The sequence below is a fragment of the Streptopelia decaocto genome, assembly GCF_964273445.1.
Source record: "Streptopelia decaocto genome assembly, chromosome: 1".
Classification (NCBI taxonomy): domain Eukaryota; kingdom Metazoa; phylum Chordata; class Aves; order Columbiformes; family Columbidae; genus Streptopelia; species Streptopelia decaocto.
In genome coordinates, this window is record NC_138663.1 from 33,479,088 (window position 1) to 33,551,176 (window position 72,089).

Genomic DNA, 72,089 nt, shown 5'->3' on the forward strand with positions numbered 1-72,089 from the left:
CCAGTCCCTTCGTCATCCTTGTGGCCCTTCGCTGGACTCTCTCCAGTAGCTCTATATCTCTGCGTCACTGGGGAACCCAGAAGTGAACACATCATTTCAGGTGTGGCCTCACCAGTGCTGAGCAGAGGTGAAGGATCACCTCCCTAGGCCTGCTGGCAATACTTGGCCTAAAGCAGCCCAGGATATCGCTGGCTTTCTTTGCCACAAGGGCACTTTGCTGGCTCATGTTCAACTGGGCATCTACCAGGGACCCCAGTTCCTTTTCTGCCAAACTGCTTTTGAGCAAGTACGGAAAAAAAAAAAAAGGAAAGAAAATGATGTCAGATGAGATGAATTGCTTTATAAATTTCTGAATTGATAGGCTAGAGAGCTCAGCAGATCATATAAATGCCATCATCCCAGATTAGTGAGAAGGAAATGTTATAAAGTTTTAATAAAACAGAAAGCCTCATTTCTGCTGAGGGAGCACATTATATATTTTGTAGCTATTAATAATCTGACACTGTTATGGGGAGTCAGTAGTGACCTGCTCAATTCAACATTAAACGTGTGGCTGAGGCCATAGCTGAGGTGTAACAAACCTGATGTTTCAAGTATTGGGGTACACTGCTCAAAAGGAACATTTTAACAACATAGTATAGGGGTGTTTATTTTTGCCCACCAACCTCTTACATCTGCTTTAAAGTGTATAATGGAAGTGCTAAATAGACTCCAAATACAATTTTGTACCTTTTTAACAAAAACTAAATCCAACACTGAGACCATAGGTCTCCAGCAGAGATGTAATGGGTACTCTGTGTTCAGCCAATGCCTCCAGAATAAGTTGAATATGTTGAACATTTTTTAGCCCTGCAAAGGTAGTGTTCCCTTGATGCCATCTTACCTATCACAGCATCATTTGTTGGATGACAGAGCTCAGAGGGTTGTGATCGATCATGCAAAGTCTGGTTGGAGGCCAGTAGTTAGTGGGGTTCTCCAGGGGTCAGTGTTAGGTCCAGTCCTGTTCAACCTGTTCATCCAATGACCTGGATGAATGCACCCTCAGCAAGTTTACTGATGATACCAAACTGGGAGGAAGGGCTGACACACCAGAAGGCTGTGCTGCCATTCAGCAAGGCCTGAACAGGCTGGGGGACTGGGCAGGGAAGAACCTGATGAAGTTCAGCAAAGGCAAGTGTAGGGTCCTGCACCTGGGGAGGAATAACCCCAGGCACCACTATGGGTTAGGGGTGGACCTACTGGAAAGCAGCACTGCAGAGAAGGACTTGGGTATTCTGGTCAACAACAGGTTGACCACGAGTCAACAATGTGCCCTTGTGTCCAAGAAGGCCAATGGTATCCTGGGGTGCATTAAGAAGAGCGTGACCAGCAGGTCAAGGGAGGTTCTCCTCCCCCTCTACTCTGCCCTGGTGAGGCCACATCTGCAGTACTGCATCCAATTCTGGGCTCCCCAGTTTAAGAAACATGAGGAATTACTGGAGGAAATCTAGCATTTGGCTATGAAGATTATTAGGGATCTGAAGCACCTTTCTTATGAAGAGAGACTGAGAGAGCTGGGTCTGTTCAGCCTGGAGAAGAGAAGGCTGACAGAGGATCTCATCAATGTTTATAAATATTTCAAGCATGGATGTCAAGAGGGTGGGACCAGACTCCTTTCAGTGGTGCCCAATGGTAGGATGAGGGGCAATGGGCACAGACTGAAGCACAGGAGGTTCCATCTGAGTATGATGAGAAACTTGTTACTTTGAGGGTGCCAGAGCACTGGAACAGGCTGCCCAGAGAGGCTGTGGAGTCTCCTTCTCTGGAGACATTCAAGACTCGCCTGGACACATTCCTGTCCAGTCTGCTACAGGTGAACCTACTTTAGCAGGTGGGTTGGACTAGATGATCTCCAGAGGTCCCTTCCAACCCCAGCCAGTCTGTGATTCTGTGATCAATGTAGCAGCTCACATGGGAGGCTGGTGATGTGATGGCCTGAAGGGCATTGCTGCCCATGAGAGCAATTGTGCTGCTTCCTCTGTTTGCAGGCCACCTTTCCAAAAGGACTTCAGGGTAGGTAACCATTTTAAGGGTGAGATAGATTTATCAGATGGCAGCTGCTGGCTTCCAGCACAGGGCAACAAAGATGATTAAGGGAGTGGAGCATCTCCCTTATGAGGAAAGGCTGAGGGAGCTGGGTCTATTTAGTCTGAAGAAGAGGAGACTGAGGGGTGACCTTATTAATGTTTACAAATATATAAAGGGCGAGTGTCATGAGGATGGAGCCAGGCTCTTCTTGGTGACAAGCAATGGTAAGACAAGGGTTAATGGGTTCACACTGGAACACAAGAGGTTCCATTTAAATTTGAGAAGAAACTTCTTCTCAGTGAGGGTGACAGACACTGGAACAGGCTGCCCAGGGAGGTTGTGGAGTCTCCTACTCTGAAGACATTCAAAACTCGCCTGGACACATTCCTGTGTAACCTCATCTAGGTGTTCCTGCTCCAGCAGGGGGATTGGACTAAATGATCTTTTGAGGTCCCTTCCAATCCCTGACATTCTGTGATTCTGTGCGCTCCGTTTTTTTGTGGTGGGAGAGGTGGACAGACCTCCCATGCTGCTCCTTGAAGCCATGCAGCTATTTGCAATCCACTCAGGACAGAATAATAATTCTTGAAAACTCTAAGTGGAAACAGAAGCTGTATATGCTAGCTAAAATTGCCCATATTTTCATGAGTTTTAATTACTTAGATAATCGCATGGAAAGAGACAAAATTATCTTTGAATAGGGCCTCTTCTCCAAATGAAAGTCAGGGCGAGCAGTTGGAAAGCCCCTTCAGACAAACTTCCTGGAGCAGGTCCTGCAAAGCAACCACCAAGCAGCTATTATGTTAATAGGACTGGAGCTGCAGAAGGTGCAAGTAAGTGAACTAACCACATGATGGAGCTCGTTTTGAGGAGAAGAAAGTCAAAGCATCGCAAGAGAAGGTCCTCCTGCCTTTGGGAGAAGAGCTGCTGCCTCCCAAACTGCTGGCAGTTTTCCTGCTTGGTATCTTCCAAACTTAAGTGATCAGTGAGCCTTTTAATAGAGAGCAAACACAGAAAAGCAGTTCTCAAAAAGGAAGAGATTTAGCAAGCTGTTCAGCAAAGCTAAATAGTGGGGTTGAATGCCAGCAGGTGTGGACCCCAGCTACTGATGCAATGGAAATATAAGGTTAGGGGAAAAGGTTAATTTTCTAGATGTTTGAACATCGTGGATAATTTCCACCTGAAAAAAGTATTTCAGCAGGATCTAAACCACAGCCTTTGACTGAGAATAAGCCTGTGATTACTTCTGTGAACACTACTAGCTGTAAAAGAGAAGTATAACTGAACAGTGGCATACTCTATTTCCAGCAAAAAAAAACCCAAAAGGATTGCCACAGTAACTCCTTTCAGACAAATTTTCTGCTTGCTGTGGTGAAATGTGTTCTAAGTTAATTATCAAGCAAGTATCAATTAGTCACATCATTTGAAGGAGAGGCCAGAATTTATCACTCCTGTTGGGCCTTTCTACTAGCCAGAGCCAAAAGTGATCGGTGGCATCATGTCACCCTTTGAGAGGATAGTTTGGTGTGTGGCAACTCCAGTTCCTAACGGAGCTGGTTAGGAGAGACTGCAACCTCTGCAGAGATGCTGCTTTTATGTCACGTTGCATCTCCCTCCTTCCACAGTCCTTCTGTCCTCCAGAGGCTGTAAATTACCTGTCGCCAGTGTTCCCCAGATAACCATTTATTCCTCCCCTTTCCTTCCTGCCTCCCACAAACACTTCATTGTACAGCAGCAATATCACTTGTTTTTGCTGGAGTTTTATCCCAGTCATCCTTTTTTAGCGAGGGCTAAAGGCAGCAAGCTGTGATTGAGTACAATGCCTGTCCCTGAGGAAAAGGGATGACCGGAGATGTTGTTAGTTCCTATTAAGCCGCGATGCCAAAACTTCACAGGATCAGGCTTTATATGACCGGACATATTTAGCATTTTAGCAGTACTGTAAGTGAGGATGTGCATCGTTTCCTGGGATTGTCAAGCCTTTGATGGAACTCTTGGTATGCAATGAATAATATTATTACAATACTGTACTTTCTTAAACATAGTGAACATAATTAAAGTCCCACCCGCAGAGGTCAGATCCATCTGATTCACTATTGTTAAGAGTTAAGAGACTTCCATTTATTTTAACAATGGCTTGTTTAGAATATGAAGTCAATGAATTTCTTGTATTTGTGGAAGGTGTCATTTTACTATGCCAGGGACAATGCGGAGTTCTGGAGTAAAGCTAAAAATAGAGGATGGATAGCACTGGATCCGTTTACCACTTAACAAAAATTAGAGCCACTTTGATGAAATCAGTGAAATTATTATTGGCATTGGTGTACTATCTGGTCCTGTGTATTTAAAAATGGGTTTGTACCTTTAAAGGTAGGATTGCTCACCCAGTAGTATTGTAGATCGTATGAAGCAGTAACACTTTTAAAATGTCACTATTTCTAGGTATTTGACTTGCTTGTTTTATCACAGTAAACTGGTTTAGATAAAAAATTATATTTTTCATTTTAATGTCAGTTTTACCATCTGGAGCTCTTGCAGAAGCGCAGAACTGGTGCACTCTTTTCGTATCGAGTATTGCATTGGAACATTCGAGTTCTCCCATCAGGACAAAAAGGAGTTTGAACTATTATCACCAATAACAGTGAAATAATTATTAATGAAAGCAGTCAGCAAAAAGCAATCTCTATTTTTTTAGCTAATTAGTCTATGCATTTGATAGCACCTTGTGTACAATTAGTATCATGGCTTTTACTAATGTGACCAGTTAGATCTTCAGAGGCATTTCAGTTTGAAAATCTAGGGCAAGCCTGGTGCCCATGTTTCTTATTAGGATCTTAAATAACTGCGGAGTCAGACATCAGTCCTGAGAATGCAAACACATTAATCTCTACCTAACTCTGTTACTATGCACAGCCTGGTTGTCAAGCTTGGGAAGAAAAACAATGAAAACTTCTTTCTCACTCTTTACATAAGGAAAGCGGGCAGAAAGCTTACATCCAGCAGTGGGGAGGATACCAGCTGGGTCTCTGCTGGGCAGCTTTCCAGGCGGCAGCTCACCCTGGTGCAGAAGCTTTCGCAGGGTGACTGACCCGAGGTGTGGGGAAGGGCAGACGGCTGGCAAGAGGACGGTGCTATAACCACCTCATGAACTGGTGACAATTCCATGCAGGAATGCCTCTCCTACCCCTCTTAAGGCAAACAGCTAGACCACCCTGGAGGCCAGACATCTCTCAAGGAGATGTTTCTGCAACGCTGCAGACCCAGCCTTCCCACCATGTGCCATCCCTGTGGTCACCCCTGGAGAGCTTAGGGCTGGCTGTGCTTGTCCCCATGGTCACCATGTGCTCAGCCTAGCCCATATCCAGATTCACTGACCACTGAATGAGGAGCAGACTCAATCAGCTGGGGCTGCAAGTATTTGCTATACTAGTTTTATTTCATACTTCTCAAATCATTCTCCAGATCTCTGCAATTTTTCTCTCCAAGCTGAAGGGGAGAGGGCAGGGTTCAGCACAACATTGGAATGAGTCTAAATTTTGTTCATGATTGATTTTGCTGTTCTGCTTACATAACCCATCTAATCCTGTCTCCCGGCTCGGTAAATCACAACCCGCAGTCCTCTTCTTAGGCATCAACCCAAAGAATTGTTATGAAAAGCAAATCTTGTTTCCCACTGGCAGTACAAGCGATAGAGAATGGAAAGTAAAGAGAATTACACTCTTGCCACCTAGATTGAATCAGTTTCACCTTCATTTTTATACAGTATTAATTCTTAGACAAAACCATCATGCCAGAGGGGTGGGCAATGAGGTAAGATTTGGACTACAGGATTTTCTGTGACCAGAGGAGCCCGGATCTCATGACGAAGGTGTGGGATTAGAGAGGAGCCATGTTTATTTCAGCATCCCCAGTTAAGCCCACAAATGAGTAGTCAGGATTTACAAAGGGATATTGAACTCTCTGGAAGGGCACTCTCACTGGCATACCCTGGCCAGTAATAGCAAAGTGAGGCACTTCTTAAAAATCTACTTTTATTTATTGACGTAAGCAGGAGCTGAGGTCTGCTGGCAATTTACCCCCAGTCTGGAGACAGAGCATCTAGGACATCTGACCTTGCACACCCTCCCTTGGTATCAGGGAGGTGCAGTTTTACCTTTGAATCTTTGTGTACAAAAATGAGGGCAGTGCAGAAAATAATCCAGGTGGGCAGCAGTGGCCCCTAATTCAGTCACTGCTATTTTGAAAAAGGCCAGGGTTTTACATGAGTAATGTTGGTCTTGTTTCTTCAGTTGTTTTTTACTTAAGGTGAATTTGCTCTTTGCTAGATGGAATGAGACATGGTTAAGAGGCATGTGGGGAGGAAGGGGACGGGTGGGCAGATGGAGGCACTGATGCAGTGGTGGCTTGCAGGAGCCTTTATGCCTCAAAGCATTTGGGGAAGTGGTGCTAGCTAGATATCTGCTGTCCTCCAACCATCTGCACCTGCAAAACTGCTCTTCTGGGTGAAGCGCTGAGCTACATGTTCAAACCAACCCCTGCAGACTTGAAGGATGAAGCAAAGGAGGGTTGCATGGTGGGACAGCACCATCTTTTCTAGTCTGTCCTTCACCAAGGGCTTAATCTAACCCCAGGCAGAGCGAGGACACCGGGTTGTTGCTCCAGCGAGCAAATGACAGGTGGAGGCGATGCTATCAGACCACACATGGCCCCATCTCTCTCTGACCAGCTCTGGTTAGGAACCTTGTGTTTTGCAGCAGTAGCAGAACAAATGCGATCAGGAAGGCCACATGAAATCAATGTCTGTTTAATTATTCATTGCATATCTCTATGCTGTACTGAGGAAATAATTCCAAACCCTATAGTACCCAGTTACTGTCAGCTGCCTTGCTGAAGGTAAGCATGTGACTCTGGTTTCGATTGCTACTGTAAATACACAATTATTTATAAACTACCTCACAGGGACCATATGGCCCCCTTTTGAATAAAAATGCACAGACGGAGCTGAAAAAAAAAATCTGTGACAGAGAGGGATAGTAAATTGATACGTAGCATACCATCTGCTTCTGCGTGCGAGTGGTGTTTTAACAAACTGCAGGAGGCACAATGAAGACAACTCCTTTGTGGTGGTTGCAGATCTTCTGGTCTTCTGTTTGGTGGCAGTTTGGTGCTGTCATTTGCTGCGGCAATACACCAAGAAAGCCATATTGGCTAACTTCATGCTTGAGACTAACAACTCTCTATGATTTCCCTGCATATGACTATCCAGTGAGTACCCCTTAATTTGATTTCAATTGCATTGAGTTCTGCTAGGTTTGTGAAACACATTATCACCGATCAACTGTCCTAAAGTTAAAATGCTTCTGACAAGGCTTATTCTGTGAAACAACAAGAAAACTGATGTAGGACTTCTCATTTATTGAAATAGTTTCCACACAGGACACAAACTTATACAGATTCACTTGGATGATGTTAGAATAATGCTTGTGCTAGTTCTTAGTTATTGAAAACGAGTTGAGAAAGCTTCATAGGTCTGGTTTTTATTAATATTGTAATATCAGGATGCCATAAGCACAGGTGACAAGTGGAAGCATCACTGATGCCACTTGGGTTATGGCACAGCCACACCAACTCTTAAATGGGTGTCTGGCTCCGCAGGGAGAGGGTGGCTCAGCCCCAGCAAAAGGGGAGTGCAGGTGGGTACGGGTGTGAGCGCATTGTCCCTGTGCTTTGCTCCCTCCAGCGTCACAGAAGCCAGGCTGCTGGAGGTCCCTTGAAAGCACAAAGGCAATGACTGAAAAATTATGGGCTTATTATGGCAAGAAAAGAATGGGGTGGATGACGGGTGGGATGGCCAGTCCTAGCACTGACCCCATGAGTTTGAACAGTTCAGTAAGCCTGTCTGGCACATGGGGTAAGTTGCTTTTGCTCTTGCATGTTTTGGGAACTCGTCTGGGGGCCAGGAAACCAGCTCTGCCCTTCCTGCCTGATCCGGAAGTGCAGGCAGGCAGAAAATGTGGGTCCCTGGGTCAGTCGGGTCTGTGGGGAAGGAGAGCATCAGGTCTGAGCCGCCCCCATGACAAATACGGCTGCAGCTACGCTGCCTGGGCAGGGGGGAGGCATGTGAAAATGGTCAGGATCTTTGTAAAAGCTCAAGAAAAATATAATTTTCAATAAAAAAGCAGAGGGACTGCACATTTTAAGGATATAAACCATACAGATTTGCTGAGTTCTTATAATAGTTTAACAATATTATGAATAATATTATTACTAATATTAAAATGCATTCAAATTGCTGGAGTTTTGATACTGAAATTCCAACCACAGGGCGGCAGCTGAGTCAAACAGAAAAGCACAGAAGTGTTAAAAAATGAGTAATAAACAAACTTGAGCTGCCTTATTCTCCTCCCCTGTCCTCCTCAGGGCCCTCAAATGCAGGATGACAGGCGAAGGGGCCTTCTGGCCAACATCTCCTTGCCTGGCCAGCTCTGAGGAGGTGTTGTGTCTCTTGTGGGCACTTTGTTCTTTTGCAGCTTGTTTTGTGCCCCTCTGCAGAATACACTGAACAGAGATCTCACCATCTTGACTGGCTGCACACTCGGGGCAGTATGAAACTCTCTCCTGAGTAGCAGTGGTATAAAACGCTGAGATGAGGGAGTTGCACATTGCTAAAAATGAAAGCATGGCTCATCAAAGGACCTGTATTTTCACACAAAGCTTTCAGTCTTTCATTACTTCAACCAGTATTAAGGTTATGCGTGCAACCTTTTCCTCTTGCTTCCCAGGTGACATGCAGCTTGCTGGAGCATCTCTGTACAGGGCCTACCAAACTCCTCTGGCTGTAAAGCAGCCGAGATGGAAGACAGACCTTCTAAAAGCACCATCTGCTGACTTGAAACAGAAAAAGCAGCAGGCACCCAGTTTCTTGCAGTTAAGTTAAGGCCATCACAAGTGATGTGAGCTGGGCTGCTAAGTGACACGCACACATTAACGTTGTGGTATACTTTTTTTCCAGATATTGAAGCAAAACATGAGCTATCTGTCTTATCCTAGACCTAACCGTGTGAAAAATGCTGTGGGTCCCAGTGAGGCTTTTGGTTGCCCTTCATTTCCTTGCTGGGTAAGGTGGGCTTATTCCACAGGTCATCAGGAGCTTGTGTGCTGGAAATCATATAGCTAATGATGTTTTTGCTCAATTTTAAAGACACACATAGAAATATGAGGGCATATGCAAAGTAGTGTTGCAACAAGATCAGAGAAGACTCCGATGCCCAGTCATGCAATTCTCAATAGCCATTGCTAGCCATGTTGGCTACCTCCTCACAGCCTGGGCCTCACACATTAGGTTTCACTGAGCTTTACACCTGCACTTGCTCTTGCCTCTGCAATAATGTTGCCATAAAAGGCTGGGAGCTCCCCATTGCAGTAGATTTTATTCCTTAAAATGTTTTCCTCAGCAGTGAAATGCTGGCATCCTGTGCTGTTTGTTTTCCTGGGGTTTTGTTGATTCTCCGTATCTTTTACAGAGCTGGTTTACATTTCTTACCAAAGCTGGAACCAATAAAATATCAATCCTATATCAACAATAAAAGATACAAAGGCTTGAAGCCTACCTAGCATTTCCCTTGCCCCCTACATCCCGCCAAAGCAATTAATGTATACTTTAGTATTTTAGTAGAGACCCATTAAGGCAGTTCTTCAGATTGTGAAAGTCTAAGACATTTTATCAGATTATATAAATCTAAGGCTAAATCCATTGACCACAGTGGACCTTAACCATTTCACAGCAGACTTTGAACCCTGAAAAGTCTGTGGAAGTGATGTCTGGGAATAACTCTGTGTATCTAATTAGTAAATTAGTCTGATTCTTTTCAGCAGTGTTAGTGGTGGCTGCTAGTGACCTCTGTGAAATAACCTCTGTAGCAACCCAAGATATTTGTGGCTAAATTTCTTTACTTGTAAAACAGCACTCTAAATAGCATCCTTGTTAGCAATTAATTAGCTTTAAATTATTTGAAAATGTCAGCATCTATATCTGGGTGCTATCTAGCTAATCTAGCTTCTTGTAACTAGACTGTGAGTTTTCTGCCTTTGGCTCATCCAGATTTTTCTGAAAGGTCCCCAGGACCAAAAATTTGCTGAGCAGATCGGTGGCAAGGACACATGAAATCTCTTCTGCTGCTTTGAGCCATAGAACATCCCAAAATGAGTGCTTCCCCTGTGAGGCAGCGGAAGGGTTACCAGCTGTGTGCTGGGACAGTACTTCCTTTGGTGGGGCACTTATAGAAGTCCATGGAGACAGCACCTATGAAGCAGGTGGGGTTGGAAACACTGCATGTTCTTTTTGTGGGTAAATGCCCTCATCATGTCTGTCCCTTCACCCCTTGGAGCTGGCTTCAATGAATACTGCTCTTTGTGGGTGGTGTTTTCAGTGCTCGGCTGTGCTGACCACAGTGTTTTCTTAGAGGTAGGTGGATAGGTAAAGAGTGTGTTGCAAAAGGTATTTTCTAGCTATTAGTCTTGACGTAATTTGTTTACTGGCATCTGGATTGTTTGTAAATACCAAAATTAAGAAAAAAAAAAACTTTCCCATTTTGGACAAGTGTCCTGAGCCCTCAGAGTGGTGTTCAGGTGCCCCCAGAGGAAGTATGAGCTATTTCTGCAGTAAACAGGACTAGTGGTCTCTTGTGCTTGATAGATGGTTGTAATGTAAATATAGACATATTCTTACTTGAAAGAACTGATTTATAATAATCCTGTCTTTTAGGATAGTGAGATTGTCCCCAGAGAAGTCAAGGTGTTGGTGATGTGTTTGCCTGGCATGTTGCAGTGTCACCCCACTTGCTCAGGGCTTTAGTTGCCTGCCTGGGGTTTGTAGACTGCATTGCGTGCATTCTGTGCTTGGTGGGACGCAGGCTCTGGTCTGCTGTGAAGCTGCTTCTTCCTCGTGGCTTACCAGAGCATGAGTCCCAGCAAGAGCTGAGCTTGCCCCAGTGTAATCTGGAGCAGGCAGGGACATGCTGGAGCACTGGATGAAGGAAGATAATTAGGTGGAACGCATGTGTCTGAGCACGCTTACCAGAGAGTGCTCTGCATCTTGACAGGCACTGGTGGCCCCTTACAAAAGATTTCAGGCCATTCTCTGTTTCTCAGCCCAGAGCAGAGGTGAGAATATAATCCCCTGTCTGGATGAGATTGGTCCTGAGTGGTGCAGCCAGTGACCATGTCTTACACCAGGAAATCAGCATCCTGTGTGAAAGTGACACGTCTGCTTTGTAGTGGTACTGACTGTGCGTTGAAGCCATCAGAACAGCTAGGACTCAGTTATTCAGGCTTTTTCATCAACCGAGTTTGATTGTTTTCACTGCCAGAACTCTTAAAGCAAACAATTTCTCCATCTCTTACCACTTGCATTCCTGGGTTTTATTCCATTAACTGCAAGGACTGCAAATTCTGGTTAAAATAATCTGCCTCTGGAAACTGGAGAAGTTGACCCTGTTTGTTCTGCCCAGAAAGATGACAATTAGTGCTCCACTAGAGTCAAAATTTAACAAAGGCTTGAATGTTCCTGTGCCTGTTGCTCCACAAGATTGTTTATCAATTTACAGGGAGGCCACGCTGCCTTTTCAAAGTGCTGCTGGAGGCCTGCCAGCAGTAGTAACAGGACTGTGCTCATTGTTTAAATGCCACTGGATACGAGAATGGCAGACTGATGCCTGTTTTCCTTTCCTTTTATGATGATCTAATTGCAAGAGATATATAATTCCTCGTTATGTCAGGGAAGTTGTTTCTCCAGCATCTGGTACTTCTCTGATTATCTACAAATGGTATCTGAAAATTACTAGGAGATCTGTCTTTCCTGTAAAAAATGCTAGTGGGAACTATTGCCTGCACCAAGCCTGAGGAGACTTCAGTGTCTGCAAGAACTGGCTTTGTCACTGAACATATAATTTTCTTTTTATTTATTTTTTTTTTTTCCTTTTTAACATCCTAGTAAATTACAGGCTTTGGTTTTGGTTTGGAGAAATGTGTTGTACAAATGTTGTAGCATCTGTATGCTGCTGTTTTTACTGCAGCTGTTGTACAGGTCATTAATCTGATCTCACGTCATAAAAATTTCTCCACCCTCTTCATGGGTTTCTTTGTTATCATAACACTTTCCAATACCTCGGCACCTAACTCTGCTATGCTCCCTTATAATTACCCGGGGTAGAACAATTGCTTTTTTATCCTTGACGAGCTCGGCTCCTGCAGTGGTGCTGCTGAACCCCGAGCTTGCTGCATCTCTGCTGCAGACTGTACATCCAGGAGCTCTGGAGGGCTGGTCCTGATGGCTGGGGAGACATCTGGCCAACAGAGTCTCCTCCTCTCCCTCTCCCTCTCCCTCTCCCTCTCCCTCTCCCTCTCCCTCTCCCTCTCCCTCTCCCTCTCCCTCTCCCTCTCCCTCTCCTCTCCCTCTCTCTTCTTCTTCCTCGCAGCTTACCAGAGCATGAGTCCCACCAAGAGCTGAGCTTGCCCCAGTGTAATCTGGAGCAGGCAGGGACATGCTGGAGCACTGGATGAAGGAAGATAATTAGGTGGAACACATGTGTGGTGGTCTTCTCTCTCCTCTCTCCTCTCTCCTCTCTCCTCTCCCTCATTCTCACCAGCGCTGCTGCTGCATGAGCCTGGAGAGAGGAAACAGCAGCCATGGATGCTTCTGAGTCTGATACTTGGTTTTCACCTCTCTAATCACTGTAAAATACCTCTGCACAAAGGTTGTTACCATCTGGTGCTGGGCAAGGGGACTGGTTGAGCAACCCCCTCCTAAGCCAGGTGAGGGGAGCTGGCAGCTCTGCCTGGGCTGTGGGACAGGTCAATACCAGGCAGTAGTGTGGATGGTCTAGCTATTGCAAACTTATGTGAAGTGAGCACCGCTGGGAAAACAACGGGTTTGGAAAGAGTCACTTTTAGAAGCTTAACCTGAGCACAAGTCCCCAGAGGTGTCCAGGAAGGAAGAGCTCATGGGAGCGTGTCATGGCCATGATCAGCACCAGGTACATTGAAAGGGTATAGTCTGAAGTAATGATCACCACCAAAAATGAGGTGAATTTCACCAGCTTTTCATAACTGGCAACAGGAAAGTGCTGAAGGTTTGCTGACTACTGGACACTCTCCAAAGGGGACGCAGCAAGCAGGAGGAGGGGGATCAGGTTACCTCTCGGAAAAGCACCTGAGGCTTTAATCCAGGTGACATTTTCCAAAGAAGGGACATGGTTCTTGGCTCCATGGTAAGTTCTGACTCTTGTTGGTAATACATTTTCCCCCATTTTTCCAGGGCAGCAGCCTCCATGTACCCATAGCACAGGGATCTCAAAGAAGGTGGCTGTCAGCCAGGCACCACCATCAGCCTCACAAAGTGGCTTTGCTTTGCAAGTTGGCTCTCAGGCAGGACTGGCCTGTGCCACCCCAGCCCGCTGCAGTTTACTTTCCTAGTCCTATTGTCTAAGCCTTGGCCAAGCTACATCTTTTTTCCGAGAATCCAAATAAATTCCTGTTTTTCAAGCAGTGAGCCATGGCAAGGCTGAGGCACACTAAGCCAGCAGCACCATCCCTTGCCAGTGTTGTGGCATTTAGCAGTATAATACCAACAGCTTTAAGAGACTCCATTTTCCATAACTGTAAGTTGAAAGAGAAATACATGGCACTTAATTTTTGCAAAATACAAATGTCAGGCTGTCTGAAAACTTCTGTTTAGCTGCACTGGAGTCCCTCAGACAGAACTTGCCCTAGGTAGTTTTCCTTTTTAAAATTCAGCAAGTAGGGACTGGTCAGGTGAACTCAGGGGTCTGGTTGACCTTGGGGTTGCATGAAGACTAAGACAAACCAAAGGTAGAAATTTGTGGCTGGAAAGGAGACTGATGTTTCTTTCTTTGGCTATGTGGCATAAGGTGAGCTTCAAGCGAAGCTGTCAGACTGCACTGCAGAAAGGAACAGATGTTTGTTGCTGTCTGTGCAAGCAAGGGAGAAGTATATCTTCTCCTTTATCCTCTGCTTCACAAGTCATGCTTCTGTGTTGTAAAGTATGGCTCTGAGATGATTATGCTTGGCTGGGTAGAGAAGTGGGTATGCCCAAACAGGAGAGGCTTTTAAACCAGGTCAGTGCAGAAGTTTGTATCTCTGTGCTCCCAGGATTATGGCCTTGAGGCACCTTCTTGGGCTCGGAGACTGGGAAAAGGCTTCCCAAGTATCCTCTGATAGATAAACCTTCCCATTGCTTCTCCTGCAAAAGAGCCCAATGAACTGTGCCACAGAGGTGTTGGCCGTACTTGTCCTGCCTAGTCAAACAAGCTCTTCATTCACATGGCTAGGGCCCTAACCAAGACATTTTTCTGTAAGTGGTCACTACAGCCTGAACACTAGTAAAATTAGTGGCCAGAAGCCAAAAGTTAGCATTTTCCAGACCCTCCAGGGTTTTGACGGAGGCACTTGGGCAGATCTATCTGGGAATGCTTAAGCCATTACTGTCCTCAGGATTCTTCCTCATCTAACCGGCTTCTGTAGCAGAGCAGGCTGGGCAGGGGTTTAGCCACTCGGCACCAGTTTGACATCTGACCTCAAACCCAACTGTTAAGCAACCATTAAAGCTAAACCCCCTGACTTGACCCTGAAACAGACTGGTGAGCACTGGGATGGTCTTCAGAGAACAGGCAGAAACAAGCGCTGGACTTGGGAAATGCTGTCACCTTCGGCAACGCCAGCCTGTGGTGTCTGTGTGCCACAGCTTCAGATTCCTCTAAAACTGTATCAGAAACTTTGCATTAATGCTCCATAGCCACGTATTGATGTTTTACTCTATATACTTGACCGAGTCTAATGTAGTTGGATTTGCAAAAGCTGCTTGCCCTGTGTTCAGTGAGCACAATTGTGTAAGAGCAGGGAGCGCATGCTGTTTAAGGCATTATAATGATATATAATCATCCCTTTGAAAGAATGAGTCTGGCTGTGACATCAGTTTAGACCACAATTTTAATGTTTAAAAACTATAGAGGTAACAGAGAGATTATGTAACTTAATACTTTTTTTTTATTATTATTTACACACAAAACCTGAAGAAATGCATCATTTATTTGGATATGAGCAGGACAAAGTATGGTGATGTTTGCAGGAGCAAAATATTACCAATGACTCACTTCAATAATGTATTAGAAACAAGCTCATATCAAGCATACATCATTCAAATAGTATTGTTTATACTGGATCTGGGCGAGCCTTAACATACCATGGGACACAAAAAACAGATTTCTGTAAACAAGTTAAAGTTCAAGTCTTGTGGAAAAATACCTTTACAATTTATATTTTGCTGGCTGTAACACTGAAAACAAAACGTACATTTCTATTAATTTGAAAAGCTCTGTAGAGTTGACTGCATATAGGCTTTTTCCCCAAATTTGTACTCATGCTGAAAGCAAACATTATTTCAAGTTTCATTTTCATCCAAGACCATAAAGAAAACATGGAAAAGAAAAACTCAGTTATTTTTAGATGCATTTATCAACCAGCATTTTTCAGCAATCTTGAAAAAAACCATGTTTCCCTGCTTTACCAGCAAGAAAATATAGGCAAGGCTCTTGACAGAGATGTCAAGACAGTGTGTCAGGACATACACAACTCTCCCCTCCCATCACCCTCACCCCTGGACACGCAGCTGTCCCACAGCCAAAATACAGCCCGTGGGGTGGGATGTGCAGCAGTCCCTGGCTGGGGATGCTCTCGTCAGCCGCCGGTGCTGGTGTTCTGGTTGTGTGAGAGCAGCGTGTCTGGGTCTGCAGCGGAGGAGCAGCCGCAGGACTGCAAGGGGGTAGTAGGTTAAAAATGGCCAAAATTGTTCTGGTTGCTGCCCACCCCTGGCTTGAAGCACTTTTTTTTCCTCAACTAGAGGTGTTTCTGGTGGCTGAAAATGGAAATGCAGGATTCTTGGCATGACTTCTGTTTGTACTGCTTGGATGAACACGTGCCTGAGTACAAGATGGACTAATGCTGGGTCACATTGCTGGCTGCAGTTTGCTCTGGTTTCTGCATAAGTCTTTTTCAGCACATCACTACACCTGAGCTCAGCTGAGGAGGTGAGAGGTACCTGGGTACCGAAGGGGCCCTTTACAAGGGAGATACACTTTACCCAGCAGGAAGACTGTCTGGCTTGCTGTTGAGAAAACAGGGAGCCATGTGCTGGAATTAATCCTTGCAATTTAATTTGACCTTTTATTTCTCTGTTTTGTAAGATGTAAGTATAGTTTCAAATTTAGGATTAAACTTGTGCACTCTTGGGAGAAAGGAAAGGATATACATTCGCTAAGTCAGAAACTAGAGTATTTGTATTTCTATTAAAATAATTCTTAATAGGCGGAGCCTATCTCAACACTTCTATATCATAAGGGTAAACAACTGCAAAAATTTACAGCATCCTTTTTATTTACAATACATATATATGTACATAAAAATGAAATTTCCTACAATATAACACAACTGCATAGATTTGTCTTCAGAAATATAGGCATGTGTACAATTTGTGAATTCTAGAGCTTTCCAGCCCATATTTTTTATTAATTCATGATTTTTTTTTTCTTGTTTTCCCCACATTTTGTTACAGAAATCCTTACTTTAGATACAAATAAAACATTCTTTGTGTAAGTTATCAGAGATAAGGATTTTCCTGATACCAAGGGCTCTGGAGAATTGTTTAAGGAAGCACCCTGGCACCAAGCGATAAAGCCATCTCGTGGAGCTGCTGGTGGAGCTGAAAACATTCTGCTGTGCCTTTCTCCTACAGGCACTGGGGTGGGACAGTAGGACCACCACGTGGAAAGAGTTTTGTTTTGACCAAGATGCTCTTTAGCCTTAAGGTAAGGTTCAAGCAAAGAAATGTATGCATTTAAAGATTAACTAAAAGTATCATTAATTGTTACTGTTAATACTCAATATCAGAGAGGGCTGTGGTGCTTGTGCACTGTAAGGCACAGAATGGATAGAACCCATATATCATCCAACCTGCGTTTGCGCCTGTGTCCTACTGCAAGTGGAGCACAAGCTGCGGGTCAGTGTGTGGCTCAGGAGAACAGCCCTGGGGACAGATGGACATCCCCATTCCTGATCTCGCAGGATGAGATCGTCTGTTCTACCTTGGGCTTTCTCACAACCTGGGCACCACTTGGTCCATGTCAGCTTGACAAAAAGGTCTGTGCTGGTGCACAGATTTGGCATGGGCCCTCTGACGAGGAGCGAGCATCACCCAGAGAGGTCGCTGCTCCTGTGCTACTGTTCGCAAATAACAATTTACTGTGTTTTACTTACTAGGTGCATTTGCCATTGGACAGAGAAGGGCAGCTGTTTTCTGCAACCATAAAGGTGCTTTAAGCTCATGACTCTTTTCTTCGCAATGTGCTGTAGGCTAGGAGAGGCAGAAAGGCTGCCTTCTAAGTGTCGGATTAACTCCTACAATCTTATTAGAAGTCCCTGCTTCTAATTAGCCCTTTCTTGTCCCTCACCACTCAATTGTTGCTATTACACAAATGAGAATTTTAAGGTATTTTGTTGTTATTAGGAGCAATTATTAGTTATTAGGAGCAATTTTGCATCCAGTGTATGACATTTGCAGTGCTCACAATAGTGATAAACTCTCTATGAAAAGAAAGCATGCTGCCACCTACTAAGCAGATATGGTACTCTGGATCCTATTAATTTAACAACAGAGAAACTCCTACAGCATTTCACTGTGCTCTTAAAATCCTAGCTAAAATGTGAGACTCTTACATTGTTGGCTACAAGTTCACTATTCAAAATTAACTGAATAACAACAGTACGTTTTACAGATAACCTCATACAAATATTGTCATCCATCACTGATGTTGACAGTTACAGCAATGTCTAGTGCATTCTCTTAAGAATGTATAAACTTGATGAGAGAACAAAAAGCACGTTATTTCACGTTCATTACCACAGACATCAATAAACACATAATTCCTTTCCATAAATATCTGTAAATCTGATGCCAGTAAATCAGTTTAAGCAATATTCCCTCCTTTTTTTCAGAGACTGAGAAACAAAACCTATTTAAAGACTCAATATTTTGGGTATCTTTCTGTATCTAAGATATGCTTTGATGGTCCAGTACCTTGGGTAATTTCACTCTGTGCACACATCCAGCTCATTCTTCTCCCTGTTTATCCAGTAAAACTACAGTATACAAATAAACTGGGAAAAAGAAGAAGATGGAATAGCAAAGAGGAGAGAAAGAGATAGTGATGGAGGAGATTTAGGAAGATGCAAGGAGCAGTCAGTCACCCAACAGTCCTTCAAGTCGAAGGAAGCTGGGTGCCAAAATGCAATGTTTGGTATTTTAAACACAAGACTACAGACTATTTGGGAGGTGGGTGGGAGGGAGATGTCACAGTTGTGACCTTGCTGTGACCCTGTGCAGCAGATCAGACCTCTAGCTCCTACCTGGGTATTTGAAAGTCGCTGCCAGGATCTCCTCTCTCACAACCCTCCACTGCATAGAGCTGCACTGCTCATAAATCAGTAGTAACAGAAGGATAAAGGGGGGAGGAAAACAGGAGAGCCCTGGAACATCTTGAGGATAACACTGTACAGCATTCTCGGGTCTGAGTTAGGATTTTTAGGGTAAGATCCAGAGAGATTATAAGGCATCTCAAAACCTGAAGCACAAGCCCAGCAAGCATGAGTCAGAGAATGGAGTGAGATGCTGGGTGGAGGGAGAGCTGGGTGGCTGTGAAAAGGGAGCCACAAACTGACACCCTGAGCTGGGAAGATGCCGGGAATGAGCTGTGAGAAGATGGTAACTGAGCATAGGTTCTTCTCTCCAGAGCTTAACTGCCACCTAGGCTCATAGGTAGGGACTTCTGTGCGAATAAGGGCAGGGATCAGTCTCATAAAGAGACAGGGCAGAGAGAACTGGTGACTTGCATCACCGCAGGCAGGAGTTTGACACCAGCTGCAGGAAAGCACGAGTGACCTCAGCCCAAGGGTAGCAGGTAGCTCAGCAGTTTGTGTGTTAAATGCTGGGCTGGGAGTGCTTGAGGGGGAGGATCCTGCACTGGAGACCTTGCTGGGAGCCTGCGAGTGAAGGTCTGAGGGGCCAGGAGGAGGACAGGGTAAGGGAACCCCACCCTGCAGTCTAGCAGGTCACTTTGCTTGGAGGGAGGAGGCTTCCAGTTTTGTTCTTGCTGCTGGGCTACTCCAAGGACTTGGGCAGCCTGGGAGTCCACTCTGCCTTATTTCTGGATCACAGCGGAGCATTGGCAGAGGTGGGTACCTTACTGCCTAGGCTGAGGTAAAGATATCCAAGACTGGGGTTTGTAGGCTTAGCTTCTGCAGCATGAATGCTCTGCATCTCGATGCCCAAATTCCAAGGAAGGATCCAAACTGACCTCTCTGGATATCACCCTTAGAAACCAACTTTCAAGGTCTTGAGTAGTGCTTTCATGCTCTCAGCTCTCAGTGATTTCAAGCCCTGCAGGACAAGGCAATGGCAACCGAGGCAGTTCAATAGCTCACAGAAATCCCAAGATCCCAAATTCTCTATTCCTGACCTTGAAAAGAGCAAACTGCAATGACAGGTTCCTCAAGACTGGATGACAGGCTCCTTCCACAGTTACAACGGGAGACCGCAATGAACCAGCTACTGGGAACAAGAGGGTCACCACATGCTGACGGGGACGGCTCGAGCACACCGAGGGCATCGCTCAGCCCTTGGGCATGAAGCGGGGCTGCCTTGGGCTGTTGGTTCCTTTGGTGAGAGACAGGTTCACGTTTTGAGACACTTTTTAGCTCACATGGTGAATGACACAAAATGAACACGTTTATGCTGCTGGCAGTGCACTAATAGAAGATGGTTAATGATTACCTGCTTAGCGTTCTCTACACCAGCTATAAGGCATTAGGCAAATGCTTATTTTGTGGACAACAGATACAAGTTACAGTGTTTCTGCTAGTAGTAATTGAATGTCTTTGTTATGGTGAATCGATGAGAAATGTGAATTAAGGAAACATTTTAAATATAAATAGTGTTTCTGTTTGTTTAAAGAAATGCTACAGATTTCAATTTCCATTAGAAATCCAGTAGTTTGGCAGTGTGAGTGAAATCCTGCTCCCGCTGCTGTCAAAAAACTCGCTGACTTCAGTGGATGAAGATAAGACGCAAGGGAGAAGCCAGTCTCTAGCAGGTATGTACAAATAAATCCCAGAATGGAAAAGGCATGAGATATGATAACATGTGTAGGCTTCAATAAAACTGGAGCTTGTGAAGTTATCGTGCCTTTTTTTTTTTTTTTTTTTGGGAGAAGTAGGGCACTAGTAAACAGTTTAATGCTGAAGAAAATGCAGACTTCCTATGGAAATCTCCAAGCGTCTGCTTCTCTTCAGGCTCAAGTACTCACGGCTTGAGGTCAAGTCTAGCTATGATCAGGGTCCAACTCAAGTGTGCCAGGGGAATGGTGGCTGGTGGTGGTGGTGGCTGTCCTTTTCCTGCTCCCTGTACCTCATCACACAGGCACACAAGCACACAGGGGTCTGTTCCCCTAAACCACAAAAGGGCCCAGCCCTGGGGCTGGCTCCCTGGCCAGAACAGCAGAGACAAGCACCAGATTTAGGACCTGCGCTTATACAATGCTTATTTATGCTCTCGTGGTGCCTTTTGTGTCCATACCCGGAATGCTATGCTTAACCCCGTGAGGCAAATGGTGAGTAAAACAGCAACAGAACAAACAAACAAAACAACAAGGGTGCATACAATTGGAGAGCAGAGCTGGGGCTAAAAGGCTGGGGGAAGGGTGTGAACTGACATCACTCCAGTTGGGATTGATAAAAAGAGGTGCTGCTGCCCTAAAGGAACAGAGCTTATGGTTGAAGGGCTAGGAATAATAATGGAACAATGCAATTCATGGGTGGAAGAGTAGAAACTAATTAATTATGATTATTTTCTATGAGCAATGCTCTATATATGTCTCACAGACAATTAACACAGACTTTAGGCTGATCTGATAACTCAGTGTTGGGGACAGTGATATGCCTGTTGGAAATATCTGTCTGTTTTCTGCAAGAAAATACACACACAACTGTGTTTTCAATGCTGGGGAGTCATTATTTGGATTTGATTTGAGTAAACTCAGAAAAGATGGAATAGATAACAGAACAGATGGTTGTGATTTTGGTGTGTAGCAAACAGGGGTGTCTTCTTTTCAGAACGAGGTGGACTTCAGTGGCCGTGTTCACTGCCTCCTGATTTTACCCAGTCATAGATGACCAAGGGAACGCTCACTAGGGAAAATATTATCCCCAGTGCCAAGAAAAGACCAGCCTGGAACAAAGAGGAGAGAAAATTAATGAATAATAAAAAAGACAATAAATTCAAGTATGTTAACTTCTCCTCTTAAGGAGATTTACAAGGTGATGTATCAAAGTTATTAGCTAAAATGGGATAGCATTTCTGGTAAAGACAAGACGCCTAGATAATTAAACAGATTAGCGTCATTAACAATTACTTCCTGAACCAAAACTATTTTTTTTTCTCCTTTCAATTTACTTCTTAAACACTGATCACCCCTAAAGAGGATTAAGTAAGTCTGTTTTTAGGACTGATCAGCTCTGCGCTTTCCAAAGCCTCACAGTAATAAGCATACTCTGCCTATCAGATACGTGCCTGTCAAAGCTCAGCCCTTTTGTCTGGGGGATGTGCAAGTGAAACACGGGTTTCCTGCCTGTCTGCCCAGAGCAGGAAGGTCTGACTTCGGGGTGCTTCCAGTGCATGCCTCCTCAGATTGGGAATACACAGGAGTGTTGTGTCTTTTCAGCTGCAGCTCTTTCTGGGGCTCATAGGAAATCTTTCCGAGGCCCATTCCCATCTGCTCATGCTTGCCAAAGGGCTGACCATTCAACTGGCTGCTTCTGCTTGAAGCACCCTAAGTCTGAATTGGGTCCATTAAAACCACAAGGAACACCACAAACCAAGTGCTTTGCAGGCTTTCTGAATCAATGAGCCAAGACAGAGAAAGCTTGCATTATAAGGAATGACAAGACGAAAGTGTTGCATTGACAAGAAAGGAATGCATACCCAAATCCTCTGAGTGAACTTTGATCTGTCCTGCTGTGTCAATTTTAAATAAAATGCCGAAGGAAGAATGAAAATCATCATGTTGGCAGCAGTGACCCCTGCAAAATTCAAATAAATGAGTTTTGTTAGCTGTCAGCAACAGCCAATTATTGTGTTGCTGATTAGCAACAGTTTTATTAGTAGTACAAAATCAGATACCGTACCTACAACTCCAAAAATGTCCTTCATCGTAGGGATACAAATGACTAAGATGTCGAGGAAAAACAGAAGAAAGGAAGTAAACAGAATATGAAGGCGTAAGTCAAATTGTGTTCTTTTAACCATCTCAAATAAGGATGCACGCACCTGTAGGAAAAGAGGGAGAGTTCTCTGTCAAGAACAGTCTATAAACCAATTCAAAGCTTCTTGTATTTATTTTAACTGGTTCTTCATGCAACAACAAGCGCTACATAGATCCATCAGAAATTTTTGTGTCTCTGATGTAATACCCTTTGAAATAATCCTTAAAATTAATTTGATATTTCAAAACTGTAGGTATACGTGCATCTGCAGTAAGATATTCCTCCCTTTCTAACGTGCCTTTTGGAATCCTTCTGCACTTAAAAATAATCTTCACCTCTGAGCCTGTTCCAGTGAAGTCGTGTGAAGTAAAATAAGGCCCATGTGGATTCAATTTAAAACAGATTGAAGAACAAAAGTGATTAATTTATTTCCTGCAGGGAGGACTTCTCCAGAAGTTAGTGGGAGTCCGGTGCGGGAAAAGGCCGATCCAAGCTCAAGTTCTTTTTTGTGTAGCTACGTCACTGACTCAGCAACTGCTGGACTGTGGTTTGAAGAAATGCACCGTGTACAGCTGCTACCAATTTCCAAACCATTTTTCCAATTTCCAAACTTTTTACTTACTGAGAAGAACAGCACCGGCACCGTGAGTACCACCGCAATGATCACAGCCAAGCGCACCAGCAGGATGAGGACGTCATTTTTGCTCTGGTACTTGTAAAGCAGATCTGACTTCACTTTGTCTATGGAAAAGACAGTAAGATAAGTGTTCTGGCAAACAGGCAACTCGTTCACAAAAAATCATTGCTTAACAGCAGCCTTCTTGAACAACAAGTGATTTATCTGCAAACAAAAGAGTATGGAATGAAACAGCCTTGAATTCAAACAGCACTTTGAACCAAATCCTAATGATCACTTTATTCCAGATTAATCCTTTGGAGGCCTGATTTAGGAATGCATCCTAATTCAAGACAGCACATGACTAAGGTAATTTTCACTGTAGGAAAGACAACAGTGAGACATATACAAAATCTTGCTTACATGTATACATATAAAAAAAAATAAGTGAAACAAGCTATTTCTAATTGGTTCCATAGACTATTTTTTCCTGAAGTTTCAAATGATATAAAAATAATCGCATGCACCGTAATGGCTGAACTTAATATAAACTACAAGGTTTTGAGCTAAATTAGTCTAAACAGCAAATAAACTTCCAGGGAAAAGCAGTGCCCTTGTTCTCAACCAAGAACAAAGCCTATCTTGGGTCAGCTCCCAGCAGAACACCCTGACATTTGCAATCAAATCCCATGGTAGCTCCTCCCAGGGCTGCCCTGATGTTTTTTCCCTGGAGCCTGTCACCCCCTGCCCCAGCAGTGCCCACAGCTCAGCCCCACGTCGGCCGCTGGCCCCAGCACAAATCATGGGGGGTGCCTGATACAGAGACGCCGGAGATATTTTAATATGACCTCCTGCAAAAAAGTCTCCTTAAAGCCATGATAAATAGTGCAGAGTGGGTCTGCGCATGCTAACCAGCAGGAAAACCAAGTTGCTGATAGACCTATGTGTTTGCTTTGTAACTTTTACATATTTAGGAGCAATAACCTAAGGGGGTGGCTGTTAAACATGCCACAAAAACATACTAAGGTTGTTTTTAGGCTCATGTTTTGTTTCTGCTGCTAATCTTAGAATGCTGATGGTAAAATATAACAGCTCTTAAGCCTAAATCCTTAAGGGGAACTCAGCGGCCACATTTAGTTTAAAATCTTTGGCACTTGGCAAGACCTCATGTATCCCTGGAAGCAGAGGCCTCTGTCCTGTGGCAAAATGCCTGCGCTCTCCCCCACCAGGACGCCCTTCTGGGGAGAGACACTGAGCTGACACCACCTGCACAGTGCTCAAATCCCCACCAGGAGGAAGAAAGCGCTCTCCCACCTCCCTGCGAATTAGGAGTGGGGTTTTCAAGCCGGGCACATGCAGAGCTTCTGCGACACAGAGCTTACTCTGCTCCTGCAAGCACCTTCTGAGCCGCTCACAGGCTGCAGCCAAGTAGGAAGTGAAGGGCAAGGCTTACAGTTGAAGGTCTGTTTTGCTTTCAGCTAGATACACCACAGAGCCCAACCACAGTGTGACCTTTTAGGGGAAGAAAAGCACCTCTTTTCTGTAACTCTGCAATGTAAACATAGTCATCACCGCAATACTTTCGAGAATACAGCAAACAGACAAGGACTGTTGGTGTAAAGAAGAAATGGCCACAATAAAAATGGTGTTCCTACCCAGGTAAGGGTAGAGAAGAGGGTTAGAAAACTGTAAGCGAACATATGAAAGGTAAGGTCTTGTCAGTCTCAAAGGGAAAAAGGGTCAAAGTGGAGGAATTATATATTCCCTCAGTGGTTTTTTTGCTGCCTCTCATGGCACCGACCCTTGCAGAAGCCCCAGCAGAGCCACACACCTTCCAGCCATGGGCTCTCGCCACTGGGAGCAGGAACGCCTGACAAGGGGAGAGGCATGTGAGACACCCCAGGGACTCGTTCCCCCTCGGGAGGGACAGAAGGTCACAGCCCCTATCTCCTCCATGGACTCAGACCCTCGACCTTGAGGGATGTGGGAGATTCCCAGAGAGGAGCTCCATGGATCTGCCTCCTCATACCCCTGGGGCAATCACATCAGAATCTCCTCGCTGCCAAAGCGAAGGGGTCCGTGCTGATTTATACCCACTTGCTCCCTGGGGCTGCTAATTTGATGCATTTCTATGAAAATGTGTTAGATGGGAGCAGCTGGATGAGAGCGGTTGCTGTTGCTGTCACTTGCAGCATATTTGCAGTTTTATTGGGAAAATTAAAACAGATGACCTCGAGTTACTTCGATGCATGCAGACTCAAGGCCTCATAATCAGAATGAGAGCCTGAGGAAACAAATATGAGATAGGTACATCTTCGGAAAAAAAAAAAAAATTGCATTTCATATTTACTTATTTTCTTTCTCTTGCAATACATGACTCACAGGGAACGGTATAATGAATGAGGAGATTGTAATAAAAACGATTCTATGATTCTATAAAAAGTTCACTTGGAACAGAGTGGAAAAAAATTATGACCTTTTGGTGACTCTTGGGTAAAAGGCAAACATCAGTTTTGTCATCTGTCTTGTAATCCCTTAATGGTCCATGGGAAAAGACACTACTTTACAACATTTCCATTATACTGGAGCATGGGAGTAGCTTGCTGGGCAATATTTATCCTACTTAATAATCGTGCCTTTAGGGCATACATGTTTTATCCTTTAGTGGTACAACATAATCTGTTTGTTTCTTTAAGGGAAATGATATGCATGGAAAGAGATGGGGCAAATCTCAAACTCTGAAATAACCATCCTTTAGCAGCTGATCTGGGACAACACCCAAAGCTTCCCCACCTTCACTGCTAGTTTATTTAACCAAGACCTGTAGGGCTCAGATCTAGAGACACAGGGAGAACAATTGGTCTTTAATTTCTATGATGAAAGCGTGAGTAAGAAAATGAAGAAGCTGTGATGGCTGATTCAATACTCATTTCTTAGGACCTGCTCTCAAATCCGTCTCATTTTATGCAGATATGCATGCTTCAGTCATTACCAATGTATATAGTATTCAGGTGAGGACCTTGGAATGAAAATCTTAGTGGGGCCCAGCTAATCCCCAAATCTCTTAAACAATTCTCTCCCTCATATTTTGAATGTGCCTTTTGCAAATAGTACTTTCATTTGTGCTTTTCATCCAGAGGGGAAAAGGAGGAAAGGATTTCTACCTTTAATACATGAACTTTAAGAAAAAATACTTGAAAAAGTATTTTAGTACAAGTGGATGGGACTTTACGGCTGAGATACACTATTGATTTCACGTGTATTCCCTTTATACTTTGATTAGTAAAGAACTGCATACTTACCATAGAAAGTCAAATAGCCAAATATGGCAGTCAAAAGGTACATCACGAACATCGAAGAAAATGAGATATTTGCAACCAACTTCATTTTTTTCTCTGAACGGCTGGAGAAAGAAGGAAAAAAGAACACAAAAATGGTTGGACTGGATTTTTCAATAGGTGATAAAAACATATTAAGCATTTGCATAAGTATTGTAATTCTGGGGAGACTCATGAATGCATTTTCATTTAAAACAGGAATTCATTTACAGCTGCATAAGGAAGAGAAGGACTGGGGAAACAGACCCTACTTGGGACTTAAGTCAAGAAATGCTGGGTCTGCCCTGTGGCTCTGCTCCTTGGCCGTACCTGCCTAAACAGAGTGAGGGGTGAAGCCAAGTGACGAGGGGTGGCCCTTAAACGCTTCAGTAATTAAATTAAAAGGCCAAAATAAACGAAGAGTAAAATTATACACTGGAAAACAAAAACAAAAACAACATTCTGGAATGTTTGCAAAGAAACATTTGCGTCCCCATGGGTAGAAAATAATTAGTGTATGAGTGAGTGTATGCGGACCACTACAGACCTATAAAATAGGTTAAGTGTAAACATTTAATTTTTAGATATTTTTTCTGAAATATTCACACTCTGGTACCCAAAGTTAGACTTTTAAAACCCCTCAAAAATGCCTTAAATAGGCACCTGGGAAACTTCTGGAGTGCCTTGAAACTCAAAGCACCCAGTAAATGTCTGGGACCTGAGGGCACCCATGGGTTTGACTGACCCCCTGGCTCCCCCCACAGCCCAAGACCCCCTTGCAGCCCCCCAGGACCACCAGCGATGCTGCAACAAGTCTGGTCTCCAGCTACCCACAGCCCTCCCCAGCCAGAGGTGGCAGCAAAACAGCTGGACCAGCAGAAGTCTTCTAAATACTTCTTTTTTTTTTTTTTTTTTTCCAGGTACTGCAGTAGATATTTAGTTGCACTGGAACAAACAGCATTAGCTGAACACACGCCTCTCTCCTGTGCCAAATAATGACCAGCACAAGTTGGGTCTCCCCAGACTGCTGTGTACTTCCAGAGAAAACTCCCCAAGTATTGCATGATGCTCGACCTCCCCCACCCCAGCAGCACGCCTGGGAGGCTAGATTTCCCAGCCAAAAGCCACGCTCCTTGGCTTGTTGGGTGTTATTAAAGTACATCTCCTCCAAATGGCACGAGTGACTCACAGCACCTCTGCGCTAACATTTTCCATGCAAAGCGGTTCAAAACAATTAACTGGAAAAAAAACAGAGAAAGGCTTACTCTTTAAGTTCAGTATAAATTGGGAGGACTGATGGGTGGCACACGAACGCAAATGCGATGGTGGGCAAAGCGTACACGGTCTGTTTGGAGAGAATTTCAGAAAAGAAATTAAGAAGTATTTCCCCCAGCGGTGTGAAGAAATGATCCGTGTTCAGCTACCCCAGCTCTCTGGGCTCCTCAATCAAACGTTGAGAGCCTTCAGAGAAGGCAGACAACCTGTCAGTTAGCATGTATTTAATGAAATATGGAGAGCAGCGGTCTTTATAAGGGAGGACAAAGTCTTCGCGTTGGCCACACGAGCACCGTCCTGACTCTGCTGGCAGAGAGCAGCACTGGACACCACGCAGCTGCCGCTTTGCTGCCTGGGATGGGTTTCCCTGCCCAGCTACTGCCACCGTCACTAGCACATTGTCAGATGTGAAAGGACATATGGTGGGTCACTGCTATGCTACCCTGCCTTGGCATGGAGAGGGGTGGGCACCCGTGGTGCTAAGACTGAAGTCCTGAAGAGGAAGCCCATATCCAGACTGTAAGAAAAGAGGAGAGGAATGCAGAACTTACAAATGAATAGATATTTCAAGGTACCAGACTGAGTCCCTTCATTTCCCAGGCCAACAAAAGGGCTAGGAGGGCTGTAGATGGGGCATGCTTTTCCTTGGGGAGACACTGTTATGTCACCAAGAAGGGCAGGAGGCCTTTGTGGGGGACATCATCCCATTCTCCACCAAAACCTGAACAGGTTTCAATCCTCAGCCAAACTTTACAGATGATCTTAGCACCCACGTGCTTCCTTTCTTCCCAGGGAACACGTAGGAGCAGAAATCACACAAAAACCAGGTCCTCCTGCAATGATGAAATGAGTCCATCCATACATGCGGTTCTCCCCAGCCCTCTGAGAACTGCTTGTGCTGGCCACGGGTGTCCCCTTCCCACAGCAACCATCCTGGGGCATGGCCCATGTCTGGCAGATTCAGTAAGTACTCTGGTTGCTCTCCAGCAGTCCTTCCTCACCCAGGCCTGTGCCACCTCCTCTTCCTCACTCACAGCACACTACTGTTGTGGAGTCTCCATCCATGGAGATATTCGGAAGTTGCCTGTACATGGTGCTGGGCAACTGGCTCTAGGCAGCCCTGCTTTTACAGGGAATTGGACCAGATGAGCTCCAGAGGTCCCTGCAAACCTCTGCCATCCTCTGATTCTGTGAAACTGTCTCTCCTCTCACACACCAAAGTTGCTAAACTGATTGGCAAACTGTTGCCCCCAAGGGCAAATCTCTAGAGTTCAGCTCCAGGATGCCTAGTTCAGATGGAATAATTTTTCTGATGTACCTCTATTGACTCTGAGGCAAATGCTAACACTTACTGCAGGAGAAGACAACTGCCCTCCAACACTATCTAAAATATACCTCTGCCTAAGCTGCTATCGCACACCAAGTTAACTAACTCTTGGTCTGTCACACCAGATCTGGGCTGATGGCTGCCCCAAAATAAAGATAAGTGCTTGGATTGGCTTCTTCAACTGAAGCTCTTAGGATAAATTTTAAAGAAATTAATTTTTGCATGTATATGCTGTACATGTGCGTTCCCTATGAATGCAACACCTGAGGACCCTGCTCTGCTGGGTAAGGTGCAGTTTAACCAGCGCTGTGTCCCAGCACAGCTGACAGGAGAATCCTCCTGCTCCCACAGCTATGGCCAGTTGCTCTTTCACATTCTCTTGGCACAACTTTTCCTGCAGCTGTGTGGTGATGAAGGAAAGCACCCAGCTGAAAGGCAATCAAATTTTTGCTGGATTAGCTTTCAGCTCTATCCTCTTCCCAACCCAGTAAACCATATGGCTACAGAAAACATGTACCCTGCCACAAAGAAGTGGTTTGTGTGCAGAAGGACAGAGGGATTACTTCTGGGCTTTGGATGCAGGAACAGCTTACTCAGCCTTTACTGAACTACAGCCTAAAGAGTGCAGTTGCAGCACGGGTAGTAAGGAGCAGTGGAAAGGAAAACTCTTCCAAAGGAAGCATTTGTTGCCTGGTGGTAGCTTGGGCTCACAGCATTAGGACATCTACTACCGGTGCAGAGCAAGACTGCAAGGAGATACATTCAACACAGCATCTCCGTAAGACTGGGCAAGGAGACCCATTGCACCTTTGTCACTGGAGCACAAGTGTAAGCATGGAGAATCAGCCCCTACATGGTGCTGATCGGATTAAGAACATGGGGTGTAGGTGCATATATTATGTGAATTAAAAATAAGTATTATAAAAAGAAACATACCTTGGAATTAAAGACAATATACTTTGGCTTACACATATCTGCATGTGCTGAGCTATTTGATAGGAGAGTTGATGTTGCATTTAGCTCCAATCCGCCACAGGGAATTTGAAACTTCTTGTAAATAACCTAGAATGAGAGCCAAAGACAGATAGTTACTAAAAATAATAATAAAAAGCAAATTGAAAATCAAAACATCAGTGAAACTGTGAATTGTCTACCAAGTATCCAACAAAGATAGCTGAACTTACCGCTATCAGGAAGAACACCATGCAGGACAATGAAAATCCACTGGTATAGCCAAGATACCCTGAAATACATTAAAAGGAAATCTCATTAAAAATATTTTATTAGCTATATCTTGGTTTTTACTTATTTTTGTTGCTTCATGAAAAGTGTAAATGTATTATGCTTTTAATATATATCATGATCTTCTAGGCAGGACAAAAGCGTGTTCTGTTGGTGTGGGAGTCTCCCATGTCACAAGCCTCCCCACTTTCAGACAGACCTGAGCTTTGCTCTGACTAATTTGACTTCCCAAGGCTCATCTTTATGGCTTTTGTAAGGGGCTGTGATAACTGAAACAAACCTGAAAAAGTGCAGTTGTGATCAGAGCATGACCCAGATTCCCTGACATGAGCCACATCAGCTGAGTATGGGTTATTTTCTCAAAAGGAAGATCCCAACAGGACTTCAGTGCCAAAATTTACTACATGGTTTTAAAAAAAATACGTTATGTACCTACTGGCATCTTTGTGCACTCACATACATTTGAAAATAGAGTGGTCTAAACACATTTTACTTCAAAGTCCAATAACTCTTGTTAACATCACCACTAAAAATTTTGATGCTTATAGAAAAATAAGTTATTTTTTGTAATCTCACAATTTATGAACTTATTTTTACAGGCTAAAATAGAATTGCCTTATGAAATGAAGACCCTCATAACTATATTTTTTTAAATCAATTTCCACAATTGTGTGGATGAGGCTGGTTTATGCTGAGTTCAACAGCTGTGACAATTTAGGCCTACTTATTCCAAGATGCTTGAAACACAGCTTATTCCTAGGCCAGGAAGACTTCTTAGATTACAACCAGAGAACCTTTTTTTTTGATTATAGTTGAGTTGCCAGTGTGGCTGTCAGTGGTGTGATGTCTGGGCTCCTTTACTTTATTCCCACAATGGCATTTGCATCTTACCTAAGTTCTTAAGGAGACATAAAGGGAGGATTATAACACACGTCACGATGACAACAAGAAACCGCCCATCTACGTACCATACCCTGTGTAAAAAATTAAAAAAAAAAACCAAACAACACAATGAGCACACATTAAACCCTCCTTGATTTTCCTCACACCGCTCTGCTCTAACTCAGATATGGCAGATTTCATAGTTAATATGTAAAATATCACCCTACCGCTGAGATCAGTGAGTGGAACTGAGAGGAATGGGGTCTCTAGCTTTTTCTCATGCACTACAACACAGCATATAACCCAGTGCAAAGGATGTTTACCACTATAAGGAAACACCACTTCTCTAATCAAGAAGCTGGTAAATGTAAAGTAGTGATAAGTGGCAGAAATCCAAGTATAATATTCTGATGTTGTCTTATGCTACTATTGAAGAATTTCATACTATGGACAGTGCTTCAGGAACAAAATCCTGTAAGATACTTAGAATGCAGGGAAAAACGTTATATCTTAAACTTGCATTGTTCCAAATATCTTCAAGATTGGATCCTCCTATGATAAGAGGTTCATATAAATCACACTTCTGCATGAAAATCTGGTGTGCAAAGACAGTAACTACTGATGACTTAACCTTTCATTTCCTATCCTTACTCCTTTCCATCCCAAAGTTGTCTTTTAACCCTCTGAGATATTCCTGTGAAAATCTATTTTGACAAACCTAAAGAATGTCCAATATTTAAGACCTTTTATAAACATATGCTTAAACTTATCTACACAACGTTGAATTCTATAATCTAATCACCAAAATGAATTCAACTTACGTAAAAGTTTCTTCTTTTCCCATTAGAAACTTTAAGGCAGAAGGCAGTTCATTTTTGACTATGAAGAGATAGCTCAATATTGCTGGAAGAAGAAAGTCAGTTTAGAAAATGGGTGAGATATTTTGTGGAATAAGTACAGAGAAACATCTTGAACCTTTTCCCACATCAGCCTCTGATGATAGAAGACCTTGAACTACAATTGACTGTAAACTACTGATCATTCAGTAATACAATATTTTTAAAGGGCTACAAGCAAAGTGTTAGTCACAGCTATATTGAGGAGCATGAAGATCCCAAGACATCACTGAAGGAGGAACCTGACTGACTGGTAGCTGTAACATTATTAAGACATTTCTGGGTTTTGTTTTTCAATACCCTTAATCTCTTTTACCTCCGATGTACAGGAGAGATGTAGATGCGAAGACAGTCGCTCTCCCTGGGGCACCAAAGAGCTGCTCACCTATCTTCTCATACACCATGGTGCCTATAAAAAAAAAAAAAAAAGGAGAGATGTAACAAATATACCAGCGAAAGCTGTTGAGTTGAAACATTTATGATTCCTTTTTAGCTACACATGCACCTATGCAGTTGTATCTGCCTTTTGCAAGTAAATAGAGAGCTCTTTTGTAACTACTAGGACTGAAAGTTATGTAGGAATGTTTTCTTGACGTCTATAAATGTTATCATTGGCTACCAGTCACTTTTGAAATAGAAGCTCTTAATGAGCCTATTACACACCTTTAATGAGGCTGTCTGTACCCCTAGTGCCATATTAAGTTCTGGTAATCCTATCCTGGCATATTAGGTTTGTGCCCACAATGAGAGTGATGCAGGAAGCCTCTTCTCCAGACAAAACTCAGCACAGGAGGATCCACCAGTCAGCGCTGGCAGCCTGGCCACAGCTGACACAGTACCCTAATTCTGCAGTTTCACCTGCTTTGACTAAACGACCTAAATGAGAGCAGCCACTGGTTTACAGGATGATTTACAATTTCTAAGGAAGAAGCCTTAACTTGCGAATTCTCAATGTGGTTTGTTTTTTGTAAAAGCAGTGAAAGGTGTAAATTATAATTATAACTTCTTTTAAAATATCAGTCAAGCTTGAGAAACTTCTCTATTAATTGGTTTGTGTTTCTGTTATATGTGATTTTTTTTTCCTTGGCTGTGATTTAGGCTGAGAAAGAGACTGGACATTGTGAAGATGGTGGGATACATGAGAACCAAAACAGAAATATTGCGGGTGTTACACTGTACGTATGACTTCAAAAAATGTATTCCATTGTTTGGTTTTCTCTACATTTTATTATAGCTGACATTTCTGCTTTGAAGCTTTTATAAATGATGAGTTTGAGCTTAAAACGTACCAGCAGCTTAGTAACAAGGGCTTGGATTTTACGAACTAACAGGGCACAAATGTGTCCACAATTAGGGATACATACCTAATTTGAATAGGCTGTTGCTGCCATTATACATGCTAAAACAGTAATTCAGCTGTGTTTAAATTAGATATTAAAATATTACAGTGTTCTTGTGCACAAATAATTTTAAAAAATCTGGCTTCAGAGACTGCTACTCAAGGAAAGAGATGCTTGGACTTCAGAGTACAGGGACATTTGACACTGTAGCTAACTTCTAATTTCTGGTTTTGTGATATAATTTGCTTACAGATACACTTCCCTCAGTCAAGAAACTGTTCCGTTTTATTTTCTTCTAGGAAAACTCCTGCTGCACCACAAAGACTATCAGGAATTTCACACTAACCATTAAGGACAAACTATATTTCCAGGTAGGCTTCAGCATACGTAAAGATTCATTATATTTCATTTGCAATTGGTTTTGTAATGCAAAGAAACTATATGACCTGTTACTTCTACCTCACTGAGGACAACATTTCACAGTAGCAGAATTCACTCTTTGTCATTAAGTTTTTCTCTTTATAGTGACGGTTAGATGCTGTTTGCCATTGCTATGACATAAATTCTTGTTAATTCTAGGCTTCTGGTCCAAAATGTGTTAGGCCTTTCTATTGTGTCAGCAAAGTGATAGAAACTCAGTCTTACACAAAACAGTTGGCCTTATTTGAGCACTTTTCACCTCTTATTCTTTACAATTCTATTGAAATGGTACAATAACATCTTAAATTACCTGTTTCCCTTGAACACACCAACATGAGATGTATCGAATAAATAGACAGCACCATCACTGCAATTAAAAGCAGCCTACAAAAGAATGGAAAATAGAGTTTACTGTAAGAGCTGAGCTCTGACATTGAAATATTTCACATTAGGTCATATTCCCATTGCCTCTGAGATAAATTTGTATTCTTCTTACAATGCATAAAGCCCTATACCCACATGTGATTCATGTGCTTTTTGCAGTTCCACCAAACCACGGTGGAGGGGGAAAGCCCTGCACGTACAGAGATTCATCCAAGTCAAACTTGGTAGAGCTGGAGAACGCAGCCTGTTAGTGAGTGACATGCCCCCAAATTAAATGAAGCAAGAATCAAGATGTCTTTTCAGGTAGGAATTAAGATTCGATCAGAGCAGGGATGAGCAAGGCATGTCCGTCACCACCTACTCTAAAGCTTTTTTTCTGCAAGCAGAGTACAAATTTCAAAAGGAATCCCTCTATTTCAAAACTTCCATACCAAATGAAAGCATCTTTTCCCTGGACATCTTTCATATGCTACCAAAGCGGTGCCCAAATGGCTTTTTATGTGTGTCCCAGTGCCTCAGGATGGGGAAGAGGAGGGAAATTAAGGCTCAACTGGCTCCCTTGGGAATAAAGGCAGAAACCAAAATCTTATGCGTTGTCCAGTTGGGGGCTGGTGTCACTGATGTCACTCCTGGTCTGCTGTGATCCATACATAATTTGACTTCACGCAGAAGAATTGCAGGAAGTAATGACCAAACTGTTTGCATAGGGAACTTGCTGGCTCAAATGATAATTAGTCAGTGCCGGGGGCTAAGTGCATAAAAACACATTTGCTCATTGCTCTATGTCTTTAAGCCCAGCACCATGTGTGCCTTCCCCTCCAACACTCTGACACACAAAGACCTGATGATGTTTTCATGATGTGTGTGAAGAGCATTCAGACAATCTGTTGGCAATTCCTCTCTTTATTATGACAACTACCCTCAGGACACTGAGAAAAACAAGCCTAAAATTTAACAGAAAACAAGCTGCTGCCATAGATAGGCAGCAACACATCATTTTCATAGGCATACATAGAAAGAAAAGGATGAGAAGCCTCTGCCTCCCACTTTATTATTTTAGACTAAAAATACTTAAGCGCCAAATAATGACCCACAAGTTTCTCGGGGCCAGAGAAGCAGGGAGAAACATAAAGAGGTGATGGGAGAGACTGCTTTTTTGCCAACAAAGTATGATGTCTGACAATAACAACACACTCTTTGTACAGCCCAGAGGGTGTTTCTCCTCGAGGAGTTGGAGAAGGGAAGGGAGATTGTACAGGCTGAGGTCACTCTGCTCCATTTTTTACCAATGTGCTAAGCCCCATTCCTGCCCATGTTCCCTGAGGAGCCCCCACACCCCTGCCTGCCAGGACACATGGTGCTCACAGCCCCCGTGCTCGGCTGCTGGGCTCACTCACCCCCACCCCAAATGGCTCTGGTTCCCCATGCCAACATCAATTCTATTTTAATATTAAAAGCTCCCGTTTCTCAGGCGCTGAGCTCATGGAGTCTTTGCAGCAGTAAAAATAACACTCCCGAGCAGCCAGGTATTTAGCTGATCTGTTGTCCTTAGCTCCCCATAGGGTTCTCACAGAGACACTTGGCATTTTCATTAGCACTGTATGAAAAACTTATTTGTGTTAGGACTGTGGTATGGACAGGGATATTTACGCCAGAACCACCCCTTGGACAGGAATGAAAATGTCCATGCCACTCGGTCTGCACAAATTCAAAACAGAAGCCGGCGAGCTTGCACTGCAGTCCCAAAAGCACTCCCCCTACTTTTTATTTTGACTGTTCTTAAAGTGCTGGCAGCTCTGCAAGCAAACGGCACATGCAAAAGTCACCTGCCCCCAACCAATTCAGAATAAACAGTTTAAGGCAGGGGACTGATACAGCGCTGGGAAGAACAAACTGTTCCTGCCATGCCACTGTTTGCTCCCAGCTGCCACATTACCAGGTCAGCTGAAACATGTGCTGTCCCCAGGCCTCTGTGGAGTCCCAGGTTTGAGGGCCAGAAGACCTGTGAGACTCGTGCAGTTGCCTGCCTTATTGCACAGAACAGCTCTGAACCCTCATCAGGTATTGGGTGCAGAAAAATGTGGCCGAGCATGCGGTTTGCCACCGTATGTCCTCCCAGAGGGCTGGTCTGCCCTAAACCTCTGGAGAAGTTCAGCTGTGGCTTCATGTTTGCTTCCAGTCAGCCCTAGCAGGAACACCTGCAGCAAGCAGTGTGATACTTCAGCTGTACTACACCTCATCTAACAAGGCCCTGTGTCTCAGCAGGGTTCTTCGTACCATGTGCAGTGCCGGGCTAAATGCAGGCTGAAGGCACCTTGAGCTTGGCTGGCCACTATGTCTCTGCAATGTGATCCATCCCTCTGGTCCTGGGTTTCCAGGATGAAACTGCAGGCAGCGACATGTGCTCCTGCCACTCTGAGGTATCCTGCCCCATCTCTAACTTCCAAAGCCTTTTGTGCCATCTTTCTGCAACAAGGTTTTCTCCCCTTTTACATGCAGGAAAGGATGCTCTTCTTTGGTCTGGGCTGTAGTTATCAACCATATTGGGATTAAGTTCCTCAGAGTTCCCACGTCAGTTATTTTGCCTAGGATGCATGGCACTTTGCTATGGCACTAACTTATGCAAATAAGATGTGGGAGTATATACTCATTGCCATGTTTATTTTGCATGTATTGCACCAAGAATTTGGATCTGAACTGATCCAGGTGTGTATATGGCAGTGTCCACTTCACACTGCAGCAGTGTGGAAGTTGTGAGAGTGGAAATCAGGCTAAGTCTGCTTTGTTAGCACTGGAAATGCTCCTTTAATTTTTCTGCCTCTGCTTTCTACTTTTCAGGGCTGGTACGTGCCAATACTGGATAAAGCAATCTAGAAACTTTCCAGAACTGTGCTGCTCAAGGACAATGAATTTAAGTGCTTTCTCATGTGCAAAAAGCAATGGAAGTATTGCTAGGACTCTACCTTTAATTGCTTGTAAAGCAGAAACAGTTCTAAGATCTACCTGTGATAATGAAAGCAGAACTACACATTTATGGGAAAAATGCACTGAATGAGATTGTGAGAAAAAAATCTAACGACAATGGACTAGGTTTAGCTCTGAGATTACTGCGTGCTAAAAGAACATTTAAAGCAGTTCAACTTTCAAGCCTGACTACAGACACCACATTAGGATCCTGTATCTCTAGGCTTCAAAGGGGAAAGCTCTGCTGGCCTGGTCAGTGAGGTCCTGCTGGCTTCCTTACCCTTGATCTCAGCTGGCTGGTCTAGCTGCAGACCAACAGATCTAAAGTCATTATAAAGCCAACAAAAACAATTATCCACTTTTAAATACACATGGTTAATTCTGTAGAGAATAATGCTGTTATTTAGTGTATAAAATCTCTTCTTTCAGGTTGGGCAGTTTTTCGTGCAATGTGGTGGTACAGATCTACACATCCACTACTCGGGCCAAGACGAGCCCAGGCACTGTCACATGTTGTTAAAAGTTTCTCTGATGTTCAAAGCACTGGTCTGGTCTATTTCACTTAAAAGAAACTGCCTTTTTACATCCTTTAGAACAAATACATTTCACATAATTGATGAAAAACTGCTGAAAGAATAGGAAGAGGATGAACTTATAGAAAATGAAAGCAGTAACGAGAAATTGAGGGTGCTCCTTGGTTGAGACACTATTATCACAGCAAAGTAACAAGGCCAAAGAGAGGTATCATTTACAGGTTAGAGTGCTGGGGAAAAAAAACCCAGCAAAAATAAAATAAACTTGGTCTCTCTCTACAAGAAAGACCTAAATACTTTATAGCCTTGGATTATTCCTAGATTTTACCCAGCCACGGCAAATTGTAAGCTAGCAGCATGGATGTAGCTATCCTGGCACAAAACCACTATACAGATGGCTATATGTGCCACTTGGGCCATCCACACTGCTACATACAGGACAGATATTATATATTTCCCAAAAACCTAAGAAATAACAAAAGTTTTAGATTCTTAGATTTGACATGCAATAAATTACACCTCTTTAGAGTAGTCTGTAAACTCAATAACCATGTTGAACAGTTCTCAAAGATTGTAAATTATTGTATTTCTTCCCTCAATGAACATTTATCTGAAATATGCACACAATTCCCAACTGATTTCTTAACAATCACTTTTCATAATGAAACATCTCATACTGCAATCCAGAATAACACAGAATAACACTGTGTCTTACTCATGCACTGGCACAGTTTCATTTTTAAACTATAAAATTCTCCTTTACAAAATGCCTCTTTTTTTGCTGGAGTTAAGTACCTTCCTCAACTCTTTTTGTTTATACTAAAATCTTGGCTATATTTATATTGGCTCTCAAGGACTCTCACATAAGAAAGTGAAGAAACTGTGGGAGTGAGATGAAAATATTATATGTAACTTATAAAGGAATATAAATATTCTATTTCTTGGTTAAAAAAAAAAAGAGTAGTTATTGCACCATGCTTTGATGAAAGCTCTAGAGATCCTGTGACACAAGTAAAAACTATGCACTATCCCACTGCAACTATTACTACTGAATATTTCTGATGTATATGTAACTTGTGGACCATGGGAAAAAAACATGGCTAGGCTCAGGTTAGTAGTAAATAAAATGGACTTAATTTGCTCTGGAATTGCAAGTAGTGGCTTTCCCCCTCCTCCCCCCCCAAAAAAAAATTGTCCAAAACTTGTATCTAACATTTTCAGGTTTGAATGCTGTACTTGATTACAGATGAACTATAAATCCTTCCATTTGCTGACAGCGCACACATTCTTTAAATGCAGTAAAACTGCATGGGGATCAGCTACTCACCACGCAAATACTTACAGGAAAAGGATAATTCCTGTGTTGGCCAAGGCAAAAGCAAGGCCCAAAATCCCACTCCCCATGATCGCATTGCTGAGGTTGAAAATGGACATTCCCATGGAAGTAGTTCCTGGGATCTGGGGAGGTGAAGACAGATGTGTCAGCAGCAGCTTGGAACAGAGCAGGGAAAATGCATCTACATTTCAAACTCCACATTTTGTGATATATCAGGTATGGAAATGACTTAATAAAAATTGGGTTGAAAGAGGAAAAACATCACTAAATCCTGTCACAGCTACACTCTGATCCTATAGATTCTGTAAACTGACATAAATGGTATAGACAATACACAACTCACTACACTTTAAAAGCCCATCTTTCACTGTGCCTGTGAAATGTCTTAGGCACATGAGTTATATGATGCCATAAGGAACCACCAGGCCTTCCTGCCTAACACAGGCCAGAGGGATTCCCTTGCCTCAGTTCATCCAAAATGCTCAGGTTTTCTTTTTTAAAGTGCTGAGCACAGGCAGTTTCTACTGGAAGCCAGAATTCAGTTACAATTGTGTGTGCCCAGCACTTCTGAAGACCATGTGTAAAAGCCCTTCATATGCACAACATATAGTTCGTTTTGACAGGGAAAAGAACAGCAAGAGAGACTTACGTCTTCATCACTCTCTTGTTTCTCCAGCTTGCCGTTTGTGAGACTCGTTCTGCTCGATCCGAAATAAACTTGCTGAAAAAAAGAGGATTTATTTCCAGCGTTTAGAAAATGCGAACACATTAATTCCATGAGCAGCATGGGGTTACAAAATATGCAATGTATAAAAACTGTATGTGAAAAGAGGTCACACTCATAACTATTTAATGAGCCAGATTATGCTTTGCTGATACCAGCATATATTGTGTATTGATAAAGGTAACACTAGCAGAATAAATGTATATGTACTGAATGGTCTTTTAGGAGATTAAGTCAAGAAGAAGCACCAGTTTTGCATACAGGCAAGTAGTTTGTCTGCACAGACAATGAGAGGACATATTTCCCCAGGTGACCTGCAGAGGTGTGTGTGACTGGTACCCCCCACTCCCGACCCCTGCCAATGTGGTTAGCATCGCTAGTACCATTTAATGAGGCAAGCAGCCATTCTCTGTGACTAAGTGGACCATTCATTCCCTTTCCCTCATTATCAGGCCCTGAAGGTCCCCTGAACCAAGTAGACAAACCAAACAGATTTCTTCTTCCCCTCCCTGTCGGCCTCAAGGCTCCTGGGTGCCAGGCTGATTACTCCCTTCCTTGCCAGCCCTGAAGGTCCCAGACACCCGTCCCCCCCGGTGGTGGTGATGACCCCCATTGCAGAAGAGGAAAGCCTAACAGTACCCAGAGCACTGTCCATAAAGTCTATCAAAATCCTAAGAGGGGAACTTGGTCCAAAGCTGCTGCTGGACAGTGAGACCCGGGATCCCCAATGGCCAGAGACACCCCCACCATCCTCCGCTTCCTCCCAGGACTGAGGGAGAGACTCATCTTCTTTTATATGATTCTTGACTCTAGATTATGGTTGTTATATTTATACAGCAAATCATATATTAACATTTGACCCAATCTGCAGAGGGCCCAAGTGATAAGAAATTATGAATTAAGTTGTATTATAAATTCTGTATTATGCTACTTGTAGATTGTACCACATTGATTCTGCTTGTAGAAATCCTGTGCCATTCTAGTAATAAATACTGTGCTATAATAATCATAATATTTATATTGCATCAGCCATCAGATGTGTTACATACCTTACCAGGTGCTGTCACCAAGCGCCAGAGGCCCTTTTCGCTGTGGGTAAATTAAGTTCTTAAATTGAAACAGAGAAACAACAGGCTGAACACAGAGGGCAGCACCGCTGGTCCTTTACCACAGCTGGAAGTTTCTGCTGTCCGAGGATGTTCTGCTTCAGCCTGTGGCTCAAGACTGACTGTGCTTGTTTGAGAACATCCAGCGGTATCCAGCCTGGTAACGTAGCTGTGAGGTCATAAAGACAGAGCTCTGTCAAAATTCCGTACTACCCCATTTATGGCATGATTACTGGTGATATATGCTGGAACAACCTCTAAGCCTGTGCCAAAATTATGTAGTAGTAATGCTGCTGATTTGGCTTCCATAGCTGACACACAAGGCCCTGCATCTTTAACACTGTGGATATTACATCCACATTTTGAGTTTATCCCTTAAATCACACAAAATCGCAGAATTGACTGGGTTGGAAAAGACCTCAGAGATCATCAAGTCCAACCCTTGGTCCAACTTGAGTCCATTTACTAGATCATGGCACTAAGTGCCATGTACAATCTCAGTTTAAAAACCTCCAGGGATGGTGAGTCCACCACCTCCCTGGGCAGGCCATTCCAGTGCCTGACCACTCTCTCCGTAAAGAATTTCTTTCTAATATCTAGGCATAGCTGGCAAAATGTATGTAGTATTTTTGCTGGTTTTGTTGTAACTTTGACTCCTACCCATTGGTCTGCTTTGGCTTCCTTTATATAAGTAAAAATCAACAATGGGTTTCTCCTGTGTGATTTTTTTTTTTTTTAAACTACTAACTTCAGCATTTGCTGCAAAATATAGACACTGTGCCAGGTTTATGAGCTCTAACACAGTGAGAATAGATGGCTGAGCCTCCCCCACTCTTTTGAGAAGTGCAAAGCAACCACTTCTAAGATAGACTGATCCAAAATTAGCTTTCCGAAGCTGACCATATAGGTATTTCATCTTTGTGGAATAAAATCTCAACCTGATTCAGAGCATGTGCTTTTTTTTCTTTTTTCCATGTCTGTTCAAAGCCCATCTCTTGAACGTAGGCAGCAGAGTGTGAACAGTTTGAAAAAGACATTCCAGCTCTCTCGAAACACCCCACAGGCAATTTGTACAGGCAGTAGCACACAGAAGAGTTTTGTCTCTTTTAGATTTGTAAGTGCTGCTGGGAACATCTGTGGGCTTTGCCTTCTTCTGTCATTTATAGAGATCATGTGTCATTTTAGATTTTGTCAGAGTTATGATAGAAGTAACTAGTCTGCTCCCCCTACTTCTCATCCTTCTACAGCCAGTTCCCCTTAATAATTACAAATGTAACAAATTTGTAGATATTATTATTACCACATGGTATTAAAGTTTAATGAAAATTATTGTTAAAGAACTAATACATGATAAAGACAACAACACTTGAGTAATATGGCTTGAATATAAAGTGAATGTGGGACTTCTCATTAGGATACTTTTGACAGAGTAAACAGCTTCTGCAGAACTGATATCTTCCGTGACCACTAAATACATTATTTCCTTCTGGATGTGACTTAAAAATAACACGTCTGATTTGATAAATTGACCCAAAATACTTTTGAGTTAGTCCTATACTAAAAAGGACTGTGCTTGTGGTCCAGCCTCTCATCTATTAAGCTGGACTCCTCATTTACCCCACATTTGCCATATCACACTGCACATTTTTCTACTTATACGCTAAGTGATGAGTTCGGGAGGGCAAAGTCAGACATAGGAATGTGGTCACGGGGCTCTTGAATCACACGTTCTATGAGATATATAGAGCATTGCAGCCAGATTTTTTTATGGGGAGCTTCCCAGCACCCACCTCCCAGCGCCAGGATGGCTTGCCTAGAAATCTCAGCAGCGATGCAGAGGTGGGGGCTGTGGGGTCTGCCTGATCCAGAGACTGTGCTGTATTTGCTGTTGCAGGCAACTTAACTGACAAGCCCAGACGAGAAGGTTGCCTCGGGACCACACTCAGTAGGTGGTACAGACTTAGCATATGACAGCCTAAGTTTTCCGTAAATGGAATGTATTCCTGAACTTAAATTAAAAAACAACTAACCAACCGACCTAGGGGGAAGGTAATCCAATGGGTTCAACAGAAACAAATTTTCCCAATATTTTGCTTTTTATAAACTTTTTATTTTCTTTTTTTTTTTTTCCCCCTTCTACAGCATCTGAAAGGGAACATATGTTGGAATACTGGAATTTCTAGTTAAACCATGACATGCACCTGCTCTGCTTAATAGATGTGCTTAGAAAGCAAGCTATTCATTGTCACAGAATGTTGTATATTTGACCTTTATAAATATGACATGAATGAAGTGAAGCGAGTGTTTATTCCAGCCTTTCCCAGCCCTCCCAAGGACTGGAGGCCACTGTGACAGGTGCTGGGGAAATGCGCAGTAGGACCGTCTGTGCCACCAAAGCCTTGTGGCTCCCTGACAAGTATGAAATCCATTTGTGCTGTTTGTTGTCTTCATTTCAAACACTTTACTCATCATTAAAAGATGTAACCTGTTCTTATACGTTTTTGCTTTCCTGTTGTGAGCTCACAGCTGAGTAGGAGCAGCTTGTACAAAACTTTACAGATAAATTAATAAAATAACCTGTTAAAAAATAATTACCTGATCCTTGTGATGCATGAAGCCTCACCGCTGGCTTGGAAGGGATTTCTTCATCTAAGTATTTTCTTGGTTTGATTTAGTTCAAAGTAGAAACTTAGTCTTATTGATAAAGTGGTTTTAAAAGGACCATGCTTAACTACAGTTTCAAAATTTAATTTATTAAAGAACTTACATGAAAAATGTTAGACTAAGTTGATATCCCCAAGCTAACCATTTTGACTAGCAGAGTTAGCCAAAATCATTTTAGCCATCTCAGGTATGTTTAAAATGAATTAAATGAAAGTGATATTTGACAATGACTTAAATATTTGTTAAGAAAAGCTAGTTTTGCCAAGATGGCAGAACTTTATCCTTAGGCAGCTTCTTAAATTCAGCTCTAGCTTGAGCAACAGCAAAAATTTCCAGGGCAGGCAGGAACTAGAAACACAGAAGAAACCTTAGTCTGGCTTACACTATGAAACTTGGACCAGTTCTGGGTATAGCTACTAACAGCATTGTTAACCAACCAAGGGCTGCTGATAACTTACTAGTAGCTGTAAACCAAGACAGGCTTTCAGCCAGCAGCTTCCTGAGAGCATCGTTGTCGTTACAGCTAAGGAGTACGTCACCTAAATACAGGTTTAGAGTTATGTGCAGAGATGACAAAGTTTTATAGCCAAGATACATGGTTAAAAGTCACCAAGTCCATGTCTGGATTTGATGGAAACCTCTTTATTGACATGCCCAGAAGAAATTCAACATATGTGTATAAAGAAAACCTCCCTCCCAATACATGCCCTTCCAAACAACATCCCCTCCCTACATATGACTGCATATATAAATTCATATTTAGGCCCAGAAAAGGTTGGAAATACAAAGTAAACTAGAGAACTCTTTTCCAAGATCAAGAAATACTTAGGGTTTAAAACCAGACTTGGAATGAGCTTCTTCCTGTTGTACTTGGTTTACCTTCCCCACAAGACCCTTAAAAACTCTGCCCTACATAGGGCTTGAAAAATTATGCACTAGGAGAAAAAAAAGGTTTAAAATGAAATACAGACTGCAAAACGACCAGGTTGAAACAACAATAAATAGTTAGTTGAAAATTACAGATCTAATCTAAAGCTCAAGTGAAACCAACAGAAAAAGTCCCACTGATTTTGATGGACTTTGGAGTTTCACAGGGCCTTGCACTGTGCGCCAGGCAGCACAATATTATTTCTTCCATATACCCATTAATCTCTTGTCCCATGGAGATGGGGCGCTTGCCAAAATAGTCATAGGAAGGGAATAACCACATCTTTTCGGGAAGTGTTTGCTGCGAGGTGCAGATCAGGGTCTGCTGGCTGGCTTGTCACCCATGTTGGGATGGAGGTGCTTGCCCAGGGCAGTGGCCATGGTGGCCATGGGTGGCTAAGCCACAGGCCCAGCCCCAGGGGACATTGACAGGGCCGCACCAGTGCCAACGTGCTGCTGTGCTGGAAGCTGCAGTTGGCATGAGCTGCCATGAAACTCTTGTTTTAGACATGGAGGGAAACATGAACACACTGCGATATACAGGGAAAATACTCATGTATGGGATGCATGAGTCAGTAGCTGTGCCGCGAGCACCCCAGCAGAGGGATAATAGACAACCATAATGGGTTACATCCTACAAGCAAATGGTGCTCTGCAGGGGAAAAAGTTATCCAGAAGGGAAAAGAAAATTGTGGAATATGTTCGTCTGCCTTAAGAGCTAGAACAGTGATCAGAAAGTCAGCCTCTAAGTTTCTGACACTCATTCCTCACCCCATGCTGCTTCTTCCTTTAACAGACAGTCTGGATGTGACCCAGACTTTGTCACGCTTACTAGCCCATAACTCCACAAAGCACAAGGTGCAGGCACACAGGGCACACTCTTTCCCCACCTTTCACAAACATTCACTGAAAGATGAAGCATTAACAAGTTTTTTCCCTGTAACAGTTACTGGTGACAGCACTCAAAGCACCGTACAGCCACTCCTTCTCCTCCCAAGGACATAAATCCTCAGCAGGCTCCAGGGAGTCAATTTACCACTGTCAGCCCCAGGGCTCCTGGTGTTACCAAGTGAGCCAGCAAGGAAGGAAGCAGGTCCATACTAGAATTGTTTTGTTCTGGCAAAGTTGGAGGTTCTTATTTTATTTAATTTTTTTAAATTATATATATGTGTGTGTGTATATATATATATATATTTATATGGTTGGGTTTTTTTTTTTACAGAAGTGGTTTGCATTTCATTTTGGCACTTTCCATCAAAGCAGTTGCATCAGAAAATTCCTGACCAGCTCTAATCTTCACCAGTGCAGCTGTGCTGTGGTCGCACAGCTACATGGTGCAGCTGGTGGCCGCCCCAGGACTTCCCCAGGTGTGTGGCGGGGGGGGCACAGGCTGGCACCTTCCTGATGGTGGGGGGAGCTTGCCCGTGCCAACAGCCAGGGCCCCCTGCTTGGTCCTGGGGTGCATCTGGTTGTTTTTGCTACATGCATGGTACGTATGGCCAATGCTGGGTGCTTATTCCCATACCCACCACCAAGCTCCCTGTCCACCCACACGATTAAATGCCTCTACCCTCACTAGGGAAAAAACAGCTCTTAATTTTGCTTTTACACAAGAAAGTGAGTTTCTCTGGGCAGCCAGAGAAGCTGCGGCCAAAAGGAAGAAAGGGCAAGAGAAGAGGTTTTTTAGAGAACATATATACACAGGTGGCCACAGCGATCCAGCTACAACTGGGCAGGATAATGTGCTGGCAGAGGATTCCCAGCAGCACCAGTGCCAGGCAGGGCTGGTTCCCTGTGCTGGCACCGACTGGCCAGTGTGCTCCACCTCAGTTTGCAATATTTGAACAGGAAGTTTGATCAAAAAACATCTTGTTTTACAGCTCACAAAACCCAAACAGGGTCCATCAGCAGGTCTTTGCTATAAACAGGACGCTGAGTACCTGTTGGAGGCTGGCAGGGAAGCCTGAAGAACCACTTTCAGGTGGAACAGGCTGCTCTTTGAAATGACTGTACAGCTTGGAGAAAAGTCCACATACTAATTTGAACAAACATAATGATTTTCACCAATATGGATAAATAGATGCATTTTTTTAAACTTGACGTGACTTTGGTATACGTCTCTGTTTTACTGGCTTCTTGCCATCCCTACTTTGGGGAAGGACAGCCATTGCCCAGTTTACTTTGCTGCCAACAACACCAGCTGTAAATCCCCATGAGCTTGGGTGTATGGAAGGGGCCAGGCAGGTTAAAATTGTTATATCTGAGATCAAAGGTCAACAAAGAGATTTGTCATTGGTCTAATTGTATTAATTATTATTACTTATTTGCTGTGTGCAAGCAAACATTTGAAAATGTTGGCTTTTTGCTACATTATATGTTTGTGCATTTTATTAGACTAATTTGAAAGATTCGAAACGATGAATAAATTGCCACTCTGTTTGCTTTATCTGCTGTTGCTGACTATGCCCAACAGATGTCACATATGAAATTCAAATTGCATCTTCAAATGGAGCATGACTTGGTAATGAATAATTCAAGACATATACTGAAAATTAGAATGCTGTTTTTAAACAGTGTGTTTCTTAGCACAGGCAGCGTCAGTGGAAAAATACTCACCTATTCATCTGGCCGTTTTCCACCTCTGTGAAATCATTTGAATCATTGCTGGTGTTATCATCTTCAGGGACAGTCATAGTCTGTAATTCAGTCAGTTCCAATCCAGCTTTGAAAGGCATCCTGGGTGAGGAACTGTATGTTTCCAAGTGCTCCTCCAAATATTAGTGTTTGGTTGGTATCTTGTGTGTAAACTGCAACCACAGTGTCAGCAACCTAAATAAAACACAAGAAAAAAAATCCAAGATGTATACCACCGACAGCAGGCAGTATCACCAGACAAAACCAACCAAACCTGGACAAGAGGGACCTTCCTTACCAACCAGTTTTATGTTGTTAGAAGCACCTCAGGTTATAACCTAAATGCATTGCACAACAGTAGTAACTTTATACACTTTAATGAGATCAGCTTCTCTATACCTTACAAATTTATTCAGTCCCACAACCGAGTGGGAAGATAGTGACTGTATTTATAAACTAGTGAGCAAACCAATCTTATTTCTTTCAGGGGAAGGAAAAAAAAATTTATATATATATATATATATATATATACCATCTACAAGCTAAGGAATAAAAATTATTGTTTCTCTAAGTCTCGTTCGATGTTTGGTGTTCATCTCTCCATGTTCTCCATGTTGCCTCTTACTTAAAATCATAAAATATCTTGTGTCTGTGCTGTTGCTAAGTGGATGGAAGAGGGGGACAAAGTTATCCCAATACTGTGTTCTACTGATACCTGTGTTCCAAGTACGTGAATTTGTTAAGGTTTTTTGGTTAAAGAGGTTGTGCAGAGGATGCTTTATGTATGGTTAAACTTATTCTGAACTAGGACAGAAACAGACAGAAACAAATCCCTAAGCTCATGTATCATAGGAAGAAAGAGTAATAGGTATCTTGTGTCAAGCAGTTATTATCTAAATATCAGATGATCTCTCCTCTGATAGAAGTGTAGCTTAAAAGCACCAATAATAACACCAAAGGCAGATCAGAGAAGTCTGCTAGTGATGTATTTCCTCATCAGCAATGCAAATCAGCTGTAAGACCAATATTTTCCAGTGTCCAGCCACTCTCAGGTGAGCTACAACACCAGCGTGGTGCTGAGGCAACAGGATGTTATGCACAAACAAGCTCCTGCACCACAACTCTCTCGTTTCCCATTTTGTGAATGAATTTTCTACAGTATTGCCAAACAACGATTCACCCTGAGGTACATGTTGAATGTTTAGGTACCAGATTATTTGGGGGATATTTTAAAATTCTCAGGGCTACCTCAAAACCATCATACAACCAAAGAAGCAGGAGCACCCCCAGCTCTTGCAGGGCACTATGGCAAGGCAGGAGGACACAGTTAACTTGCTCAGTTATGGCATCTGCCTGTTTCAAATTAAGTTTACAAGACCCAGTACTTCTGGTTTATACCACATCCCCACCGTGCAGAAAATGGCTTTGCAAATGAGCATTTTTTCCTCTGTAAATAGTTTCTCAGAAATGTAGGTTTATCTTGAAGTTTACATGTGCTCTTAACATTTCTTCACAAGACTAAACTGTCCAAATTTCAGGTGCAAAGTTTAAAGACAAGCCTCAAGGCTTACAGTAGGGCAGGATCTACTTTTTTCTATTGAAGGAGCAACTAAGCACATGGTTATGGTGGCAGATGGTGTGAAAATGGGGAGGGGTGTAAGCTGGGTCCTTTTCAACTCCTCTACAGAGGGTATTTCCACTATAGATAGCAGGGGAGTGACCGTTCAGGTATTAAAATATTGGCACAACAACAACAACAACAACAACAAAGTGGATTTAGGCTGCTGATAAATAAATGCAGACTGGCAAGCAGAGTGTCGTTCTAGCAGTGACATTCTGGAACAGTCTTCCCAGAGGCTGTGGGGATAAAATAGTCTACCTATTTTGGAAGACAAGCATGATCTTTTATAAAAGGATAAAGCCACAGGAGACGGCAACTGCTGAGGTGGCAAGGACCGAGCCCGCTGAATCCTGAAGCTTCTTGTGACCATGAGTTCCTAAAATAAACAATTCCTTAATAGATGTGACAACCTCTCTATCGAGATCTGTATCCCCTGGCATTTAAAAACCCACATAAAGGTTTGTCTAAAGATTCAAGCGGAGCAGCTTTCCCTTTGGGCACCGTTTTGCATCTTGGTCCCCCAGGAGGATTTTGAGAATGGCCTTGACATTGCCTGTGCTTAATAAATTCCCCATGAAGTGTTTCAGAAGCAGGTGCTGAAATGAGCGCTCCTATGAGGTAACCAGCATGGAGAGCAGACCTCACAGCTCACTGACGTGCAGCCCCAGCTCCGCTGTTCTGCTCCCCTGTAGCTGAAATGCAACAAGGCTGGGCTGGCAGGAAAGCAGCTTTCTTCGCAAGGAGTCTTTGCAGTGCAAACAACCTTTTTATTGTTTTGACCAAAATTCTGATTTTATGGTAAAATGATTGAACAAAGATGCAGCAAAACCTTAGAACAAGCGCCAACAATAATTTCAGCAGGTTCCAAGCAGCAGGTAGGTGAGTTGCTCCTGAAGCAGCGTGACGGCAGGCAGGCACATCTTGGAATCTGCCTTGCATGCTTGCTAGGTTAATTGATTTACTAAAAAAACCACCAAAACAAACCCCTGAAACAAAACCACCGATGAATGAAATAATGCATTGTACTTCCAGGTATGAGGAAACCTGATCTCAGTGTCAAAACACAAGGAGGGTAAAAAGAGAGCTTTAGGGCTAGGGACAAAAGCTTTCACTGTCACAGCACGAACTCATTGCAAATCTTTGGCAAAGGATAACCACCTCATTCTTAGCACCTCTGTCTGTAAAATTAAGATGATAATAGCAAGATAGCACTCAGTTTGTGAAGTACTGTGAAGTACTTGTGAAGATTCAGAGGGAAAGGGTGATAGAAATGTGATACCTGGAAAAAAACACTATGCAAACTGCATTTTTTTTTTTTTTTGTAAAGATAACTTTACCTTAGATCTATACGGAGCAAACTCTTTGTCATTGCTAATCACTCTAGGTACCCTCCACTGTCAGTGGGCTAAATGAATTTCACCCCTAAATCACCTATTTTAAATTTCAGGTTCATGGATGTGACGAATTGCAGAGTCTAAATAAAACCTACAATCCCAAAGGGTAGGGTTCCTGTCAACCAACCTTATTCCCTACAAATCGAGCATCCATTCCAGGCTCATCACTTGGCCTTTTGAGCGGAGCCTTGTGCTACTGGAGGACAACCCGTCCTGGCCCACACCAGGGGTTTCAGCCCCACTGAGGTGCTCTTTGCAAACACAGGAGCTTTGCTCCCAAAGCTTCAACACTGCGACAGCCAAGCGCAGCAAGTTGCCACCTCAGGTGTAGGTGCCACTAATGTTGCGGGAAGAAAAAGAATATTTGCTTCAACTAATACAAATTCACCATGCTGAGCTACTGGAAGTAGCTGGTAATTTTTTTTTTTTTTTTTAAGGGCTTTTCATTTGATAAATGCCATGAAATAAATGCAAATAAAAATGCTATGTTGGTAAAGTTCCTAGACTGAACTTTATTCTTAATTCGCACTGAAAGGCAGTAAATAAACATCTGAAGAGTGACTGTAGAAATCCAAATCACTTCCAGTCACTGTGCCTACTGCTCTGCCCAGCCTTAAACCTCCCAAAACGAAAACTACCAGAGACTTGCCATCAAATCTCTCTCTCCAGACACACACATAGTAAATCAACAAGCAGAAATAAGAATTTTGCTCTTACTTAAAACTTTCCTTGAAGCAGAAATCACCCTGAGAGAAAACCAGGAAAGAGCTAATGACCCTTCTAAAAAAACCTCAAAGATCATGTCTTGTAAAACCCTTTATATATAATTTATTCATTGTGTGCTCCTTGCAGAATGTGGGAAAGATTACAACTGGTCACAGACTTCAGGAGGAGGACTGTGAGATGACATAAGAAGATAAAATGAGTTTATTTTTCTCAAGGACACCAAGACCTTCACAAGCCATTAAAACAGATTCCGAGAACTGGGGTCATTTTCTCTGTTGCCTTCTGAAACACTGAAAAAAAAAAAAAAATCCCTGCAACTCCAATTTGCTGGACTGTTCAAATTCCACAACAGCCATAACGGGCTCAAAAAGTTTGTGTTTGTAAGAATATGGTAATAGAGACAATATAACTTTATTTCTGCTGGCAGCACCTGGAAGAGGTGTAATCTCAGCAAACACTTTGCTAGAAGTTATGTTTTTAACAGTAACCACATCACTCCAATGGTGATGGCTTAATTCACAGGCCGTTGTTTTTTGGTTTTTGTTTTTTTTTATTCATATCCTGTAAATGACATTGTTCGAATAGTGCCATCTTAAGACACATGACTGCCCAAAAGCTGACTCAGTATGACCCAGTACATGAGAAGCATTTGGGTGAGCGGTCAGGTTAGACAACATCTTGCCTGTCTCTGGAGATTATTTTTGTCACGTCCTTGCACACTCACTGGGCACTTCATTCACTGAGCTCTACCCGCAGGCTAACAGTCTCAGGAATGGCAAATGTCCAAGACATGCTAAGCAATTTTAACTATGGAATTCAAGATAATTTGCTTAAAAGCTGAAATATGATGCAACTTTCTTCTCAAAGAGAGTTTTGCCAAGAACTCCTCTTGGTTGGCTACAAGTCATCAGGATCCAGCGCTTGAGTTTCACACAAGCTGGTTTTATTCCTGCAAAGCCTGAGATGTGATGTGACTTTCTTTGCTCATACTTTTCAAAGTTCTTTCAAATAAGAGAAATATGACCACCATGACTCCAGAGATACAAATAATGAAACACTGAGCCTGAGACTCTGTGTATGGACTATTCACTGAAATGACAAAAAGCAATAATAGGCTTTATATGTAACTTTACCATGTTGGGAGGCGGGGAAGCAGCTACCTCCTTTTGGTCAACATTAGCAAACAAAATTAGTTAGTGGGGAAGCAACTACTTCCTTTTTGTTCAGCATAAGTGACACCTGACATGTGGAACATAAAGCTCCCTATTTGCTCATTTACAGGAAGGACAAAACAGAGAGATTAGAGAAGATTCACCAAGATAACAAAGAGCTCGGAAATTAAAGACTGACTCACATCCACTGAGCAAACACCTGCAGTGGTTGAAATGTCGTTGCCTCCAGCTCCTCGGTGCTGCCCCTCTGCAGCAGGCTGCAGCTGTGCTGGAAGGAAGCAGGTTCACCCTGGTGGGCTCCAGGGCAGCACGAGAGTGACCGAGGTGCCAGCACATGGTTGTCCTACCCACCGGCAACACCACCAGCCCATAGGCAGTGTGGGGACTGGACAGGCTTCCAGCTGCTGCAGCTGTTTGCTGTGTGGTTGCAAGCCATCATCTGTCATTTCCAGGCTCCTTCTCTCACGCAGCCCCTGCGGCACAAGGGATGGAAACAGTTAAAAGATAAGATTGGGTGTAAAAAAACCCCAAACAAACAATAAAAACCACAAATGACAGAAGGCTTGAGAAGGAAGCTTGGAAAAGGATGCTATAAAAAAAGAAGCGATGAGAACAAATCTGGATTTGCAACCTTTCCCTCAGTACTGCATGACCTTGTGCTGCAACAGGAAAATGTTCCTGCTCTGCCCCATCACACTCCACACTGCCCTTCCATGCTGCCTTAAAGAAAGGGAAGACAGTCCCAAATTAAGTCTCAACAGGCTACTCAGCTGATCAAAGGCAGGCAAATAAGAAATCGTAAAATCCCAGTCTGATTCACTCAATGATTCATTACTTTAGGCAAAACACTTCAAGATGAGCCATAAAGGAAAATGGTTTTAAGTACATTTTTGTTTTGAGCCCTTCCCAGCCAATTTAGGGAAGGCATTTGGCAGAGGAATATAGTCACATTTTTTCCTAATTATATTTCTCTGTGAAATGTACTCAACAGTCTTGGTTTTGCTGAAGTGATCCCAGAACACACCACCACAAATAAATGAAGTCTTGTCTTCCACAGAAAGTGGAAGTGCTGTACGAGTGGGGCTTTATGGGTTACAGAAATGAAACAGACAATCCAGACAAATTCATGTGGCCTAAATAGCTGCTCTGAATTCTTATTTAAAATAAATATTGTACTACAGAAAGAAGAACTGTTTGCTTATGCAACTCACTTTTCCTTCCCGCTCTAGTTTACAATTAATTTATTTGCTTCAGTTTTCTTGACTGTAAAAGGCTCAGAGTGGTATTTACTTGATAAGCTTGCACAAATATTATGAAAGTTAACTGGAAGAGGGCTGTGGAACACTTTCAACATGAAAAAGCTGTGATTTTTCCCAAGATTGGCCTCTCAGACTTCTTGTATTGGACTAAGGTCACAGCAATAAATGCTTCTCAGAAAAGAAACTGACCTTAGGCTTAGAATATTTAAACATTCCCACAACATCTCATTCACCTTCAGAATACAGATTTTTAAAGCAGTGGTTATTGTCACACTATGTGCTAAGCACATTTCTACAGAAATGAGCTTTTTGAGAAAACGATGGAGGAGACCACAGGAGGAAGGACAGTTGCATTTCTGCTCAGTCACCACTGGACAAGAACAAACCCCAAAACCGGAAAAAACAGACAAAACATAAGCCAGAGACACAGGATGAGCTGCCCACAAATATACTGGCTGTGAGAGCCCTGATTCCCTTTCCATCCTTTAAAACCCTTGTAAAAGGCAGGGTTTGGATACAGAGGACAATTGCTTCTCCATGATCCATGGCAGTCTGCATAAAGCCTTGGGCAACTCAGAGGATAATCCTCTGCACAGGGGTACGTGGAGCCTGGCACTCACAGCCCACGTGTCCCATCCTCACCTGGGCTGGGGAGCCCAGCTACAGCATGAATAGTCTCAAGTGACAAGCCAGAGGATGCTGCAGTGTGCTTCAGTGAAGTGCTCTCTCTCTCTGTGCCTCTTAGAAAGAAAGAGAAAGAGAGAAAGAGAGAGAAAGAGAGAAAGAGAGAAAGAAAGGGAGAGAGGAAGAGAGAAAGGGAGAAAGAAAGGGAGAAAGAAAGGGAGAAAGAAAGGGAGAAAGAGAGAGAGAGAAAGAAAGGGAGAGAGAAAGGGAGAAAGGGAGAAAGGAAGGGAGAAAGGAAGGGAGAAAGGAAGGGAGAAAGGAAGGGAGAAAGGGAAAGAAAGAAAGAAAGAAAGAAAGAAAGAAAGAAAGAAAGAAAGAAAGAAAGAAAGAAAGAAAGAAAGAGGCCAAAAAGTCAAAGTCAAATAGGAGTCATTCAGTACGACAGTGAAGCAGATCCCATTTTAGTGCATTTCCACACAGCCACAGCAGAAGGCCTCTGCTCACCAGCAAAGAGGCAATTCCTAGATTTAGAGGGGTTTTACCAGTCAATTTCAGATGGGCTTCTAAAAGGGGAGATATTGATACTCTGTATCCTTCAGCAACAGATGGAATTTCCTTTTAGAGGCTTTTTAAACAAGGTTGGTAACAAATTAAGTTAGATGGAAGGATGCTCCTTCTTTCTTCCCTGTAGGTTTTTGCTTCTGATCTAAGATGGTTAGACTCAAAATATTTTAATTTTACTTCCAGAATGTATTTTTATCAATTAAGAAGGATATTTTTCTAATACTTTACTTTTAGAACAATGGCTGGTCCATGTTATTTTGCTTTTCAAATATGAGTAAAACCCAAACAAACCAAAAGGTGAATGAAGCACTGCAAAGCAAGGTTACTACCATTTGGAACAGTAAGAATGCCCCAAAGCAGTCCGTGGGACACTGAATAGCCTGAGGACATGTGGTGGGTTCAGCAGGTGGCACAAACAGACTATGGCTTTACCTTCCATAAAATCTGCTGCCAAACACGAGGTTTGTTTCAGTCCTTCTCAAGTCACATAAACAAAGCCTGGGTTTACACACCTCCTCGTCTCCTCTTTCACAAGGAGACACATCCTAGCTACAGGTTGCCTTACAAGCTCTACAAAACAATGGAACAAACCCTCTGCCATAAGAGCAAGCTGGACATATATAAACGTGAGCAAATGCATATCCAGGCATTCAGACCTGCTCCTTTTTGTTTTCACCTTGGGCTCATTAAAAGCGAGCAGCTTAGCTGTTACTATGTATTTACAGGCAAACACACACATGCCGTGGGCCCACCCTGCGTTTTCTGAATACCGCAAAACTCCCACTGACCCTGTGGCAGCGCTGGATTTAAGGGGAAGGCAGGGACGTTTCCCGGTGAGGCAGGACTGAACCCGCGGCCGCTCATCGTGCGGGGCTGCGGCACACGCGGTGCAGCCGCGCAGCTCCAGCCATCACACGTGTCAGGGTTAAACTCCTTTTTTAAAAGGATTTTATATTTATTTTTGTGGGTCCCTGCGAAAGCTCGTAGCTGCCGACTGCCGGTTTTATGTTTTTGTTTGTTTTCTTTTTATTTCTTTTAAAGGCACACGGCAGCGGCTGGCTCCGGCAGCATCCCGGCGGCAGCCCCCCCGCCTCGGGAAGATGCCGTATGGCCGGCTCCGACCCCCGCCCCGTCCCTTCCCGCCGCAGCGATACCGCTGGGCTCCCCCGTCCCCTCCCGGACCCGCTGCGCGCATTTTTAGCGTTTGAAATCCTCCGCGCCCAGGGCGAGGAAGCACGTTTGGCGGCGGGGAGGGAGGGGAAGGCTGCTCACACGGCGGAAACAGAGCGCGGCTCACGGCGGGCTCCGGTTCGCGCTGCGCGGAGACAAAGGCTGCGCGGGGAGCCGCGTCCCCGTCCCCCCCGACTGCATCAGCTGCTGCCTACCTTCCCAGGAGCCACGGGGATCCCGGAGCTATAATCCACCCTCTCCGGCTGGACCCGGCCGGAGCACCCCGGCAAATAATTACAGTGCTAACAATAAAATGCAATTAAAAAAAAATATAAGAAAAAGGGAGAGGGGGAACTAAATTGGCGAAACGAAGCCGGCGAGGAAGATGCCGCTCCTCCTCTCGCCGCGGGTGTGTGCATGTGGTGGTGGGTGGGCATGCGGGAGCGCGCCTGGTGCACCGGGGTCAGGACCGCGACCACGACCACGACCGCGCCGCCAGGTGCTGCGGGACACGGAGCCCCCGAGCCCCCCGAGCCCCGCGGAGCCCCCGCGGAACCGCCTCCCGGGGCTGCCCGCTCGCACGTGGCCCGGGCAGGGACCCGCGGGGCGCCCCGGCCCCTCCCGCACCCCAGCACATGGGCGTTCGGCCTGGTTTGGTTTTTTTTTTAAACATATTTTTTTACCGTCTTTACAACAAAAACAACAACCCCTTTTCTCTCTGTTTTTACACCACTGCTTGCCCACCGGAGAACACCCCCTGGCAAGCAAACTGGAATTTTGGTGGCGTTTTCCCTGAAATGGCCACGGAAGGTCTGGCATCATGTTACTCTATTTCCTGTTTTGTCATGCAAGATGTATATGCTGAAAATGCTGCCATTTGTGGTAGAGGTCAGAGCGTTTCTAACTGGGACAAGACACGCTTTTCAGGCATAAAGGGGGATTAGATGTACAGGACGATTTGCTGTAGCTTGTTCTTTCCGTACTAATTTATAGAAAGAATTGTATGAGCTTTTTGGCTTGGAAAAAAACTTTTTAAGAACAAACACGAAGCAAGAGGGCATTGCAGCTGGCAAACCTGAGACTGCAGTCCTTGATTTCACCCCACACAACGCATGATTTGCACAGGGTATCACAAGGCAAAAAGTAAAAGGATGCTGGAGCATGTGGGGTTGGGGGCGGGGGGGGCGAGGGGTGTTGCCTGGCTGTCTGTGGAGGGGAAGCTCTCATGGTAGCCCTGCCAGCACCTTGTTGAGGTGTTTGCTCTGGAAGTTCCCCTCTTGGGTCTCCTAAATGTCAGATCAAACAGGCAGATGACACACACGAAGAAATGTGGTTTGCAAATTGCTACCTTTGCATGTTCAAGTTGGATTCCTGTTTCGCTGCTTGTACTGCCTTTTTTTTTTTTTTTTTTCTTCCTAGGGTTTTTCTTTGAATGTGAAGCGCTGTGCAAACAGTAATTTAATTAACACCCATCACACCCCAGTAGGACAAGAGCCATGTCATCCCAGTAATGAGAGCGAAGCCAGGGGAAGAGCTAACTGCCCGAGGTTGTTAGCCAAGGGCTGCTGTTTCAACACTTCATGTGAATAAACCTCCCTGGGGCTCACACCAGCACCCTGCTCAGCCCCACAGAAATTTCAGATTGACAAAGCATGTGGGGCTGGATTCCAAGTCAGAGGCTTGACTCTCCAGCCCTGTGTGTGAGGCACCATGCCCAAAAGCAGAGAAGAAAGTATTTGCAATTCACTCTTACTCAATTAGACTAATTTATCTTAAACTGACAATCAACATCCCCCACCCCCAAGTTACTACATTGAACTGTGTATTGTGTAGTGGATGTGGTCAGTTGGTATATTTGTAGGGAACAGGAAGAAACTCTACTTTGTTTCTCCAAAACAAAATGTATATCAGGCTGCATATCGGGTGAGTGGTCATTGATTTGATGCATGCATTCTGTTACCATCATTCATTTTATACCTATAAAGGCAGCTGTTTTCTAACTTACAGATAATTTGATTCTTACCTTGTCATGCATATTCTTAGAACCAAGGTAATTGTTTTTCATAGAATTTGGAAGAAAAAAAATCTTTTTAGCATATCTTAACACAGCTTCACAAAAATGACATCACTTCTCGGAAATGAAAACTATTTTACTTGGTACTTCTAGTATTTCAAATTTCTCTACTCTTCTCTATATCTTTCTAATTTTTTAGCACTGATGGTTCTGTTTGCCTTCATATGCTGTGAAACATTAGTGTTTGTGACCAGCATCTTCCAGGTCTAGCTTTTATGATTTCTTGAAAGCTTTTTTTTTTTTTTTTCCAAGAGGTTTTCATGCAGTTCAGTCCTTGTTGACCTCATTCACCCCTCCTGGGTCTTTGTCCTTTTCACTTATAATTTCATCCTGTATCTGGCTTCAGATATACTGAAGATTCAGGAATTTTCTCCTGTGTTTCAAGTCCACCATTTTTCTTCCTCTAATCCATCTAGAACTGGCAGTTCTTGTCTTGGATGCCTTTCAATGCACTTTTATCTAGTCAGAATGTATCCTCCTCTCTTTCCTATGAAACAGCTCTGAGCCTTTCTCCATCTGTGATAACACCATTCCTATCCTGCTTTTGTTCAGGCCTGCAACTTCCAAATGTTTTTTAGATTGTATTTCAGCTGCCTAAAATGCATCAACAGCCATGTTCATTTTAAGAACTACACTCCAAAGTGCAATTCTTCCAGAGTCTGGAAAATTCCCTTCTGAACTGTCCTTCAAAAATTTATGCTTATTGACTAACATAAACTGCCTAATGGAAACTGCGAGTACATAACAAAAAAAAAAAAATAGCTATATAAACCAAGTAAATTTAAAACACACCAAGTACTTCTTTGTTTTACCAAGTTATCACATGTGAACATTTGGCAAGCATGCACAATTTAAGAATGCTGTTTGATTTGGGGTGCATTTTATGGAAAGTGGGGCTTGGTTGGCTTCTTTATTGTTGTCTTTCACTTCCAAATTTCACTGAAGCCTATGAGAGATTCCAGGCACAATTCTTGCACCTGGCACAAAGCTGATGACAGAGGGTCATTAAATTTGGATAATTATCTTTTCAAGTATTTTACCCCTGGACAAATATGTGGCTACAACCCAGGGCAAAGCAGTTGCTTGTGTCAGACATGGCTGTACCTGGGGTGGGGGAATTCACGGGTGACGTGACAAGCCTGACAGGAGGAGCCAGAGGTGCTTACAGGATTCTCTTCACCTCTATTTTAGTACATCCGTCACTGACATGTTTGAACTTATGTGTTAGTGCTTGTGTGAAAGAGAGGCAAATAAAAGAGAACAGATCAGAAGCGGAAAGCCAGCTGAAGGAGAAAAATCCTGTTTTGCAGGGAAGCTGTTTGCTGCCAGAAAGTGACCTTGAACATCTGGCCTTCGAGAATGGCCAAGAGTGATCAGGAGGCACAGGGTGTAGGCAATGGCTATTTTTGCACCTCAGTGCTACATCTACATCTTATGCTAGTTGAAATAAAAAGCACATAGTCTTTTCGGCCTTTTATTTATTTATTTATTTTGTTTTTGTTTTTGTTTGTTTGTTGTTTTTTTGTTTTTTTTTTTTTTTGAATAAAGACTTTACATCCATTTGCTGCTTAGAGTCCACAAGTTGAGGTCTGATAAGGCAGTGTCTAAGCTATGGGGCTGCTCACAGGAGGGAAGTACCGGTCCTCTTTTAGGAAGCAGTTAGACAGTGAAATCCAATTCCCACCAAGGCTTTACAGAGACTGAGCACTCAAAAAGTGTTGTAGTTGTGCTGCAAGGAGGAGCAAAGTGCTGGTACCTCATTGGGCTGAGGGTGGTTCAAAACCAAACATACCATGGGGCTTGCTGAGGCAGGTGAAGTCTGCTAGGGTGGTACAGTGAGCTATTGCACTGCCCAGTGTAACTTTCTTCTTGGAAGTAAAGTAAAATGTCCATGTTTCTCTAGTCTCCAATTCCAGGATTCGCTATCAGACAAAAATAAGCATGCTGGTGCTAGCAGGGTCCTGACATTAATTCTGTGGCATTAGTTGAGAAAGATATTTTGCCTAGCAAGCTGAGCAAGGGAAAACACAATTGACTATGATGTGTAATGTACGATGTGTACATGACTGGTCTTGCACGATACTCTGAAAAGAACTGCCTGCACTTGTCACATATTTCGTGGACACCGATAGCATCAACTGTGTTTAAACATGTGTTCAGCCTCCTCCAACTCTGCATGTTGAGACAATCAGTTTTTGAGGGCTGAGAAATCTCGCATGTGTGTCTGTGACCCTGTGATCGTGAGATCGTATAATTTGTTAGTTTCCTGGCCAAAGTGCGGTTACAACTAGCGTGACTAATCCTGGTTTAACAGGAGGAGTTCTCCTCTGCTCATCCTCTTTAGATTCAGGACTTCATGCAATAAAGCAGGCAGTTGTGCTTTTTCTCCTTACCTTCTTATCCTCTCTTCTGACTTTTTTCTCTGTCAGAACGACTGTTTTGTTGGAAATGTGTTTGTAAGGAAATAGTGACAAAGAGATTTACAAGTATGACAGGTGCCCATAGTGATAGCAAAAGCTTAATTAAATCACACTTTCAAAGTATTTGTAACAAAATACTCTTTTATATGATCGCTTTTAAGGGGTTGCTTCTTACTGACAATTTATAGCACCATGGACCAATTTATATGGTCTCAGTAGACCATAACATTTTGATCCTTCTGAAATGAGAAGATTCAGACTTTGCCATTTTAAAATACAAAGAGGAGATCCTCTCTCTCCCAGAAAATGATACTTTTTGCCATTCCATTTGTATAGAGTGATTTTAAAGGCTTGCTCACTGTATTGAGCAATAGTACCTGTTATGTTGGGTTGCCGGAGATGGTCCTGGCCACTTGCAACTCCTAGTGCCAGAATAAGGCATGGCTATGGAAGATGGGATGCATTTAGACACATATAATAATTGATACCTGTTCTGAATTAAATTATACTAATGATAATTTATTTAATTCAGGACTGGTCTGCTAGTGCACAGCCTAGTAATTGAATTCTCCTCTGTTAAAAAAGAGTCTGGGTGCCAAATATTATATATCTAAATCCATATAACTAATGAGAAACATTCAAAGTTGCTGAGCACCTCTTACTGCTATTCAAAACCATGGGAGTTGAAAATATCTAGAAATAAAAGTGCTCATTTACCTGATTAGATATGAAACTAGATGCTAACCTGTAAGTATCCAGGTTGGATATACTGACCTTATTGTAATCTAACAATAATGTGTCCTAGAGAAGTGATGGGATCATGAAACATAATGAAATGAGTGATCTGAAAAAAAAAACCCAGATTCTTATTTTTGACAATTTCTATCTAATAATATGACAAGCTTTTCAGGATAGTGGTAAAATGACGAACTCTTTAAATCACCACTGTAAATAACCAGGCAGTAAAGATTTGCTTTACACACAAGAAATTCATACTAAAGGAGAAGAGGACTAGGTTAAAATGAAGTCCTTTAAGAACATCTGGACGGCTAATATTTTTTATAAGAATAAACCAAAATAAAACTATCAATCGCCCAAGGGCATGTTGGGAAGTATGGCTGAAATACAGCAGAAATAGTAAGCTTATTTAAAAGCTGAGGTTGTTAACATGTCTATAATGTCAAACAGCAAATGCCTCATGGGATGCCTGGTACCCATCCCATTGTTCCTGTGTTATTTACATTATCTTTTGCAATTCTTTAAAAGGCAAACTAATCACATTTTCATTAAACTTAAATGAAATCATTGAAAGCAAAATTTAATCCATAATTTAAAAGGCTTTGAGTATCATGTATTCCATGGAAGTCCTTCCCTAGAGAGACAGTGCTGTAGGCCAAAGCAATGCTCTGTGCGTGCGTGTTCAGTGGTTATTAAATGAGCATGCATTTAATAATGTGTTTATGGAGGAGTCAAGTTCTGCAGAAAAAAAAAAAAAATTAAACTGATACAACTAAGCTAACTGGAACTTCATGTTGTAAATATGGCAAAACTTCCTGATCTGCTGGAGACAGAGAAGTCTCCGGCACCGCTGGTTCGGCTGCTTCCCTCGAGCTTCCCTTGCAGCGCAGAGCTGGTCAATGCCACCCGCACCTCCCTGACGTGCTGTTGAGCTGATGCTGCAAATAAAGAGGCAAACAGCAGACAAGAATATCAAAGTATGCAGCCCCACTAGCAGTCATGCTTAAAAACATATTGAGGTACCTGTGCAGTGACCTATTTCTCTCTCTGGTTTTGGGCTTCATACAGCAGCTGTCATTACAGTAATGAAGTGATTAGATCTGCTCTGTTGCCTAATTACAGGACTAGAAATGGCATGCAATCCTGCAATCTAGTTAAGTACTTCATATCTGAATTCTCTGATTTCAGGGATAGTCTTTGGGAAATTACCTTCAGAGCACATATTTTTTTTTTTTTAAAGTGCACTTGATTGAAGTGAGAAACCTATCATATTGTAGAATTATTGATTATGATAAGTACTTTGAACTTACGCAGTGTTTTTCATCTCAGAATCTCCTAGCATTTTGCTACAAGGGGCAAGTATTATTAGTCCCATTGCAGATTGAAAACTTGGAGGAAAAATGAGAGAATACTTTATTTATTTAGGATTCCTGTCAAATGGTGGAGCAAGATTATCTAGTTCAAGAGTAGCTACACTTTCCTTTAATGACCTTGAGGGGATTCCACAAGCAAAAGACCTTTTGTTGCATTTCTTTAGGGTGGAAGAGTCTTCCATGCAGGTCCCAGTGCTATAGATTTTGGGTACAAAACGAGACTGCTCACAGCCTCCAGTTGGACACAGCACCTGCAAGTTTTCTTTCCCAGACACATTCCTGCCTCTCTTTCTGCAATAACCAGGAAGTTCTTTGTGGTCATATTAATGACAAGAGCACAGTATTACAAGAGAAAAGACATCTTAAAAGACTTTATGTGTCTGCCTTAATTATCAGTATATTCCTCCACAGAGGTAGGTCTGCCTTCATGCCAGCTCCTGACATCTTTAGAGTTGGAAAGCTGAATCTGCTCCCTACCAGCATCCTACTGCTTTATCTCATCTACAAGTCCCTCCTGTTTTTCCATCTGTTTCACATTAGGTAGGCAGAAGATGAAGAAAACAGGTAACATTTTAACAAAGCTATGTCAGAGGAAAATTACAATAAAAGTTCTAAGGCCCATGTAAAGGGCTAAGAGCAGGTTTAATAGAAATAACCCTGAGGTAAGGGATAGTAGAAAAAATTCTTACAAGATCAGAGTGCAACACATGCTTTACCAGTAGACCTGGTATAAAGAGCTCGGAAGGCAGAAAATATAGTACAATATGTAGTATATACAAATTTGTATATATTAGTATGTATAGCTAAAATTTGCAGATATACGTAGTGTATATTATATGTTAGAAACATTTTATAATAAATACTCTTTGAAAAGCCCTGCAAATGAGTTTAGAACTTGCATTTGTTGCATGAACTTTACTACAGTTTATTAGTGTTCTTAGTCCAAAATGAAAATGCTGTCTTCCTAAAGGCTTACCTTGGCAGCAAATCATAGCCTGATCCTGCAAATGTTGTGCACTTAAGTACTGAAGTTGCATTTGAAATGTTGTTATGGACTAGCGTACATGAACCTACCTGACCCCATATGTTTTTTACTATTACCATCATGGCCTAATGCAGTTGTAAAAGGAAGGAGTAAGTGCATTTTGTAAATGTGTTCTGAAATATTAATGTTCATCACAAATGCTACCTGGTTCAGGTTGTAGATGCTTTTCAAAAAGACTGCCATCTAAAAATGCTGTTTCCAGAAAGAGTTGCAGTGCTGGTTTTGCAGAGTCCGTCACTCTGCTTCACTCCCCATGTTACATCTTTGGCAATCTCATGCACCACTAGGACTCATTGGAAGCTTGTTGAAGTCAGTGAAGACAGACAGGTACATGAAATATAGCGAGCAGAAACACTTTCCCAATTTTGGTCCATAATGGGGAGTCCAGGAGGTAAATGATGTAAATAATTGCTTAGAAGTCTCAAGGGTCCAGGGGGAAGGGGCAGCCCAGGGTGGGAGGCTCCTCTATCATAGGCTGTGGTTGCACAGATATCTCTTTTGCTTTAAGCCAGGATGGGGCGTGTGTCCAGGTTAAGAACATCATCCACCCAAGCCTTGAGCTCAGATCAGTTCCCAGAAGGGCCAGTGTAGAGGAAGAAACAGGCAGCTGGCCCACGGGCTGCTTTGCTGCCTCAAAGCCTGCACTAGCATTTTGAACCCACATCAGCTGTCTACAAGAACTTGTCCAGGACTCAACTTCCCACCGCTGGACAAGGGACATTTTCTGCCACCCCTTTTTGTCCCCTTCCCAGTCTGGGTGCTCAGGAGTCCCCACTGAGCTGCTCTTTCCCTTTCTGTGACCCAGGCAGCCTCTGTGGGGACACACCAAAGCTGGAGGTGGCAGGACTGGGGTCAAGGGGACCAGAGCAGGGACACAGTGTTGCCAGACTTGGTGACAGTTGTCTGAAAATAGAGGGGAAGGAGCAGTGACGCAAACATCCAGTAAGATCGGGAAAAGATGCCTTACGTGACAGTGAGGAGGGAGCGCTGAGGCTTGCCCTGTGCCCTGTGATGGGAAGCACCACTCTACAAGAGCTACACAGCTCTCTGGGTTGTAAAACCACATATATTCCCATGTCTCAGGGAAAAGAAACAGTTCTGCATTTTTTTCTTGAGTTTTGCACTCTGCTTTTTGAATTAAAATTCATGGTTTAGTACAAAGGTGAGAGGTGTGAAAATCCCGTGTGTTGAGTGGTAGATCTGCTGGCAGCAACAGCCAGAAAATACCAAGCTCAACCATGGACTCCGCCTTGCCCCCTTCTTGACTGACACAGGAGAAATCCAGCCTCGCAGCTCCTCCCAAACCACCTAAAGCTTGGAGCATGCCTGGTGTAGGATTTCCAGATTTTGATTGTGATTTTAAGAAATCCAAATCAGGACCTTAAATGAAAAAGAGATCAGAGTTTGGGGCATGCCCACTGCCTGCAGTGACAAAAACCCAAACAAACACAGTGGCTGGACTAAGCTAAAACGCCATATATCAGAACTCGTTTCTCTTGCATAATTCTGTTTGAAAATGTTCTGAGTTTAACCAGGGGAGTGACTGAGAGCAAACAGCTGGGAACCTCACCCCACTCACAGTAAATATTCAGCAAGCAGAGCGGCAGCGTCCATAAAAGATCAAGAAGCTCTCGAAGCTTACAGCACTATGCAATTATTACAATCTGGACATTTCTTAAGCAGAGCAAATATTTGCCTTCAATTTCATGGCTGGCTGTTGCCAGCAACGTATGTGGCCTCTATGGGCACAAGCATTCTCTTGCTCCTTGTTTGCCTTTTGGTTTTCATGCAGGAGGGTTCTGTGCCAGCGTATAATATTACACATATAAAGCTATTTGCTTTTCTCTGACGTTCAGCTAGGTTAAAATGGCTACTGATGCTTTTCATTTAATTTCTCATGTGGATTAAACAAACATGTGCTGCTCACAACAAACACTGCTGCTCATGACTCATTAAGCTGTGTTTCCTAACCAGGTAATCGATTGCCTGAAAATGCTGTGACAACAGAGCTGATGAGCTGTGTAATATGAAGAGGATGGTAACACAACCAAAGGCTGCCTTTTTCAGGCCTTTTGCACAGAACTGTGCTGCATTGGGACTTCTGAAAATGGAGGGATTTTTCCACAGCATTGCAGTCTCATGTTTGGAAAATTTCTGGATTTACGTTCATGTTTTTCCCCCTGCCTTTTTCCTTACCTTTTTCTGCTTTATTAAGGCTGGGTTATCTCACAGATAATATTATATCGTGTTGCAGCATGGGAAGGGTGGGGTGCAAATGACATTAGTTAAGGATGGACAAAACTTTCTCTTTCCACTAGCTTCAGGGCATAAATAACACTTTACTAATTAGAACACCCCACTGCCAGCTCACTCCTGCCCATTGCGCTGGGGCCGCAGAGCTGATCCAGACCTCACCCTGGTACATGTGATGGGACGCAGGGACATTTGGCACACACTGCACCCTTCCTCATCTTGGTGATGAGACACAAAACCTAGGTGGTCCACTCTGGGTGTTTGAGTATGGATTTTTATTTATGTGCTTCTTAGAGTCTTGAAGTCCATGCTGCACATTTGGAGAGTGAAACAAAACTTTTAAAAATAACTTTTCAGTCAAGTGTTGAACTGCTCTTAGAAAATATTCTGGTACTAAGAAAAATGACTGCCCTCCCTCCTGCATTTATCCAGTCTAAAAACGCTGTGTCATACAGAATTCACTCATCTTTCATTTGCAAGCCTATCATTTTCCCTGAGAAATCATTTCTTACTGTGAAAGTGTTTATTTTCTCCTGTGCCAGTGACACGAGGCTATTAATGTCGTTATACTAATGCCCAAACTGTTCATATCATTGCCATATTGCTGCAGTAAAGCTTGCCCTCTGGTTTGTAATATTTTGGATTATTCCGTGTTGGTGCATTGTGTAGGATGTCAGTGACCTGGGACACAGATGATGCTGGTGAAGTCACTGACACACGCTGGCAAGCTCGGGTTTGGACGCTGAGTAAAGCAAACTTCTGAGAACATGTGGCCTTCTTCAGGTAAGACGCAGAAGCAAACCTCAAAGCTTGGCAGAAGTGGAAGGAAGGTGCTCTAAGCCAAATGAGGTGTAAGTTAGGCCACCTGAGAGAAAAGGGAGCTGGTACTTGCACAGCAAAGTGGAGAGGTTTGGTAAATTTATCCCCTGAAGTGTGGGGAGGGGTAACGCATCACCTGCCTGACATGAGGGTGGGAAAGGAGCAGTCTGTGGTGTGTGATGAAACTTAGTTTCATACTTAGATTTACTGCTTCTATTTCAGGCCTACTTGTGTTCCTGAAAGCTTTAAAAATTATTATTATTATTTTTTAATTAGACCAGTTCGTCTAATAAAAGATAAAATCTCTACCTACAGAACTTGTCATTTTTATGATCTTATGCCTTTTTGACTACAATAATGCTACATATTTTGATGCAAATATGAAGTTAATACAACTTACTTTTACACATATGATAGCATATTCTTATTTTTCATTTTGTTGCACGGGAAGGAGATAGCATGTTCTTGTGACAAAGTTCATGGAGAGAAATAACAAAACTAAATCATGATTCTTATGGGACATTTCAGGTTTTATAATGGACATTTCTGAGAATATGTGTTCCTCTGCTACACTGCAGTTTTTCTGCAGTCCTGTTTAAGATGTATAGAAAGATCTCAGCACTGGTTCTTTAACGTCCAAATTGAAAATTCTTTAGATTATTTCTGTTTTCCAGATCAGTTTTTGTATGCATTTGGTTTGGAATATATAGTTTTGTCTCTTTTCCCTTTTGCTGTTCTGGGAGATAGGTGTACACCTTTCAGAGAAGTGGAAAGTGCTTTATCTTTAATAGAAATGTGTTATGACAGATAATGCTCTTATTGATCTGTCATGGTGGTGTCCTCAGATATGCTTTCCTTGCAGAGCTTTTTTCAGAGCTCAGAGTTAAAGAAATGAGCAGCTGAAGTTCTGATAATCCCAAGCCAAATCTAAATCACTCTTGTAAGTCTAAATATAAAACTAACAGCAAGATGTCATCAGGGTTTCCATATGTCAGCTTCATTTGCAAAATCAAATTCTGTCAGGAAATGGAAAACAAGAAAATCGTCCTCAAGAGGATTCTAATAACTCTGAAATGTGAATATTTTTACCTTCTTTTCATTTGATCCTCTTTAAGGATTAATACAGTGCACCAGGATGGTGCCTGCTACACAGTAAACTTGACAGGTCTGATATCACAGCAGAATGAAAAGATGTTTGTAACAAGAGGAGAATGAAAAGTAAATTTAAAGGAGATAGTTGCTTTTTCATAACTCAACTATTTAACAGCATCGGGCAGGAGTTGTCCTAATTTTCTCTGGGCTATGGGATTGGTCTCTAATTAGTCAGAAGGAAACACAGCAATATTGTTCTGTGTGCTGTCATATCACCTCGCCCAACAGATCCACCCATGTGAGGGGCTGGGGAAGCCCCGGTGCACACAACATGGCCGCTGCCCTCCCGCTTGACACCCATTTTGTGAGTGGCTCATGCATGGCATGGTGGTGGATGCAAGGTGATACTGGTGTTCAAATCAGATATTCATACAGCAGCCACACTGAGGCAGTTCTCTTCTTTCTCTTCTTCTCTCTTCTCTTCTCTTCTCTTCTCTTCTCTTCTCTTCTCTTCTCTTCTCTTCTCTTCTCTTCTTTCTCCTCTCCTCTCCTCTCCTCTCCTCTCCTCTCCTCTCCTCTCCTCTCCTCTCCTCTCCTCTCCTCTCCTCTCCTCTCCTCTCCTCTCCTCTCCTCTCCTCTCCTCTCCTCTCCTCTCCTCTCCTCTCCTCTCCTCTCCTCTCCTCTCCCCTCCTCTCCCCTCCTCTCCCCTCCTCTCCCCTCCTCTCCCCTCCTCTCCCCTCCTCTCCCCTCCTCTCCCCTCCTCTCCCCTCCTCTCCCCTCCTCTCCCCTCCTCTCCCTCTTTCCTAATTCACCTGCTGAGAAGTCTCCTTCAACAAGTTGCTGTGTCCTCCCTGAAATAACCTTCAGGTCTATTATCTGAGAAGTTCCTCGAAACATTTACCATGAAAGGACATTAGTGAGAAATTCCTTGACTGGTACAGCTAGAGCAATGTCTGAGATTATTTATAAGAGCCCATAAAACTGAAAAGACAGTTTGTTCAAAGGTCAAATACCTGGTAAATGCGTTCCAGAAACACAGCTTGTTTTACCACCATTGGCCTTGTTGGCCACATTGATGCCATACGCTCTGTTCTGGGTGCCATGCCCAGTGCTGTGAAACACATGCAGGTGTTTCGCCCTTGAAATGGAAATAAGGAGGACAGTTTGGGTGACAATTCAGGCACGATTTGTATTAGGATTAGGTATTTGCAGCAGATTTGGGAGTTGTGGTAACTCCTATCATGCTGCAGGGCTTTTCCCCATTGCCTTTCTCAGCATGTGTGCCCAAGCTACATGCTTGTTTCCACGCAAAGTTTGAGCTTCATGTAATTTTTTGGCTTCCAAATTAATTCCATATAGGAGGACGAAGACTTGAGTATGAAAATAACTTCTTTCAGGCCAAAGTCCAAAACTGCTTTAAAATAAGCATTGCAGTTAGTGGGATTATTCAAACTGGTTAATGCATATATTTAATTTGGATCCCTAGAGCCACAAGCACAGCACAGTGAATGCAAACTTCACCTTTAAGTTCTGTTTCTTTCCCGAGTGTTGCTGGTCTCCTTCAGCACCATCACTGTGCTTGGAGTACAAATGCTTCTGTTCCAGCCAAAAAAGCAACCCTGGGAGTGTGATAAGGATGCTGCCAGGTTTGAAGATGTTTTTGACAAGCCCCAGCCACTCCTGTGTAGAAAGGTTGATTAGATGAGTGAGTACCTTCACTGGGTTTTGGAGGGGATTTACAGCTCTGTTTCTATATTATTGCCTCAATTAACCCTTGTTAACTTTGTGGTAGGCTTAAAAAAATTGAGCTGGGGTAAATATGTGACAGCTCATACCAACATTATGTGAGATGGTCACAGTTCAGACTGAGATCTCTTCAGGACAAAGAATTTATGTCTTCTAGATAAGCAAAGAATTTGACAACAGCAACATAGCCCAAAGTAATTATTTAAAAACTAAATATCTTTCAATTTCTGTGTTGCTATGCTCTTAAAAATAATTCACTATTGTCATCTGCCTTTGTTGTAGCCAGCTATAAAGAAAAATGAAAACGCCCTCACTTTCCATTAAAGTATTTCTTCACCTTGTTATTCTTTTCAATAGGCAAAGTTACCCTTCCTCAAAACATAGGCATAGTTCGGGCCATCCATTTTGTTCCACAAAGGCTGTTTTTAAATCCCCAAGAACAAAGATGTTTCCTGTGAGTCAAGGCAAATTCCTCCCTTCAAATGTGAATATCACCATCAATCTCTTGACCAGAAGGAAATACTTACCCTCTTTTCCTTCCTCTCTGGTTCCTGGAAAATTACATCAGACCTACCATTTTCTGTTGATTTATTTTCAGGAACTGAAGTTACTAACTCAAGGTCAGAACTTTGTGACTTTGCAATTTTTATGTCATCCTTGTGATTCAGAATATTGTAATTTGCTGTGAGTAGAGAAGCGTACAGCATCACTGGTATGCTTTGGTATAGAGTGACAGTGCCAGGGTCCCTCAAGGCTGTGGACCAGGCTGACCATTTCCTTAGGAAATTAGTAAATTCTACATCTTAACATTTGTAGCACCAAAACTCCACACTGCAAAAGCTTTCCAGAACAAGAGAGAACATTTTTCTGGAGAGGGGCACACACACGTCTGTGTATTTGATCTGTGGCTGTTTAGGAGAAGGAGGAAAGGTCTGCCTGCAGCTTGCTTGGAAGGGCTGTAGTGAGGCTGCACTGGCTGTTGCATGGGCCACGGCTGCTGCACCAGCTGTTGCTGCCCACCACTTCTTGTCTGCTGCAGGATGATCTGCCATGCTGGGAGCCAGCACTCCTTTGTTTTCCAGGATGAGTTTGCTCATTGTCAGCTTGAAAACCTGGAGAGGGAAATGTTTATGGAACTTTGGCAAAGAGTCAGAAACAAGCAAAGTCCAGAAAGACTTGCTCATCTTTTTTGGCTTATTTCTAATGGTTATACACTCTAAAAATCCATGTTCAGATGGTGACCTGGACCTCCATGCTACTTGGATGAGCTAACTCCTTGATTTACTGAGCATATAAATGCTAGTAGTTGCTCACAGTCAGCAGGAAAGGGTTCTGGCTTGTAGTGATTTATTTTATTCCCCCTGTTGATGTGCCAGTAGAAGATGGCCTTGTGGGCACTAAGAAACGAGAGTTAAGTAATGACTCAGGTTTCCCTTGGAGACTGTCAACACGTATGGTTTACTCCTACTTTTTTTTCACATGACTTCAAAATAATTTCAAATTATTACATATATTTATTAATTGAGCTGCTTCACAGGCTGGCCTGGCTGATGTTCAGTTCTTCACCCATTTTGTTAGATGTACCTTGTCCAGCATTATTTCCACAAAGTTCTTCCTCCCTTCCTGTTCAGGGAAAGCAAGAAGGCACAAAAATAGCCATGAAATCACTTTGGATTTTGCATAAATATTCTTCTCATTTCCCTTCTCATTTATCAATGGGTCTACTTCCTCTCTTCACAGTCATTCAATTACTTTATTTTTCTGTTCCTCTCCAGGTCTCTTTTTCCTCCCATGTTTCTCCTGTCTTGCTTTCCTCCGCCATGGCTTGCAGCTTCAGCGATTCCCATTGCCGACTCCAAAAACACAGTAATTGCCTGTGTCTCCACTCATGCTTGCAGGAGCACTTGGTGACACTGACCTGCTTGCAAGCACGCTGGAGAGGCTGAGTAGAAGACCTGAGGTGCTGGCGGCCCTCATGGCAATGGGTGCTTGGCTGACAGTGGTGATCTCCTTTCCTTGTGCAGCACAACCGGTTGCTGGTAGCTCTTGTTCCCACTCTTCAGGAACCTCGAGGCAGGGAACTTTGATCAAGCACCCCTTTTATTAGCACACACTCGAGTTTTTGTCTTGGATGCCTTTCTGTTTTGGGCAGCACAGCCAGCTCAGCAGCCTGCGCGCCCCTTCGCATCTTCCTGCATCTGTCAGCTCCCAAGAGGCTGCAGGGTAAGTAGGATCATGGGTGTAATGCTGGCTAAAGGCAAAAAAGCACAAACTCTGAAGATATGCAAGCAAGGTCAGTGTGCAGGGTAGCAGGTAAGCACGGCTGAACTGCAGAGAGAGGATGCAGAAAAAACTTTGCACAGTTACATTTTCAGTCACGCTCTCCTGTGTAAAAGGAGAACCATAGATTAGTAACGTTAATGCATCAGTTTGCTGTCATACACACTGCCATGATACTGCGGTATTTGTCACTGTTTTGTTGTCTCTGAGTCTTTCAAAAATTCCTCCTCTTTTATAGTTCATTAAAATCCTCTTGTAAAACTAAATGGTAGTCTATTTGCCAAACTGGGTGAAAAGGACCTATGTACTTCCTCTCTGAAATCAGTTCATCTTTACAGTCTATGAGAAGATCATATGAGAAACTCTACAAAGCAATAAAAAGCAAAGACATATTTGTGGGAAAAAAAGAAGCACTGAGAAGTTTGCAAAACCTTGTGAAAATTTGAAAAGCGGATGGTTTGGGGTGTCTGTGGTGGAGGGGAGAAGGGAAAGCTACAATGTATTACTCTGAAGAGGAGTGAAATAAATGAAAGCAGGAAAGATTTTGCAGAGGAACTTCGATAACTTTATCTCTGTGTTACTGGACTATGCATAATAACTCACTGTGCACAGACAAGGAATGCACCATGTCTAGTCACTTCACAGATGGAAAAGTCTGAATCACACAGGCAACTCGACTC

General features: G+C 43.0%; 1 protein-coding gene across 1 annotated transcript; it reads right to left on the reverse strand.

The window, feature by feature from the left end:
- Positions 1 to 21,199: 21,199 nt before the first annotated feature.
- Positions 21,200 to 55,955, reverse strand: SLC38A1 (solute carrier family 38 member 1). Its single transcript, XM_082049935.1, is given in 18 exon segments — positions 21,200 to 21,418; positions 22,172 to 22,269; positions 22,375 to 22,516; positions 23,075 to 23,193; positions 26,371 to 26,471; positions 27,651 to 27,730; positions 29,924 to 30,049; positions 30,172 to 30,230; positions 31,121 to 31,203; positions 31,933 to 32,014; positions 32,324 to 32,416; positions 34,078 to 34,151; positions 38,991 to 39,106; positions 39,634 to 39,686; positions 39,689 to 39,705; positions 47,022 to 47,234; positions 52,135 to 52,425; positions 55,785 to 55,955. Coding segments are annotated over 16 exon segments (1,464 nt in total). The 5' UTR covers positions 47,141 to 47,234; positions 52,135 to 52,425; positions 55,785 to 55,955; the 3' UTR covers positions 21,200 to 21,316.
- Between the last annotated feature and the right edge of the window lie 16,134 nt (positions 55,956 to 72,089).